Source organism: Canis lupus, chromosome 16, assembly GCF_011100685.1.
Source record: "Canis lupus familiaris isolate Mischka breed German Shepherd chromosome 16, alternate assembly UU_Cfam_GSD_1.0, whole genome shotgun sequence".
NCBI lineage: Eukaryota > Metazoa > Chordata > Mammalia > Carnivora > Canidae > Canis > Canis lupus.
In genome coordinates, this window is record NC_049237.1 from 44873509 (window position 1) to 44945597 (window position 72089).

General features: G+C 38.7%; 1 long non-coding RNA gene and 1 pseudogene across 1 annotated transcript; one reads left to right on the plus strand and one right to left on the minus strand.

Moving 5' to 3' along the window:
• Positions 1 to 26300: 26300 nt before the first annotated feature.
• On the minus strand, positions 26301 to 27093 carry LOC100682827 (annotated as a pseudogene).
• Positions 27094 to 31984: 4891 nt separating this feature from the next.
• LOC119869583 lies at positions 31985 to 38791 on the plus strand. The gene is made up of 2 exons (XR_005371117.1): positions 31985 to 32328; positions 37439 to 38791. It is a non-coding gene; the product is annotated as an uncharacterized LOC119869583 (long non-coding RNA).
• The last annotated feature ends 33298 nt before the right edge of the window (positions 38792 to 72089 follow it).

The following is a 72089-nucleotide window of genomic DNA, read 5'->3' on the forward strand; positions in this document are numbered from 1 at the left end:
TTATATCATTGCTGTGTTTCCTTTACTGAAAGACGGTCTCCTAGTCTCTCAAAACTCTGCCTGGAAGGGGAGTATGATGGTAAATAAAACCTCAGGGAGTTTATTTTTTGAGATGATCTCAAGAAGTAAGGACCAAAAGCAGCAGATAAAATGGACAATATTTGCAATGCATGGAACAAAGGGCTTCCACACTTCTCAAGGATTTTCCTACCAGCACTGGTGAAATAATGTTTTTCTCACAAAGGAAGTCCAGCTCCACTTACCAAACCCGCCAGCTTGGGCAGCAGGTGATAGCATACTCTTTGATAAGTTATTTCTGTTTCAGCGTGTTGGGTAGTATCTTAATCCACTCATGTAGGCTGCTATAACAAAATGTCATTGACTGGGCAGCTTGAAAAGAGCAGGGATCCATGACTGACCATTCTAGGGATGGAAAGTCTGAGATGGAAGAGGTTGGGGCTCTCCCTGGAACCTCTTATAAGGGCATTAATCCCATCTATGAGGGTTCCACTATCACACCGTGAGTGCTTCCTGAAGGCTCTACCTCCTAATACCATGTGAATACAATATGTGAATTTTAGGAAAACAATCATTAGATCATAGCCGGTAGTAAAAGACAAGCCTTTACATTTTCTCTATGGATTAGATTTGGCATACTCACTTGGATCTCCACTATGGTTGTAACTAAGTAAAAATCATCTGTTCATATGGGTGAAAACTAAAAAGGAGAATGGAAAAATAAATAAAATTGATTTATTAAGATAGTGGGATGCTGGGAGATTTTTCTAGCTATATTTATTACAACTTTATTTATAGAGTGTTGTTCGTTAAGAAGAATTCTAACGAAAAAAAAAAAAAAGAAGAATTCTAACGGGGCATTCGCTTATTTAAAGCCTTATCTTCACTATGCAGGATTGCTGAAACTTTTGAACTATTCCAGGAGATGACTCAACAAGTTCCAGCAGCTTCTTTCTTGTATCTGGGTCAAAGTACCCTCGATGCTCAGCCAACAGCCTGTGGTTCTCATCTGTCTCTATAAAACGAGCATCTAAAACCCAAACTGGAGATACTGAGGCTCAGCCCACAGCTGCAGAAAGTAAGGTAGGGCTTCCCAGGGAGCAATAGGTCACAGACCCGGAAACAACATAGACGGTTACCCTGTGGAAGCCACAAGCTGGACTCTCTGCAGAGTGGTAAGGAGGTCCTGGAACCAGCAGCACAACAGCCTTGCACTGATTTACGGTGGTCAAATTCTAATTAAATGTCCTCAATTCTGGGAACCAGGGTGATGGTAGAACCTGTCTTGAATGAAACCTCCAGGTCGAGCTGGGGAGACACTAAATCACTCCAGCCTGGGAGCTGGAAAGGAGTCAGATGGATAAGCCAGGCTTATGCACTAGTTAATCCTACCTCCTCCTCTACCCTTAGGGTAGACTCCTAAGAGTATGTTCCCTCCTCTGGCCCTTTGCTCAGTGTCCTTCTCACTAAAATACTCTATCCCTCTCTTCCAATGCTCTTATTTTTTTACTCTCCTTGAAAATCCCAAAGCTACTTCCATATGTTGCACAAAGCAATTAAAAGCCTTCTTTCCAACCATGTCAACTCTCCCCACCCCACATATTCCATTCACAGCGGTGCTCAGAAAATATTGCTTATTTATATTAACCACGGTAATAATAATAGCACAGATTATAATTAACCTTGAAAAATGAGAATAAGAATATAAGTGGTTTGGGACAAATTTAAATTTCATTCCCTTTATTTAAGAAAGTGGGGACCATGTTTGATGTGAAATGGGATCCCACACGGCTATCTCACTTCAGGGCGGGGAAACTATTTAGGGGCAAGATTAGCCTCCACACTCACAGATGGCTTTGTCTCGTCCATCTGTTTCTACAACATTTAGACCTTTGACACATTCATGACTTGAGTTCAGAACCACCCTCCTGACTCATTTTATTCTTCCTTTCTATCCTGTTTCAAATCATCCTATCCTCTGACCTTGTGAATCATATCTCTCTTTAGTTTTTCCATCAAGCCTTGGTGCTGCTTCAAACTTTTGCTTCCCTTCCCAGCCACGATTCTGTTTTGACTCACTAACTATACAACTATGTAAAAATATTATCTGTCCATACGAGCTCCCAGGACCCTCTACCCCAGCCCAGGCTCAGATTGTGGCAATTCCTGCAGAGAGAGCCACAAGTAAATGATATTGCTTAGAAGATGTCCTGTCCTGCCAGGTGTAATGTAACTCCTGCAAAATATGACCACAAATAATAAGAAGAACAGTAATAGTTTAGTAATCATAATAATTTAGGATACATCTGAAGAAAAGAATATAAAAAGTAAACTTAAATCTTGGAATAGGATTTTAAAAATCCCAATACTTTTGGGGCACCTGGCTGGCTCCGTCGCCAGAGCATGCAACTCTTGAACACAGGATTGTAAGTTCAAGTTTCATGTTGGGGGTCAAGATTCCTTAAAAATCAAAACTTTGTTTAAAAATCTCAATACTTTTTATTAAAATGCATACTAAAAGATAAGTTTCTTACTGTCTTCAGATTTTATTCCTACTTTTCAATTTTTATTTTAATGAAACTGAATTAAGAGTGTTTTAACTCAAGAATATTTTGGTCTCCTTCTGTTCTATTTTGTCAGTCTCGCTTAATTTCTGGTAACTTTCTCTAAACTCCACTTTGCTCATTCCTTCATCCGATAAACAGGTGAATTTCTTTTTGTAGAGAACTGAGAGGGAATTCAATTCTCAAGAGACTGAGAATCCAATCATCATCAGACTTCAGGAACTGAATCACTTGCCTTTAATGAACTAAAATACTATTAACTAAAACCTCTTCTTTGAGCTGCATAATGTGGAAAGAATTAAGCTGCAAAACTGGTTTTATTAGGCCAGACATGGTTTTCCCCTAAAATTAAAACCTTAGTGTGGTAACTCCTCAGAGCATTGAGAAAGAACAGAGACCAATTTTACGCCTTGAAATAAACATAATTCATAAGTGCATGAGTTGGTGTGTACTCTAACAGACTACTGAAGACAAACAGTTAAATCTATTCTTATTCAAAAAACACATGGGATTCTGCTGGCTGTAGTTCCTTTTCAGCCCTGAACACCAGATTTGAGTTATATCCAAAAATTCCATCTTCTACAGTTCATAGTATTTCCTTTCACAAAACAAGTATGGGGATTGTATTCCACCTCTATGGGTAGGAACTAAATCATTCATTTAGAATAGGGAGAGTGAATTTTCCAGTCCTGAAGGCTAGAAGCTACACACACACACACACACACACACACACACACACACACACACACAAACTTTTTTCAATAATGGATCAGCCAAGACCAATCTTTTTTTCTGTTCAAATGAGACATTGAAAAGAATATGTGTGATTCAGCTCAAAGTCTTGAGGAGAGTTAAGAATCACATTCTCAATCACCCCAATGAAAAATTCACACCCAAGTTTATTCTAACTACCTGTAATCTTTCTTTTAATAAAAGTCATACTCTTAAAAAAATCAATAATTTGAATAAAAATTGAAATTCTTTGTAATGCCATCATTGAATTTCTTTTGCCTTTATCAGCAGTTTCATCAAAATGAAACAAGCATTAATGAAAAAAGCCTTATGGAATGTTTGTAGACTGAAATAAAAGTTGTTCAGTGGAATCTACTGTCTAATCTATGTCCCAGTATAAGTATCTGCCAACCCACAAACTCAAAGGAAAGGTAATGTTAAATATAATTTTTTTTTTATTTATTTATGATAGTTACACAGAGAGAGAGAGAGAGAGAGAGAGGCGCAGAGACACAGGCAGAGGGAGAAGCAGGCTCCATGCACCGGGAGCCCGACGTGGGATTCGATCCCGGGTCTCCAGGATCGCGCCCTGGGCCAAAGGCAGGCGCCAAACCGCTGCGCCACCCAGGGATCCCGGTAATGTTAAATATAAAGACAGATCAGCAACTACCAAATCAGAGTGTTCTACTCTTGAAACCATTTTGCTTTTTGCAATTCATGTTAGATAAATCACACTAACAAGGTTTTTCTTGTATATAGAAAAATTAGCTTAATGCATTTCTCATTACATTTCATAAACCCAGTTTTACAAATATAAACTGCAAATGAACACTTATAATTGATAAATCTAATAAAACATTTTTGAGAGTGAAATAAAACATTTTTGAGAGTGATGATATAAGAAACAATGGCAAATTTCAGGGTTTTGGACTACATGCTTAGATTTTTATATATAATTAGAATTAAACCAGGCAAAAAACATAGATCAGAGTAAAAGGGTTTATTTGCCTCAGTGGGTTATAAGAAACCAACATTACCTTGAACTCGAATTTATTTAACTTATTAAACTGATTTACAATTTTAAGTGGATAACTGAAACAATGATCTAGGAAGTAGAAATTTGCCAGAAACATCCATATATTGCAGTAAAGGTATGTGAGGACTTGAATTATTTCCATTCTTCATCTTCATCTTTGTCTTCAGCATCACTGATAACTACAAAAAGTTGACACTTCCAACTCAATAGTGTAGTAAAATACTTATTGTGTGTAGTAACATACCAATATAAACTAGTCCTAATGGAACCAAAGAATAATCTTACTAAGAATATTCTTAGTATAGAATATTAGCTGACTATGCTTCATATACTTTCCACATATACTTTGATGTACTTAAGATGGAAAATAATTACATTGTCTGCACGTATTATATGCTAGCAATCCTAAAAAGATATAAAAACTGCACAGCCTATAGGATGTTTTTATACAGAACTTTAGAAGTCTATGTTCAGGGACACCTGGGAGGCTCAGAGGTTGAGCATCTGCCTTCAGCTCGGGTCGTGATCCTGGAGTCCGGGATAGAGTCCCATATCGGGCTCCTTGCAGGGAGCTGGCTTCTCCCTCTGCCTGTGTCTCTGCCTCTCTCATGAAAAAATAAATAATATCTTTTTAAAAAAAATCTATGTTCATAAAACCAACATCTTGTCTGCAAAGAAATTACTTCTTAGATCGTGCTTGAAAAGCAAAGTAAAATAAAGAATTGCTGGAGTTTATTATGTGGTACCATCACATAATATCTATTGTGCATCCACGAGCACAATATTGGGTAAAATATTAAGTAATTGATTTTTAAAACTGATTTTTCATTCTGAAGCCTATCACCTCACTAGCAGGAATTAAAGGACGTAATTTTCAAATATGTGACTTCCTTTATTACCCACTTGAGATTTCAGACTATAAATGGAATTATATGCTTGATTCTGGTGAATCATGTTCCTACATTTAACTGTCTGCCAAAATTTGAAATCAGAAGGAACACTTTAGAACAGACATGGAGTAGTTTGATTTTTTTTTTTTTTTCCTTTCTTCTTGGGATCAGTAGATGAGGACTAATACTAGTGAGGACTTAAATGTGAAAGGATGGGCGTCTTGATTTGTCCTTCGATCTGCAGCTTTGTACTTCACCCTAAGACCTGGTGGACATAATATCTTTTGATCTTGCAGCCCTCTGGGGGTAGAATGATGTCTGGCTGAGTTCCATCCTGCTCAGTAAAGCAAAGTTGATTGTCCCGCGCTCTGTAGAAACTTAGCAATTGGGCCGCCAGGACGTGTAATGCCTGCTGAGGCTGCGTGCAGAATATAAAATGTGACCAGGGGAAAGAGAGGAAATGGAACTGGAAATTTCATTATAGCTTGCCACCTCTCCTTGTCCAGACGGAACTGGGAAATATATATGAAAACTACATTTCTTGGGGGGGCGGGTGGGGAACTGACTTGGTAAGAATAAATTTAGGATTGTCTTCAAATTAAAGGATTGTCCCAAAGTCATTTTGTAAAAATAAAGAAAAACTAACTATGTGACCTGAAATCATGGTGATGCCAAAGCATGATCAAATAGTCAAGAAAAGTTCATATGGATCAGAAACTCCTCGGATGTTCTACTACTTTCTGTTCTTAGAAGTACTAACAGAAAAGTAACAAATTTCTTTGCAAGTGTACAAAAATCTGGCAAGAGAAACTTTCCATATTAATGGTCTTGTTAGCCTGTAAACGTACCTGGAAATCAAATTATACATATGGTTTTTACCAATTAAAGAAAAAATCCTTCCGAGATTCAAAATCCACAAAGCAAGTGCTATTTCTTTTGCAAGTACAGTTATTTATTCCATGTAACCCCAAAATGTGCTTCTTGCTGGCAACATTTGTGATACATGCCATTTTTCCTTGATTTGCTAACAAAAGAAAATAAACTAAGCATGAATCTTTCTTAATAGATCAATCCTTATATTTACATTGACTTGACAGTTTATGATTTCTTCTGGGTAGGGAAACCATGGCTCAGAAAGCTCGATGGCGTTCTTATCAAGTTCCTAACAGCAGTAAGACATTTAACCTGCTTTATCTGTGTACATGTGCACATAAGCGGATACTTTGAAACACTAAACCCGAGCAGATTAGCTTTTTAAAAATGGCTTAGAAGGAGTTTGTGTGATTTAAATTATGCAATTTCACCTGAATTCATCAGGGACAAATCAATGGCTTATATAACACACCTGATCTTGTTTCCTGTTGTTGCTCTGAAAATCTGCAGTCCCTGACGACCCATATAGCAGTGTGTAAAAAAAAAAAAAAAAAAAAAAAAAAAAAAATTCTAGATTGATTGATATTTCAGTGCACTGACTTGTATGTAGGCAAGTCATACTTAACCATAAAAATAGATATATTATTTTGTCTGTTTCTATTATTTTCTATTTCAAAATGTAAATAATCCCTATGACTACTTGAAGTACATCGACACAAATCTGAATTAATTTTACTATCAGATTTCTATTACATCTCAAAAGAAAAGCATTTGAATCTTTTAGGTTTTGAAACCTTCCAGTGAACATCCATATGAAAACCGTTTTCAAAGATCAATAAAATATTCCTTTTATTTTGCATTTCACTACAAAGAGCAATATTATAATAGCATTCATTACATTTTGGGCCACAAACCAGAGCTGCCTTTAAGGATCTCATGATAGCTCTTTCTGTGTAAATTATAAAAGGAAAAGCCCTTTGCCCGGGCATGCCCTCTGAGCACTCTTCCTCCACTAGCTCATTTAATTATTAAACAATAATGAATCCACACTTTCTCAGTGATACACAGCACTTTATTGTTGTTCTTTTTTTTTTTTTTCTTTTTTCCCTAATTCTCTGACTTGAATTTCTTCTATGGGTATAATTTTCTTCAGTTTAGCCATGGCTATATATTGAGCTACTTCCACTGTGGCACTTAATTGAACTTAGTTCCTTAAACTAATTCAAAGAATAGATTCTAAGAAAACAAACTCGCTGAACTGAGAAAGGAGAGAAATTAAGTACATTCCGTGTCAGAATGTGACAGGCCATGTGAAAAGAATTCTCCCCTGACAAATGTATATTTTCTTTCTGTTCTGCACTTGTTCAATCCACTAATACTAACAAAGAAAAACCACGTGGTTATAAATCTATTATCCACAGTATATTTTTATTGTGGATGAATCCTTTATGTAACCAAAATGTCAAAGTCTAGTAAAATCAGACTCGACTACATATACAGAAGACAGTTGTCAGGACACTTTTAAACATTTCTGAATATTTTTCAAGTTGATTTATTAGAACTCTTGGGAGTATACAATTGTTTTTAAACTCTGAGAAAAATAACTTGGCAGGATTTCTTTCTAAAACACCAGTAAATGAAGGGTATCAGTAAGGTCCTATGCTAATTAATTTTCCTCTGAGCCGTGCCTGTCTTCCCTGCTTTGTTTCCTTTGAACTGTGATGAGAAGTGGTTTTAACACTTGACATCTTCGTGTGTTTCCACCTTATAATTAGTAAGAATCATCTAAATAGTCTGTTTAACCTTTTTGTTTGGATCACCCGGAATCCCAGAAGAAGTTGCAGTTCGCCTTTTTAATGTCTAAGACCACCACAGCACACAGATCCATAACACCCTTGGTGTGGTGTGCACGGCTACACCCTTGCTGTACTCTTCATGGGATCCGAACTTTCTTTTTTGTATGTGCTAACCCCTCTCTTCCTAACTCCCCACCATCCCCATGATCCCCTGCCGCCTAGCCAAAGCACCATTCTGATTTCTATATATGGTATTTTTTTGGGGGGGAGAGAGTGTTTGTATGTCATTAAGGCCAACTTCTGTGTTGCTTCTCCCCCCATGTCACCCCAATCCTCTCTAACTCAGATGCAGTAATAATGGGATGGAGCCAGGCAGAGCATTTCTCACTGGTATAGCCTCTCAGGGACTGAGTCTTGAAAGGCACACACTATGTGCCCACGAAGGCCTCGTCCACACTCTGACCCTCTGGGTATATGTGACACCCTCAAACCTGTATCCTTTTTTTCTTTTAATTCTATTAAGTTTTCAATTTTAATTCCAGGGTTGTTCGCCTACAGTGTTATGTTGGTTTCAGGTGTACGATATAGTGATTCAACAATTCTATGCATTTCACAAGTGCTCATCATGATAAGTGTACTCCTAATCCCCTTAACCTATTTCATCCATCCCCCCACCTCCCTCCCCTCTGATCACCACCAGTTTGTTCTCTATACGTAAGAATCTGTTTCTTGGTTTGTCTCTTCCTCTTTTTTTCTCCTCTGCTCATTTGTTTTGTTTCTTAAATTCTATATATGAATGAAATCGTATGGTATTTGTCTTTCTCTGACTTACTCTGCTTCGCATCATACTCTCTAATTCCATCCACATCATTGCAAATGGCAAGATTTCATTCTTTTTATGGCTGAATAATATTCCATTGCATGTATATACCACATCTCCTTTATCCATTCATTATTTGGACACTTGGGCTGTTTCTCTAATTTGGCTTCCAGAATTTCTGTAGTGGCTGCTCCAGTTTCCATGCCCATCACCAGTGCACCAGGCTTCCTGTTTCTTCACATCCTCACCAACATTTGTTGTTTCTTGTGTTTTTTTATCTTAGTCATTCTGACTGGTATGAGGTGGCATCTCATTAGGGTTTTGATTTTCATGTCCTCAATGGTAAGGGATGATGAGCATCTTTTCATGTCTGTTGGCCATCTGGATGTCATCTTTGGGAAAGTATCTGTCCATGTCATCTGCCCACTTTAATTGGATTATTTGGTTTTGGGGTGTTGAGCCATATCCTAAAACCTATACATTAAATGATAATTTGGCTTTTTTTTTTTTTCTGACCAACATGAGAGGCAATAAACTTTCTATCTAAATTTACAGGAAAGGGATACCTGAGTGACTCAGTGGTTGAGCGTCTGCCTTCAGCTCAGGGCTTGATCCCAGGATCCAGGATCGAGTGCCCCATCGGGCTCCCCACAGGGAGCCTGCTTCTCCCTCTGCCTGTGTCTCTGCCTCTCTCTGTGTCTCTCATGAATAAGTAAATAAGACCCTTTAAAAAATAAATTTATAGGAAATACATTTTGAACTAAGGAAATATAGCATAAGTCTTATCAGAAGGGAGAGGGAGCCTCCCAGAATTTTGGGTTCTCTGGCCACCTCTCTGTTTTCCTCTCCAGCAAAGAACAAGCCACTCACCTCTCATTCCTTTCCTGTCCAACTCCATCATCCAGGAGTGGGAACATTCTTAATGTTCTGCATATGGCTCCCCACCATTCCATAAAGCTACAAATCTTAGATGTATGGCCAAAGGAGTATGTTCTTATTAATACACTGCTTACCCAGGAAAAATATACAAAAGAAAAGACAGCCTTGAGAGAGAATAACAAGGAGACCTGGACACGATTGAAAGAATTCATCATTTTTTAGGATATATTGCTAAAAGAAGGAGAAAACCTAGCAATGTCCAGAAGAGAGACAATGCATGGACTTGTATGCACATTTCTTTTTTTTTTCCTTCAAGAATCCTTATCACAGGTCATAATTCACATCACCCCCGATCTAGAACAGTATTCCATTGAAGATATGTTACTATAAAACTTGGAATATTCTTATTCCTCTCTGAAAAAACTTGTATTTTGACCTCATCATCTTACTTTAGACTATTGCAGCCAGGTCTCCTTTGAACCAACAGGTCCAAATTCTGCTATGAACAGTTTATTGTTGCTATTGTTTCCTCTGTTTTATTTTGATTTGTTCTGTGTACCACGATTTGCCTCCTTGTAGCATCCACATAGTCACAGAAACTCTGCGTCTGCCACTTATGGGGTCATCTTACTTTAGTGTGTGAGTGCAAGAGGCAGTTTATGTAGCGGTTAAGCCCTCAAAACTCTGAGACAGACTGATTCATAGCCTACATCTGCCTCTTCATACAGGATATAAACTTGGGCAAGTTACTTAATCTCCTTGATCCTCAATTGTCTTTCCAAAAAGAGGATATAATAACAATACCTATTAACTGAGTGGCACTTATTAAAAGACAGGGAGGTTTCAATGAGATAATAGAGTGCTTACCCAATATTTGCTACATGGTAAGTGTTCAATAAATATTAGTAGTGACTACCATGCAATAATAAAAGTCTTTTGTTTGTTTCTGCTGTACCCAAACATCAGTCACCTTTTTCTTTACTTTGGCACTTTCTATTTATATCATCTCCCTAAATGTGATTTTTTTTTTAACTTCTTCTGTAGGTCAGTACAAGCTAAAACTTACAGTTGACTGAAATGAGATATTTCACTTATTTTTTAACATTTCATCTCCTCCTTTTGGCCCTAAATTATTAAAAGATAAAGAAACCACACACATATTCTATACTTCCATGTTTATTCTTATCTTACTTCTTGGTTTCATCTGTCTTTCTCACATGGAAGAGGAAGGACAAAATAACTATTGCATTTTGAGTCCTTGGGCTCAAGCATTCTAGGCTTTCAAAAATCCATGATGTTGTTTATGTGTTGACCTCTACCTGGATGGAATTTCACTCCCTCCCCTTTTTTTGTTGTTGTTTGCTAAATTCCTATTTCTCCCAGAAAGCTAGGTCAAAGACAGTATCCACTGCTAGCTTTGCCTGTTTTCCCAAGGCACAGTGAGAAGTAGTATAAAAAATGTTGCCCCATAATAATGTCAGGGGGCTCTGAGTCGCCACTTGAAGTGTCCTAAGTACCGATCTGTTTATGTTCCTTCGCTCACCATACACTGTTTCCTGAAGTCAGAAACTATGAACTATGGATGCCTTACTTCATGTCTCTAGCTTCTAACATGCAGATGTCATGCAATAGGCACTTAATAAACATATTTTGAATGCATAGGAGTCTTCCAACTTCTATAGAAAGAGGCTGAATTATTTTAAAATGTAACTAAAATACAGCACCAAGGGACTGCAAAATCCATAGAAAGGTTGAAGGAAAAGAAAAGGGAAAAGGGAAAACGAAAAGCAAATGAAATGATTCAGGAAAATGTACTACACAGAGAGGCCCTTCAACTTTTCTGTGTTAGTTGATTTATTTTGACAAAAAGTGCTAGAGCCAGAATTCCATAAAAGCCTTTCTTTTGAGCTCTGCCATCCTTTATCAACAAACATAACTTGCTATGACATAAAGTTACTTTCTTCTTCCTAGGCAAGTCTTCACCACCATTTAGAATCTTAATCGTAAGCAAGATTAAGATTCTAAGATTATAATTTAGAGAACTATGATCCAACCAAATCATGGGTATCTATTATGATATGGTTCTCAAGTTTTTATATAAACAAAGCTTTTAAGCTTTTTACCATGACATAAAGTAAAAGATCACTTCTCTCATAAACATATGTATACATTCATAGATAATGTATAATACTTGATTTATTGTGATAGATATATAAGGCCTGAACATTGTTACAGATTGTTAAAATGACTGTAAATTGCTTTGCTATGAGTTCAAAAATCCCAATGCAATTAATTACATTAAAATTATGCTATTACACCAAAAAATTAAAATTAAGACAAATAAAATTATGCTACTATGCATAAACTACTTCTGGAGTAACTTACAACACAAAATAACAATAAAATTAACAATATTGTTACTGGGAGAAAATCTGATAACTATGAGTAAATTGCAGACAGGCCTAATTCAAGCTTTGCAATCAGCAGGTTATTATATTATGATATAAAGCCACAGGTGGGTGTCTCTGATCATTGGCTATTTCAAGAGGTGAGAATATCTCTGGCGAATTGCCTCCCGGTTCATCACAGTTGTTAGGAAATAGGTCTCAGTCTGAGGTCTAATATCTGATTTATCCCCAAATGTCTGAGTTTAATCCTCTAAATCCCTCCTCCAAAGCATATGAGCCGTCATCTCATTCTTTCCCCATTGTGGAAGTCTTTATTTTAAGAAAGCAAATTTATATCACAGAAATGATTCAGTGCAAAAAAAGAGATGACATATAGAGGAGAGCTTTCCAAAGGTCCAGCTATCTTAGGATCACAAAATTAGGTAAGGGACAGAAGGGTCCCCTCAAAGAGCTGACTTATTCCTATCAAGCAGAGGTTCACAACCTAAATAGTGTGCTAGAAACTAATAAAGAAAAAAAAAGAAGGTTCTCAGGATTAATTTAAACTTTCTTTTTTAAGAAGAAAACTGTGGGGATCCCTGGGTGGCGCAGCGGTTTAGCGCCTGCCTTTGGCCGAGGGCGCGATCCTGGAGACCCGGGATCGAATCCCACGTCGGGCTCCCGGTGCATGGAGCCTGCTTCTCCCTCTGCCTGTGTCTCTGCCTCTCTCTCTCTCTCACTGTGTGCCTATCATAAATAAATAGAAAATAAAAAAAAAGAAGAAGAAAACTGTGATGAGATTATTGAAATCAGCATGAAATGTGAACCCAATCCAATTATTGTTGGAATCAATCAGGAAAATAATATCTGAAATTTGTTCGGTTCTTGCTGATGGTGAAAAGAATTTCTTCTAGTTTCAGCATAAACTTTACCACCAAACTATACATGGAAATAAATAAATGCTACGTATCACCCATTCGTATCAATGCAAAGATCACTTGAGCATGGGTCAAGTTTTCTTACCATTGCTGAAACTTGGAAAATCTCATGTCCTCTAACATTTACTGGGCTTTCATTTTGTGTAACAGCAGCCTTCCCTCACAGAAGGAACCAGTCCTGCCAACACCTGGATTTTGGACCTCTAGCCTCCAGAACTGTGAGGCGATAAATTTCTGTCATTTAAGTCCCCAGGCTATGGTACTTTGTTATGACAGCAGCTCTCGCAAGCTAGTAAACAAAGCCAGAAGCAGGCATAGAAATGGATTTAATTATAAAGAGGCCATCAAGATAATGCAGAACATGCTTCAGTTGATTAATTTTTTAGCCTATCATTTGAAACAAAACAAAACAAATGAACAAACACTGCTTAAAAACGCTGTGGAGAACTCACAGATCCTAAAGAACACGTCTGAGAAAGATCCAGAAATCTCATTTTGAGAACCACTGAGTTAGAGAATTGGACACTTTCTTCAGTTCCTAGACACCTACTTAAGTTCCTAGGCACTCTTTAAATCAATAGGCAGATGTTCACAATGGGGTCATTGCCATAAGCACATGAACTAAATACAAATGCCAGATTTTCCCGAGTTAATGCAGTGAACAAGACAGATCAAAGTCACCTGCAACAACAGGTCATATAACAGTGAAGTTCAAGTGGCCTGATGATGACCACAAATATAAGCACAAAGCAGAATCAAACGGAGTCATTCCTGTCTGGTAAGGTCCAGAGAAAAGACTCTTCTAGTGGTCAACCAGCGAACTGAAGGCAGCAGGTGGATAATCTGGGGCAGGCAGGCCCAGCATTTGGAGAAGAAAATAAGTGGTAACATGTTCCACCTACCAAGAGGACTTCAGATCTGCCTCAGACAAATGGTGTAATTGCAATTGGCCACAAAATATTACCTTCTAAATCTTCTTTTGAGCAACTTTCCAAATACCTTTGATGTCAAGGAAATAAGCCTGAAGAGCCAACATAGTTAATTTAGGGAGCTTGGTAAAAATACTTATTTTTATTATTCCTGTCATTTAGCAAGTACAAACTAGGGGTGCCTGCGTGGCTCAGTCATTGAGTGCCTGACTCTTGATTTCAGCTCAGGTCATGATCTCAGGGTCTTGGGATCAAGCCCTGAGTCCAGCTCCATGCTCAGCTGGGAATCTGCTTGAGATTCTCTCTCTCCCTCTCCCTCCGCTCCTCCCCCTGCTTGTACACATGCACTTGCTCTCTCTTCTCTCAAATAAATAAATCTTTAGGAAGTACAAACCATTACTTGCCTTAACAGATGTTTACGTCTGATATTCTCATTAATTTCTCACAGTGATGCTACTAGGTTACTGTTGTTATTCCCAGTTTGTAGATGAATAAACTGAGAGATTCTTAGAAGGATTCCGTCAACACTTCAGTTTCCACTGCGACTAGTGGATACTACACTATTATGACACATTGTATGTGCTACACTATCCTTCATAGAGCAGACATCTTAATTTATAACCATAAATTCTAGCTTGTGCCCATTAAATTCAAACCCTTTAGGTCAACCCCAACCCCCGCTTCACAGCATTCTCTATATAATACAAGAAGTACCCTCTGCCTTTAACTTGCTACTTTTGTCCTATTTTACTGTTCCGACATGTTTTCCTCCACACACAGGAGAGAAGAAAAGCAATCCAGCGTCTCCACTTTATGAAAACACATGCACGCATATTTAGGGTATATATTAGGGAAAAGATAACAAAAATCTTCAAGGAAATAATTCATCAACGCTTTCACAAAAGATGAAAATGGACTTCTCAGGCAGCGCTTGTGATGACACCATGGTGTTGTTTGAAGAATAGTGCTTGAAGAAGGCCACAAACAAGAAAAAGCCCATGAAAGGTGGGCGGTGTGCCATGTGAGGGTTGTCCTGTTGCTCTACCATACAACTCATCTCACATCACGCTCCTAATCTGCCTCACATCACGCTCCTAATCTGCCTCCTTCCACACGGTGTCCTTTGATTTATATGTTTGTTTGTTTGAAGATTTTATTTATTCATGAGAGACACAGAGAGGCAGAGACATATTCAGAGGGAGAAGCAGGCTCCCTGCAGGGAAACCGATGTGGGACTCGATCACAGGACCCCGGGATTATGACCTGAGCCAAAGGCAGATGCTCAACCACTGAGCCACCCAGGCATCCCACACAATGTTCTTTGTAGAAGGTCTTACATGCAGCACATGAACTTGGGTAGCAGATGGAGTTTCCTGGGATAGTTCTGAAAGAAAGAAAACACCTTAGCTTATGATTATTTCTGGTAAGTAGTATTGGAGAAAAAAAAAAGTGGTTTTGAGGGCTGAATTACGTACAACAGGCACTTTAGTTTTCTCATCTTTCTTCCACAGGTAAGAACAATTTTGTCATTTATTTTCTATTGAATTTGGAAGAAAATATCAGATAAGTAATTTGGTGATATTTTGATTCAGAGATGTTGTTTGGTCCCACCTAGCTGATGGATCCATAGTACTCTAGGCACTCTAGTGCGCAACATCATTTTTTGAGATGAATTTGTACCTTGTCCTCGATTGCCTTAATCTCATAGATAAGGGCACTGCTATTTCTAACTCTCCCTCAGGTATCTCTTCCTGAAGTCATCCACCATTTAAGGTACGTGCGCTGAATAATTCATGTCAGAGGGTCTCATGCGCCTTTCATTGGGTCGAGCACTCTATAGAAAACCATTTATAAATTGCATTTAGTCACGCTAACTATGCTATCAACTGTGAGAGAAATCTGAGTAGTAAAATAGAGCTTCCAGGACCCACTTCTGGTTTTATTTACTAACTAAAGAGGAAAGTCTTTAACATTTTCATTCTTACTTTGAAGGTATTTATTGTCGACACACCTCTTACTAATATGAAAATGCTGGAGGCACCTGGGTGGCTCAATGGTTGAGCATCTGCCTTTGGCTCAGGGTGTGACCCTGAGGTCCTGGGATCTGGTCCCACATCAGGCTCCCCACAGGGAGCCGGCTTCTCCCTCTGCCTGTGTCTCTGCCTCTCTCTCTGTGTGTGTCTCACAAATAAATAAATGAAATCTTAAAAAAAAAAAATGCTAGACTTCACCAGCTATAGTAGTTCAGTAGTCACAAAGCTGAATAAAGGCAGTAAAGAAAAACCACTGACTTTTTTTAGCACAGTGTTTTTACAACTTTGTACATTTCCCTTTAAACTCACTAATCATCGGGATCTTGGCAGTAAAAGCTTCCATACTCACACATTAAGAAGAAAATACCTACAGCATTGTTTTCCTTTCTGCCTACCTCCCACATTTCTTAGCCCAAATTCCCACCCATGTAAATATGAGTCACTTCTTGTTAGACATTTAATTTATAACCACTCACTTCAGGATATACTCAGCTTAGATAAGGCCATAAGCTCTTTAACAATACCAGCCACCACCTGTTCTCAGTGGTCAAACAAAAATATTATGTCATAGAACAAAGGAAATAGAGTTCTTTTTTAAAAAAGCTTAAAAGAATAATTTAAAATATCCTGTGCATTTTATAGTAAGGGCCTGGGGGGCAAGTGGATTAAGTGAAAGAGGGGGAAAAAAGCAAAAATCTCATTGTTTTTTATACAAAAAAGCAAAATTCTTTTTAACAGAATTTTACCCAATTCTTGATGTAAATATTTAGATAGGAATCACACACTTAATAAACATTGAATGAGTAAATAGATGAACAAATGCTTTACTTCGCATTCTTAAGTTTAAAAAAAATCATGTTTGGTTGCTTATTTACTATTTGTTTGATGTTTATTTGAAAAATAATGTTCAACTCCCACTAGTCATAAATATCTCGTGCTGGACCATAAGAGGTGAACCAGGTGGACACAGGCATCACAGTGGGGTTGGGGGGTCAGGGGTCAGATAAGGTAAAAGATTGTTTCAGCCTGATGTAATAGGCCTCCTTTGAGGAGAACATGTAGGACGGGAAGAACCCAGTAAACCAGACAGGAGCTACCAGGGAACTCTTGCCAGAGGCACAGACTTTTAAATGTAATCTGAATGAGGAAGAGCAGTTAGCCTAAGGAGCCAATGGGTGGGCTGAAGGAGGAGAACATTGCAGAAGAAGAAGAGGGAAGGAAAGAGGGAGAGAGAAGAGAGGAAGAAAGAAAAGGAAAGAGGATGAACAAGGTAGGAGGGGGAGCACCACTCCGGGACCACTTAGCTCTAAAGCAGTAAACTGGAGAGTCTGTTTTCCCTGTGTTGCTGTCCTACAACCACAGGCTCACGGTCCCATGAGGTCCTCATTATCTGCAAAGCATACACCTAGAATGCTTTGACCAACTCATTTTGTCTCCCTTAACTGGTCAAGGTTTACTTATATTTATTACTTTCTAAAGGTGAACTTTAATCCTAAACAAAATCCAAAGTTTTTTTAAGAGTTAAAATATGTAATACAGAAAGCTTTTCAATCTTAGTTCTTCAATAATTTTGCTAAAACATCTGTAAAATGAGCTATCAAAATAAACTTGAAGGAAGAGTGTGCCTTATGGTAGAATAATTTTATACTTAAATAATACTCTTAGTTGGAAAATTATGCCCTTTTTTTACCTAGCATTGCATAATGTATGGGGAATTAGAAATAACCTAAATCTAGATAACTGAATCCATCCTCCCAATAAAATTAATTGTATTATAGGTATCATTTGGATTTGGATTAATTTTTAAATATTTGTACTGTCAAAACAATTTCTAGCAATCAATGGCAATATTATCTGGTATTGGTGTTAGTATTTAATCTCTAAAAATACTAATATATTTCAATATGCATGAAATTATATCTTATTTAATGTATCTTGTATATTAGGTATCTTATGCTATTAGCACCTGCATGCATCTTAACAGAAAAAAATTCAAAAATACTGGTTACAAAAACAATGAGACATTACATAACATTTGAAAAATATAGGAGTTAAGCCACTCCAAAACCTACCACCATAGTAGAGCAGCCATTGGCATTTCACCCATTCTAAGACATTCACAATCAGGGCAGAAATGAGGTGTGTGGTACAACCAGGCAAATATATTGCCCAATATTCTTTTCCTGCCTCTAGCACTGACACCTTAATCTCTTTCTGTAACCCTCTCTCTGGCTTCCATCCAGGGCTTGATGCCAGGACAGGCAAATTTCTACATGGAGTAATTTACAAAATAAGCCCCAGAGTCCCTCACAATCTTTCTGTTTGTAGGAAATGCCATCCTAACAGCATGGACATCTGGATTAAGGTTCCTTGGAGATAGCACACATTTTAACAACTCCAAGCACCGCCCCCGCCCCCGCGCCCGCCACTCCAGAACCAATGGAAGGAAGGAAGGGAGGAAGGAAGAAAGGAAGGAAGGAAAGAAAAGAAAAGAAAAATAAAAAGAACAAAAAATAAAAGAAAGACCATACATCCGAAGGAAAGAAATAGAATCACGAACTACAATAACGCAAGAACTACCGATACAGAACTAAAGAAGAAAGAAGAAGAAAGAAAGAAAAAAAGAAAGAAAGAAAGAAAGAAAGAAAGAAAGAAAGAAAGAAAGAAAGAAAGAAAGAAAATCTGTCATTGCTGAATACAATTTTGAATGGGTCTTAATTCAGATATTTCTATCAAATAATTTCACAATGTTGAATGGTCATTGGCTCATCAAAAAATAAGATAATTTTTATATATTTATTTATATAATAAGATAAATTTTACCTTGTTAAATCTAGCATTTCCCTATGTTGAACACTATTTTCACTTAGGCATACTGGAAAAAACATTTTACCTTTGCATTGAGGGAAGTGGTCATTTCTTCCTTTGGTGTATTTATCATTATTATTTTAATGTCTATTAATCCTTTTTTAAAGATAACCAAAACCTCCACAATTGGGGGGGGGGCGGGGAATCAAAAGATTCTTATGTGAATGTTTTTCAGAGAAGTTCTCCCTCAATAAATATTGTAACTATTCTGCTTCTCCCTTGAATGACTCCAAAATGGAGGTCTACGGAGAGACAGAGTTAAATTGGTTATTTTTCTTACCTAACATACCTCTATTCCCAACACTATCATTCTTATACAACCTGAGAGAAAGCTGTAACTTTCAACCCACCTTCTTCTCAGCTCTGTTCTTAGTCTTTAAATCTTCTCTCTTTTTTTTTTTTTTTAAGATTTCATTTATTTATTTGAGAGAGATACAGCACAAGTGGGGCGAAGGACAGAGAAAGAGGCAGAGGGAGAGTGAAATGGGGAGGAGCAGAGAGAGAGGGAGAGGCAGGCTCCCCACTGAGCAGGGAGCACTGATAGGGGTTGGATCCCAGGACCCCAGAATCATGACCCCACTCAAAGGCAGATGCTCAACCAACAGAGCCACCCAGGCATCCTTGTCTTTATATCTTCATCTTTGTATCTCTCTGTCCCCTAAAAATGCCCAGGGCACTGGAGAGATAAGTGAGTTCCTGCTCACTGCTCTACCAAACACAAACTAAAATTTTGGGAAGACAGTATGAAAAAACTGCCACAATTTAAAATTGTACCACACACCCTTACCTCTAGAAATGTATTCTATAAAAATATAGCACACAACGATATATGAAAGAAAAACTTTGAAAATTCTTGGTAATAGTAAAACAAATTAGGAATTAGGGAAAAAAAAATGGTAAGTGCTTTCAATAAGAAATCGGGTAAATGATGCCATAGCCATACAATGACATATTAAGTTTAAAGTATATGATGTACCTGTCTGTACTGACTTGAAAAATACCCACAATAAATTGCTAAGTGGGAAAAGTTATACATCAGGATATAATATGATTCCATTTACATTATGCATATTATGTGGAAGAAAATTCCAGAATAGGCAGCTGTAAGCAGTGTAGATCTTTAGGAAGTAGGATTATATGGAAGACTTTCACTTTCTGCTTTATTCACTTTCATATCATTCTTTTCATAAATCAGCAAGTATTTCTTGATATTAAAATTACTGCTAAATTATAAAATTTGTTCCTAGCTCAACAATAGAAAAATAAAGTCCAAAGTTGTACTGATCATATATGGAATTTAGCATATGGTAATGGTGACATGGCAAAATAATAGGAAGGTAAAAGGATTATTCAGCAAATAGTATACTTGATTATCTACTGGAAAAGAAATTTAACTTATTAACTCTTCTTTCCTCATTCTAAAATAAACAAGTGATTTCTTTCCCAATTCATCAGAATTTTAAATTAAAACCATAAAAGTTGTGGATTTAAAAACTAGGTAAATATTCTTTAACATTAAAAGCATGTCACAAAATCTGGAGACACCAGAATGGTGGTATTTATTTTCTCAGATGGATGAGGTATCAGAGGACTTTACATTTATTTGTTATATGTTTCAGTTTTGTTTGACTTTTAACAAATTTCATGCAAATAATACATTTAAAAATAATAAATGGGGGACAACTGGGTGGCTCAGCGGTTGGGCATCTGCCTTCGGCTCAGGTTGTGATCCCAGGTCCCAGGATTGAGTCCCACATCAGGCTCTCTACAGGGAGCCTGTGTCTCTGCCTCTCTCTGTCTCTCATGAAAAATAAATAATAAAATCTAAAAAAAAGAATATCTTCTTTTAAAATAATAATAATAATAATAATAATAATAATAATAAATGGGTTCAGAATGGACATCAAAAGCTATGCAACTTAGTCTTAAATTTCTATACTCCCTGGAAGAGCCGATTATGGGAAAGAATACACTTTATGTGTATATATACATCCATTTAATCTTAATAGTAAATTGTTTATCAGTGATCCATGGTACATCATACTGTGTTCATGTCTCTCCCTTGTCACTAAATCAAATTCCATTCACTTGAAGACAGAACACCCTTAACATCATCATCAGGAGGCTTTTGAGATTTGTAAACACATTATCACATCCTGCTTTTCTTTCTCACAAGCAAAAAGAAAAAGAAAAAAAAAAAACTTTCATTTTCTGACCAAAACCAGTACTTTTTAAGACATCTTTATTTTTTCCTCCATTACTATCATCAACAACAGCATTGTCTTCTTTTCTGAGAAATTCTACTGAAAAACTTAAATACCTGTATGCTACATGGTGTGTAATTGTAAAGGTGCAGAAAGTCCCAAGCCCCCCTGGAATGTGAATGCTAGGCTGGGTCTTCTCATTGGTTAAGTGACTCATCCCTGCCCGCCAAACTTAGAGCCTTTAAAAATTCAAATTCTTAGTTCCTACAAACTTTTCAATACACAATTTGGCAATACCCATAAAAAATATTTTGAATGCACATAGTTTTTTTGTATTTATTTAAAGTGACTTGATGGGATGAGCACTGGATGTTTTACTATATATTGGCAAATTGAATTTAAATTAAAAAATAATAAATTAAAAAAAATATAAAGTGACACAATGCTTGCATTTGAAAAGATTATACATGAAACTCTTAATTTTGGTAAAATTAAAATCCACTAGGATTGAAAGATGGAATGATTCAAGGAACTTTTTTTTCAAGAACTTATGTAACATTTATAATTATAAAAGTCCTGTTTCAGGAAATTACAAATGTTTGTAAGTCACGGACTATCAGGTTGCTCATAAATAGAAAAAACTAAATGTCTATTGTACCTATTAACCACCTCTGAACCATCATACCAAAGAACTAAGAACTTATGCCCACCCTCTAGGAGTCTACAATTTTGTTGGGGAGATAAGACTTGCAGATAAATCTATTTAGGAAAAAAAAACTGACAGCCTACTCTAAAGTTCCCGGTTGACTAATCAAATGCATGTGGCCCAATACAAAAAGTGATAGTTCCTTGGGAAGCAGTGGGTGACATAGTAATACAGGATTTATAGGTCTAAAGAAGAGGGATCCCTGGGTGGCGCAGCGGTTTGGCGCCTGCCTTTGGCCCGGGGCGTGATCCTGGAGACCCGGGATCGAATCCCACGTCAGGCTCCCTGCATGGAGCCTGCTTCTCCCTCTACCTGTGTCTCTGCCTCTCTGTCTCTCTCTGTGTGACTATCATGAATAAATAAATAAAATCTTTAAAAAAAAAAAAAAAAAAAAAAAAGAAGAGAAAAGAGGGGCTCGTGGGTGGTTCAGTTGGTTAAGCATCCAACTCTTGATCTCAGCTCAGGTCTTGATCTTGGGCTCATGTTGGGCTCCACGTGGGGCATGGAGCCTACTTAAAAGAAGGAGAAGGAGAAGGAGGAGAAGACGAAGGAAAAGTATTCTTGAGGAAGTGTCTCAAAAGAGTAGAGACGTAGAAGTGGGAGTAAGTAGGGTGTGAGTGAAGAATGGGATCAGGGATGAAGACAGAAAAAGGATCTTGGCAGACACAGAACACAGACACCTGACTGGCTCTGCTGATGCAAGGGCTCTTGCCCTAGAGTCCAGCATCTAGGAAAAGAACTTTCCCCATTTTAGCTCAATAGTAGGAGACAGAGCCGTACCTCTCATGGACCTTGGAATCATTTCCAAATGGGAAAGATGTGTAGATACTGTTAAAAACAACAGAAGTCACCTCTAATAAGATCTGTCCAAAAATAGAGTGCTTTTGGAGGTTGTATAGTAGGCTGAATGACCATCCCCCAAGAGACAGGGCCACGTCCTAATCACCAGAACATGTGAATTTGTTACTTTATTTAGAAAAAGGGTCTTTGAAGATGTCATTAATTTAGAAATCTTGAGATAAGGAGTCCATTTTGAATTATTTGGTTGATTCCTGACTATAATTACAAGTGTCCTTTTAAGAGACACAGAGAGGAAGTAATGATGTGAAAGCAGAGGCAGAGATTGGGGTGATATGGCCACAAGCCAAGGATGCCAGCAACCACCAGAAACTAGCAGAGGCAAGAAATGGCTTCTCCTCTAGAGTTTCTGTAGAGAGTGTAGTCCTGCTGAACACCTTCATGTCTCTGGCCTCCAAAACTATGAGATAATAAATTAGTAATTTTTAAATCACTAAGTGTGTGGCCATTTGTTACAGCAGCCTGAGGAAATTAGAACACAGGTGGTGAGCTTCCCATTGCTAGGAGCATTTAACTGGCAGGATGCTACTTCTGAGATCAGTGTTTTGGAGACAATCCTCACTCAGGGCAGGGGGCCGAACTCAGTGATATCTCATGCTGTTTGCAATCCTAGGGTTCTGCATTTGTGACTTTCACCTAGCTAGCTCACGGAAATCACAGCCTCATCCTGTTGCTTACTATATTGTTTCTATGCCATTAGGCTTAATGTCTAGAATATTAACATTTGGCTACTGATAGATGATTGGAGATTTTATTTTCCAAGTTGTTAATAGACACACTCAATCTATTACTTACACCCTCTCTTTCTTTTCCTTTTCTCTCTTTCTTTTCTTGACACAAAAGGTTGAATCAACTCACAGGAAAAAATTAGCTGCTCTGATTATGCAGCTGTCATTTTTCATGCTCCTTGGGACTATTTTCTGGAAAAATAAATGGAGTTGGGCTGCTACATTTGTTACCAAATCATTGGAAATTCCCTTATTGCACTTTGAATCATCCTGAGACACACTTATTTTTAGCCATTTTCCTGATGTTGTCATAAATCAGAGTTCATCTCTACATCCTTGTGACTCATGTCTCATCTGCATAAATAAATATTGAGAAGTGGAAGTAAAATTTTCTCTTTCTTTTTAAATAAGGGACGTAAGCAGATGACAAGACATTCTGAATCTCTGGAAGTTAAAGTCCATTGTACTAAATTTGATCTGATTTTATTCCTTCACTCTTTCTCCAAATATTAAAAGTCAGTGATTTTAGAATCCCTTGCAGGGTTTTCTGGGTATTTTTAACAGACTTAATTTTTTGGATCCCTGTTTCAGATAATATCTGACGATTTTTCATGGACGTACCCTACTTATAGCTGAGCATTTTACATATTTATATGTGTTATGGAACATTTGGTTGCAGATATAACCTTAGTGTTAGCAAACATGTGTAAGCCTTATAAATATTGGATTTTGTATATCAAATGAATTGTAATCACCAGTAGATACCAAAGCGGTGACATATGAAGATCTCCCGGCTTTATTGTAATCTTGTCTCCTCCTAGTCTTAATCCTATTTTTCTCCGTCGTCCTTTCATATTATCCTTCCCTCTCTGCCCTATTCAAGAAGCTCATAATGTAGGAGGAGAGGCTGAGGCTGAGTCAGATTTGGATTTATTTTATTTTATTTTATTTTATTTCATCATGATAAATAGAATCTTTAATCCCTATCCCCCATTTCCCCCAACCCCCTCCCACATCTACCCCCTGGTTACCATCAGTTAGTTCTCTATAGTTAAGAGTCTGTTTCTTGGTTTCTCTCTCTCTCTCTCTTTTTTTCCTTTGCTCATTTGTTTTGTTTCTTATATTCCACATATGAAAGTATATGGTATTTGTCTTTCTCTGACTGACTTATTTTCCTTAGCATAATATCCATGTGGCAAATGGTAAGATTTCATTTTTTAAATATGGCTGTATAGTATTCATATATGTATAAGTATATATGTGTGTATATATACATATATATGTGTGTAAAAATCTGTGTGTGTATAGTATATGTGTATATATATATATATATTCCACATCGTCTTTATCCACTCATTAATCAATGGGCACTTGGGCTGCTTCCATAGTTTGGCTATTATAAATAATGCTGCAATAAACATCGGAGCACATGCATCCTTCTGAATACTCATTCAGAAGTTTTCGTATTCTTTGGGTAAATACTCAGTAGTGCCATTACTGGATCATAAAGTAGTTCTATTTTTAACTTAAGGAATCTCCATACTGTCTTCCAGAGTGGCTGCACCAGCTTACAGTTCCTTTTTCTCCACATCCTCACCAACACTTTTTGTGTCTTGTGCTGTTGATTTTAGCCATTCTGACCGGTGTGAGGTAGCTTTATCACACAAATAGAAGGGAGTCATTGAAGGGTTTTGAGAACAGTCAAGATTTGCTCTCTGGAAAGCTCAGAATGATCTGAATGGATGGTTCAATTGAAGGGAAAAGAGTTGATCACAAGTCCTTCTTCTTCTCAGGCAGCACGTTTGGAAAATGGTATTCTGGAAGATTGATAGTGAAGGAGAAAATCAACAGGGTCACCAGGAAAAACAAAAACAAAAACAAAAAAAACAAAACAATGAGACTTGATTAAACCGGAGCAGTGGAGGAGGACTGCAGAAAAGGCCATCATGTGTCGCCTCAGAGTCTGCTCTGCTGCATAATCTCAGATGTGATCATTCCAAAGAATTCAGGAGCTGCCTATCCTGATGCTAAAATAATGAGGAAAAAGTCCAGTAATATACTTGCAAATCCACACAACTTGAAACTCCATTTGAATTGAATCCAAGTTGTTCAAAACAAACTCCCAAAAATCAAATGACAGCTTTGCCACCCTACTTCATGCGGTTTGTAAGCAGGATAAGCAAACTTTCAGCCATCTGTTGTTTTCCAAGATTATGAGAGCCAACTCTAGAACTTACCCCTCTATGCAGTCACTTACTGCTTTATTAATTTTTTAGCCCAAAGTAAAGACATTTTCTATGGTGTGTGTATACGGATTAGTGAATCTGGGGTGGGGTGGGGAGGAAGCGTCTAGTGTGAGGTTTCAATTCTGGAGCCCAAGTAATGGCATCAAACGCAGCTGCTGTCTTCCACTCTTCCTACTGACTCTACAGTTGTCCTTTATTTGCAGCACTTGACTAAGCTATTTCTAAATGCCTTTTATCCCAGACCCAATGTAGTCTGACCACTTAGTTTCCAAGTGTCTACATCCCTTCTGCCCTCTCCTTTTACAAGGGCATGCCCTCCCCAGCACCTTTCTCTGCACATATGTGTCGCTTGCTTCCTATGGAGAAAGAAAGGTGACACAGCCTGCAATCCTGGATGACACTTACCACTCCCACCACGGGGTAGGAGATGCAGGACAGTTCGCCTGGTAGAAGGATGTCATGATTGTCCTTAGACCTGCTTGGCCACAAGAGTTGCAGTAACGGTTCCTCTAGACTCTTCAGATCTGAAGAGATTGTTTTGTTTTGTTTTATGTGAGTTGCTCAGTTTATGGTTTCATTTGACCCAAATTACACCTTTGGGGGTCCCAAACGATCTTTTCAAAAATTACCAAACTTGGACATTTGTATGTTCCCCAGCCCCAAGTTCCTTTCACGACTGCTCCAGTCCCTCCCAGGAGGTCCAACGTGAAAAATGAGAGTGACCCCATGAGGATCTCTCCACGGTCACTCTGCTTCCCCAGGAGAGGCAGTTCTGATATGAATGATCATGACATTTCAGTTCAGGGGCCTCCGCCACCTGCCTTCACATGATTGCACTGCACCAGTTCTGTTTGGGGCCTTAGACTGTGTTCCCAGCACTTTGGATTTGGATACCAGGCCATCTAGCTTCTCCCCCAACTCCAACAGAGGCTCCATGGTGTTGTGCAGAATGATTTTGATCGCATCCAACTCAGTCTGCACTTTAGGCCTGGTGTCAGCTTCTCTGAGGTTCTGGTATCTCCTGAGGTGGCCATCTAGGGAGACACAGTGGATGGTACAGGGGATCTGATTGGCCACTCTATCTTGTCAACCTGCTTGGAGAATTCATCCAGTACCTTCTCCGGCAAGGCAAAGGCCACCCAGAATGGATATTCACTGTCCATTATGACCATTCCTGCAAGACTGTCATGTTGTACAAAGATGTGGCACAGATGTGCTTTGACAGAAGCTCTGGGCCTTTCTCTGAGTGCTCCACAATCGGTTGACTTGTGAAGGTCATGGACTCCTAAACACTGGACCTCTGGAAGAAGCTGAAGGAGGACATGTCATCCACTGTCTTAAGCAGCACTGCTTTGGACTTGTCTTTGTACAGGACCCAAAGCCTACCAGCTTCATGGAGCCACACCTTTGGGCCACCAGCCCAGGCCAGGTGACAGCTCACAGGAAAACCACCGTCCTGGAAAGCACTGCAGACTACTGACAGGTGGGACACCAGATTCCTCCTGATGAGGTCATTTTGGGAACAGATTAAGAAACTGGCACATGTAATAGAAGCATTTTGCCAATAGCAGGAGACAGAGGTTCTCATGTTGCTTTTGTCATTAACTAGCTCTGTGATTCAAGAAAGGCACTGAAACTTGAACCATCTGAGCCTACGTTTTTTGGAAAATAAAAGCCACATTAAATTCACAGTAGTCACTTCAGAGGGATGGAAGGTATTATGACCACTTGGAAGTGTGTGTATTTAACACTCATGCCTGACACCAAGTTTATAAGAATATTAGAATTTAGGAGGGAGAAAATCCAGAAACCAGGGGTACACGTTTTTAAAATGTTCTGGAGACAGACACCTGGGTGGCTCCGTGGTTGAATGTCTGCCTTCGGCTCAGGCCATGATCCCGGGGTCCTGGGATCGAGTCCCGCATCAGGCTCTCCACAGGGAGCCTGCTTCTCCCTCTGCCTATGTCTCTGCCTCTCTCTATATCTTTCGTGAATATATAAATAAGATCTTTCAAAAAAAAAAAAAAGGAAAACCATTTCTTTAAAATTGCCAGCCCATCTTTTGCCAAGCACTAGATAAGGTCTAGGAATACAAAGTCAAGTAATATATTGTCTCAACTCTGAGACAATATATTGTCTCAACTCTGAAGATGCATATATGTTAGTGGAAGCAGCAGCAAAGCAAATCATCATTTCAGTGTAGGATAGCTGTCTTCAAGTGGTAGAATTTGGAAGCACCAAGAAGACATTTCTTAATTAGATTAAAAGGTAAAAGAGGGCTTCTTTAAAGAAGCGGTGCTCATAATTTTGAACCATGTTGTACAAGTTAGTTAGACACGAAAGGGGAAAAGAGAAGAGAAGGAAGAAAGTTTTAAAGGAAAGAGAAAGGATGATTCACTGTTTCCAGACCAGAGAAATTTGGAGAAAAGGAACAAATGAAACTAGGGATGGGAAGGGATGCTTCTGAAAGACACACAAAAGCCATGAGTCCTAGGCTAAGGAATCTGAACTTTATTCATCTGGGTCTGAAGAAGTGTCAAAGGATTTTTATATATGTGAATGACATGATTGGGCAAGTATTTTCTAAGTATTTTATAGCAATCATTCTGACAGCATTCTGAATAATAGTTTAAAAGACAGGCAAGGATATTAATTAGGTGGTTCATGCAATAATTCAGGCATACAGGGTGAAATCCTAACCTAAAGCGATGATGCTAAGATGGGAGAGGTAAGTGGCTAAAGTGTTAGAGTAGAATTCTAAAGACTCCATGACTCACTAACTGCAGGAGGTGAGGGAGAGGGAAAAGGTGAACATGTCACATGGGCTTTTGGCTTTATCATTTGGTTAGGTAATGATACTATTCATTGATTGAGATAGGAAATTTTTAAATAACCAATTTTCTGGAAAATTGTTTGAAAATGTTAAGTTTGAGGCATATATACATATATGTGTGTATGTGTATACATATGTGTGCACATGTATGTTTGAGAGCACATACATGTATATGTGTGTGCATACTCATGTGTATATATACCTATATGGGTACATATGTGTGTATACATATATACAGTTATGCAAATACATATATACATGCACGTGTATCAAAATAACATATATATATATATACACTGTTATGCAAATAACATATTCTGAGCAAAAAGTTGAGAGAATATATCCTAAGTTTAATAAGAGCTCAATTTGGTAGATTTAGGGATTGCATTTCCCTTTTCCTTCCTATGCCTTTTCTATTTTCTTTTTTTTTTTTTTTAAAGATTTTATTTATTCATTCATGAGAGACACAGAGAGGCAGAGACAGAGGGAGAAGCAGGCTCCTCTCAGGGAGCCTGATGTGGTACTCGATCCTGGGACTCCAGAATCACGCCCTGAGCCAAAGGCAGATGCTCAACCATTGAGCCACCCAGGCGTCCCCTTTTCTATTTTCTAAGTTGTATGTAATGACTATGTATTACTTTTAATAATAAAATAAAAACTAATAAGAGAAAGGTCAATGTGACCAAGAGTACTGTAGAGCAGTAAACTCAAGGGAAGGAAGTGTCTATTGGTTTGGCTATATTGGAAGTTATATGGTGATTTTACTAGAAATCTCTTTCCATGGGCGGAGTTGTAAATGGGTTCAGAGGAAATAGAAATAGAAAGCACAGAGGAAGGGTGCTTGGGTGACTCAGTTGGTAAAGTGGTGAGCTCTTGATTGGCTCAGGTCAAGATCTAGGATCCTGGGATCTAGCCCCACATCAGGCTCCACACTCAGTGTGGAGTCTGCTTGAGGATTCTCTCTCCTTCTCCCCCTGGCCCTTCTTCCATTTGTATATGTGTGCTCTCTCTCTCTAAAAACAAATAAATCTTTAAAAAAAATAAAGAAAGCAAAAAGCATAGAGCATGCTTTCCAAAAGTTTGACTGTAAAAGGAAGCAGAAATAAGGATGGAAACATGAGGGAGATAATAGTTCAAAGGAATATCTGAAGATGCAATTATCTCGGGGTGTTCACAGCTGACAGGAAAGAGCCAATGCAGATTCAAAAGTACAAGACAAGGAAGGGATGACTATAGGAGCAATAACTCTGAAGAGACAGTAAGATGCTGAATTCAAATATCAGGTGACGTAATAGCCTTAGACTCAAAAAAGACTTTAGCTAAAATAAGAAGACATAAGGAAAGGATGGGTAGAAATAGAAATAAAGGGACAAAAATTAAACACAAGAATTAGCCTCAAACTCCCTTCCAAATCCTATTTAGAAAGTAGTAAAGCTAATTAATACATGGAAAGTATAAAAATCCAAAAGGAATGTAAACAGCAGTACAGCTCTAGAAATCAAAAAGGAGATATGTGAATGCTAACTGACTTAGCAGAACTGGTAAGGTAGAGAAAGTTAGAAAGTAACTCAGCGTACAAGTCCCCACCTGCGGAAGACTCAAGAATTGGTGGGATCCTCTTGCAGAATGCTGGCAGCTTAGGGCATTTCTCCAGGCAAGAGTCTGGAAGAGCTTTCCCTAGGAAATCTGGCCCACTTTACAAGAAAAAACTCAAAATACTGACACTGGGAATTGTACAAGAAAATATCCAGCTAAATCACCAGACAGTGAAGCCCACTCTCAATAAACCCAACGAGAAGCACAGAGATGCTTAAAGAACACTGAAAAACAAACTCAAAATGTAAAATATACCAAGAAGAATGGAAAACTCATTGGAATGATTGGAAGATAAAGGGAAGAAATCTAGAAAAACAGAGAAAATAAGAAAGAAAAGAAAAAAAAAATAAGAAAGAACTATTTAAGAGAGCCAATACCTATATAATAAGAGTTCCAGAAAGAGCAAATAAATAAAGCAAATGGAATGGAGAAAATCATCAAATGAATAAGACAAGAAAATTTGCCCAGAGCGGAAGGATATGAGTTTCCAGATTAGAAAGACCCAGCAAGTGCCAAGTTCAATGAATGAAAGAGAACCACACCAGTACGTTTCGTTGGTAAATTCAAAGAAGGAGGGGGAGATGAGGGAGGGAGAAGAGGGATATTTTTTTTTTTTTTCCACAGAGCAAAGGAAAAACAGGTCACATAAGAAGGATTAGGGATTTGAGCGGTTTGGGACTTCTCCACAGCAATGTTGGAAACTGAAAGACACGGAAAGTGGCTTCAAAATTCTGAGGAAAAATGATTTCCAGCCAAGAATTCAAAACCTGGCTAACCTATCAAGTAAATGTGAGAATAACAACATTTTCAGACATGCAGAATCTCAAAAAGAGGGGACTGCAGAGCAGGCATAGTAATCAACCAGGCCAGACTGGAACAGGACAGGGGCGCCATGAAGAGACTTTTGGAAGGAGAGGAAATTAACACCAAGGGTGGAAGGGATGGAGAGGAAATTTATGGTACCTGGAGGAAACCAAGTAGCTTATTATCAATCCTCAAAACACAAAGAGTTGTGTGTTTTAATTGCCTCCGCATCATCGCTTTGGTGAGGGACAAGTCCCCATCCTAGGGCTATGGGATGGCTGCACACCCCACACCCCACACTGGGCCTGTGAGATCCACAGCAGTTTTCTAATAACAAGTACACTCTGGGGGAGGAGGACCCCACCTCCAGGCAGGCCCACACAGAGGCTGCACTCAGGGATGGGGGGAGGCAGTCTTTGTAGTATCAAGAGAGCAAGGGGACCCCTGCTTCTCCACAAGACAGTGTGGTTGGCTTTTTTAATAATTCCAAGCCCTAGCAGGGCACCAAAATTCATTACTCAGGGATAAGCAGAAGCTGCACCTGGTCCCCTTGATAAGGAGGGTTGTTTGGTTAGGGGACCTCACCCACCAGAGCCCAGTGGAGAACAGGACCTTGTAGTGACACCATCTGAGGCCCTCGTGGTTTCACCAGATGTCAAGGCAGCGCCTAATATTGGGCTTTAATTGCAGGCCTTACCCCGCAGCATTCAGGAAGGAAAAGTCATTGTAAGATACCTGTGGCTTAGTCGTGATTAGTATTTACATTTTATAATACATAAATGAATACAACCTGGAGCAGAATGGGGACGGACAAGGTGGCGTAGGTGCTCAGGGGATCCAGGTGTTGTTCTCGGAACTAGCTAATTCCTCAGGCCTCGCTGTGGGAACTCTACAGAATGTGCCTAAAATGGAAAGATCAGTAAGTAGCAACATATGCGTGATATTTAGAAATATGGATCTCAGTGCCCAAAGAGTCTGCTAAAAGTGGTTGCTTCTGGAGAGAAGAGGAAATTAAGGATACGAAGGTCTGGGACTGCTGGGGGTTTGGGAGTTTGGTTTTGGGTTGTTTGGTTGGGTTTTTTCTTTTTTTCTTTTTTTTTTCTTTCATACCTATTTGTCTCTTTAAATTATGTGCATGAAGAGCTGTGAGAAACACATTTTTAAACCCAGTGTTTAAAAATTAATGAAGGTAAGCTTGTGGCGTATGGGGGAGAAAGCTGAAGGATTTGATGCTTCAAAGGTCAGCTCTGGAGGTGCTGGGTGGAGGTGCTCGGCAAGGGTTCAGTCTCACCCTGGGTGGCTCCCCCAGGCTCCCTAATCTGGGGAGTGGGGGGGACCATATCCACAGCAGGAAGCTCCACCCAAGGTCCAGGTCCGATGGGGTGACGAGCTCGGGGACCCCGAACAGGGCCTGCCAGGCGGGCAGCGCTCAGCCCCCCGGTTGCTCAGTGCTCTGGGGGGCCGAGTGGGAGCTGCTGCACAGAATGGAAGGCAGGTGCTTGGAGAGAGTGATGGGAATGATGGCCTGGAGAGCTCAGCTGGAAGTGGGACCTGGCAACTCAGACGTGAGCCGGTGGATGGAGCCTGGAGGTTTGCCTGTGGCCCAGGAGGATTACGGGGAGGAAGCGGTGGGGTGAGGCAGAGGGGAGGCCCCAGAGTGGGGACCCCGCGCTGGAGAGGGTGGATGGTGTGGGACATAATCCATGATGTGGAAATCAAGGTCTGGGGTTTCTTTAAGATTTTATTTATTTATTCACGAGGGACACAGAAAGGCAGAGACACAGGCAGAGGGAGAAGCAGGCTCCCTGCAGGGAGCCCAATGTAGGCCTGGATCCCAGGACCCCGGGGTCACAACCTGGGTCAAGGGCAGATGCTCAACCTCTGAGCCACCCAGATGCCCCATAAAGAAACTTTCTCTATTAAATCCTCACAACCTCCCACAGAAAGGAGGAAGCAAGATAACTGCCATCTGTTAAATACTTACCAGCTACCTGGATTGCATTAGGGCTGTTCCATATGAATTTCATTTATTTTTCGCAGCAGTCTTCATAATATCCCTGTTTTATGATTGTATAAAGGAGTAAACTGTAGCTCAGAGAAGTGGAATCACTGGCTCCAAAATCAATATCTCTTCCACAGCAGGGGGCTGACAATGAATTCAAAAACAGGCCAGTGGTACAGGAGCTAGCTGGGGGGGAACCAGGGAAAGACAGTTACTTCTCTGAGGCTCAGTCTCCTCCTCAGGCCTGGGCTGGGCAAGATACTCTTGGCCACACTTCCAGAACACATACCCTGTACATCTAAATAATGATGCCTACGAGCATCATTTTTCTCATTTGTGGAGTGGAAGTCACAAAATCTTCCTTGCCCACCTCAAGAGGGTTGTTAGGAAGATCAAGTAAGATAATGATTTATAAATCAAATGATTTATAAAATAAGACACACTGTACGATTGAGGGTTTAACATATTTGGAAATACAGGGGGCGAGGGGGAGAGGATCCAAGTCATGAGGAGGAAAAATTAGGAAACTGAGATTCAAACAATTTCTAGTGAACATCTACTTTGCCACTTACAGGCCAGAGACCTTAGGCAGAGTCACAAACATCTCTGTGTTTCTGGAAAATGGAGACTGAAAATTGCAGTGCCTTGCAGAACTGTTGTGAGAAGTCTCTGGTGCGATTCAAGTGCTAAAGATATATTTATTTTTTAAAGATTTATTTATTTATTTATTCATGAGAGACACAGGGAGAGAAAGAGAGAGAGGCAGAGACACAGGCAGAGGGAGAAGCAGGCCCCATGCAGGGAGCCCGACGTGGGACTCGATCCCAGGTCTCCAGGATCACGCCCTGGGCCAAAGGTGGCACTAAACCACTGAGCCACCTGGGCTGCCCGGTGCCAAAGATACTAACTGTTATCATCATTATCACTACTATTCGCCAAGTATGTTATTTTGCATAAAAATATATAATCATACTAAGGAATACGAATATATATGTATCCTATAATTCATAGCTATTCTTATATAAAAATGCCACTCCTGGAAAATATATAATATACATTCTTATCGAATATAATATATATGACTATATAAAAAATATATACATAAAGATAAATAGAAAGATAGGCTCCTAGAGGATTAGAAAAAGATTCAAAGGGGACGTATCAGGAGCCCGAAATGGGAATAAAGATTAGGCTTGGAGAAAAAGATATGAGAACCGGGGACACTTGATCTGCTGCAGACACCAGACTAATAAGTAGAAAGAACAGACCTGAATGTGTGATCTGTGGAGTTCCGTGGCGTCTGCTGTGCTGCCTGCAGGGTAGCAGTCCTACAGAAATATCAGTGCTCATCCATTCTGGAGCCTACCGTGTGCTAGTGATTGTGTTAGGTGCTGGAGAAGAGATCAGTAAGAGAGGTTCCTGCCCTTGGGCAGCCAATTATGAAAGAATCAGTAATCTAAACAAATGGCTCTGATATGACATACAAATTACAATTTTTTAAAGCAAGATCAAAAATAATTGTTACCATGCATCGAATGCTTACCCTGAGCCAGGCACTGTGCAAGTGCTTTACAGATACGATCTTATTAAATCTGCCCAGAAAAGCCAGGCTTCCAGCTCCAAGGTTGGCACTGTGGATACACTACGCTGCACTCACCGAAAGGACCCAGGAGGTGGTCCCAGAAATCAGTCCAGGAAGGCCAGGGGCGTGAACGAGGGGAGCGGTGGCAAGAATGAAGACGAGGATGTGGCTTCAGGTTATATTCAGGGAGTATAACCCACCTCCTTGTGGGCGAGGAGATCCTGGAAACAAAACTTCCAGAGAACTCTGGAGGGGCTTTGGCCAGTGACATGAGTCTGGAAGGCACAACAAGCATTTCTACGTTTTTAAAAGCTCAAACTGTTTTTAGAATCCCCAGTACCAGCTACTTCTAGTTTCCTAATTTCCATTGAGTCATCGTCTTAACTGAATGGAACTTACACATGATTAGGTGCAGAAAAGAAACTCAGCCACGTTTCCTTCTCGAGGTAGCCAATGAGAAGCTAGTAGAATGCATTGGATATAGCTGCTTGCTGGAAGGTTCCTTTGGTCCTTTCCCTTCTTTTCTAAACAGAACACGGGTCTGATGGCTGGAGCTTCAGCAGCCTTTTCTGTGGATCTGCGGTGACCCTAAGGATGAGCACTAATTGCTAAGGATGGGGGAGTTAAAAATAGAACAGGCTGGGACATTGAAGCCATCATGTCACCATCCCAGCAGCCCTGGGCTGCCGATATGTGTCTTTCCTGGAGAGAAAGTGAACCTCTTTCTTATTGAAGTGATTGTCAACTCAGGTTTCTATTACCAGCAACTCCCTCCCATTAACTGGTAGGCCTCCCCTCCCCGCAGAAACCAACTCCCATTCTCTCTACCACTCCAGGTCTCTAGTCATTCATTTTAGGGAGCTAGCTGGATTAGGGGCCATCATCCATGACAGAACGTGGAACCAGGAACCCAGATTCAAAAATAAAGAGCTTTCCCTGCTCCCTCTTGGCACCCCACCCCCACTCCCACCCAGGTCTCACTAAGTCCAGGAGCCCTCTCTCATTTGAAAATTGGGCTTAAGTTCCGCTCTCCATCACTTTTCACTCTTGTGTGACCATGTGGATGCCACCAGCTGACACCAGAAGGAGAGCGAGGGTGTGCAGAAGACAAAGCATTCTGTTTAGAGAAAGTTGCATTTAAGATGATGTAAGGACAGCGAGGTGAAGCATCTTAGTCTGTCCCGGCTGCTCTAATAAAGTAGCATAAACTGGGTGGATTAGAAACAGAAATTTATTTCTCACAGTTCCGGAGGCCAGGAAATCCACACACGAGATGTTGACAGATTCACTGTCTGGTGAGAGCCCGCTTCCTGGCCTGTAGATGGTGTCTCTTCACCGTGACCTCCCACAACAGAGAAGGGATCTCTCTAGGGCCTGTCGTCTAAAGGCACTTGTTCCATTCATGACGGTTTAGCCCCCCCAAGGCCCCACCTTCTCACATCATCACCCTGGGATTTAAGATCTCAACGTCTGAATTTTAAACAGACATAAACATTTAATTCATTGCATGAAGATCTCCAGAACAGAGCCGGATAGGAATCCGAAGCACAGGGAAAAAGCTCTTGGCTGGAGGTTAGGTGGGTGTTTGGAACCATGAACATGGATGCGGTCACGGGAGAAAGTGTTGACAGGTGAAGAGCAGTAGAAAGTGAAAGAACCGTAGGGAGGACACCTGAGTGGCTCAGTGGTTGAGCATCTGCCTTCCACTCAGGATGTGATCCTGGGGTCCTGGGATCGAGTCCCCCATTGGGCTCCCTGCATGGAGCCTGCTTCTCCCTCTGCCTATGTCTCTGCCTCTCTCTGTGTGTGTCTCTCAGAATAAATAAATAAATAAAATCTTTTTTAAAAGAATTTTTTAAAAAAGAAAGAACTGTAGGGGAGCCAAACTATAACATGTGGGCACAGGAGCCCCAAAAGGCGACAGGGGAAGCCCAATTCAGCAAATAAATGAGAACAAGGGAAGAAATGTGTTGTGAAGAGCCAGGGAGTCAAAAGAAGGCTCTCGTGAAGCTTTCTGTGGTTTTCCTGCATAAACTCTTATTGAGATGCAAGCTGTCCTCCACGAGGGCTAATGTCTGAAATCACACTAAGGTGGTTCTGACTAATAGGCTCTCCTCACGTCAAGGGAAGGGCAGTGAGGCTCAATGGAAGTGTAAAGACAGGGCAACCGGGTAGGGGAGACAGGAGGTGAGCATGTAGCGGTGAGATAAGAGACATTCTCCACTTCCAGCTTCCCACTGGAATCCTGCAAGCCAACAGAAACTTCATCCTCTCCCTCATTATCCATTGCACTAATGTTCTGAGGTCAGTGGGCCTTGTCCGCCCCCTTCCAGAAGCCTGTTACGCCAACCAGGAAGCCCTTAAGGGTTCGTTGGCCAGAGTCGTTAGCACGAGAAAGGTGGGAAAAGCAGGTGAGTGTCTGAGGCCATAGATGGCCATTGAAAAAGTCAGATCTATCTGGTCCTTAAATTGCTAACAGAGTGAATATTTAACTTGCATGGATATTCGTAAAAGATTATCCATCACTGTGGTACAGTTCTAAGGGACCCGTCCCATCACTTGGTTTAAGAACTCAGTTTCAGGGGCACCTGGGTGGTTCAGTTGGTTAAGCATCAGACTCTCGATTTCAGCTCGGGTCATGATCTCAGGGTCCTGGGATCGAGCCCCGTGTCAAGCTCCCTGCTAGACAGAGAGCCTGCTTCTCCCCCTCCCTCTGCTGCTCCCCCTGCTTGCTCTTTCTTTCTCTGTTTGTCAAATAAATAAAGTCTTAAAAAAATAAAAATAAAAAAACTGTTTCAATAAATAATTTGGGTTCTTTGAAAACACATCCTTTAGATTGGCTAAGAATATTTCCATGTCCTTTACTAAAACCACTTTAATTGTTTCAAAGGGAGCACACCAATGTGTAAAACAAGTGATTTTGCCTGTTTTTCTTATATAATATGCATTGTAAATGCTAAATCTGTCAGGTGCTTGCTATTTAATGCAGTACCAAGCTATTCTGTTGACGATTCTTTTGGTTGCCAAAATCCTTTCTTTTGAATCAGATGAAATATTTGTTTATTGCTCTCGAGTTTTATTTGTTTTGTCTATTTTTTTCATTTTCTATTTTTAAGGGAACTAAAGCTATTTCGGGGAGAAGCTCAACAGTGAATGACTTTAAGATAAGAAATCAGATAAACCATCTATCTGATAACTGCCACATTGGGCTTTATTAATCTATAGCACTAGGTGCAAGGAGGTCTCTGTAAATTCTGCTACCTTCAAGATGCATGGAATGTTTATTGAAGGCCTTGCAATCGTGTTCTAACAACCGTGTCTAGTTTTAAAGATTCATTTTCAAACACTAAGATCCTTGATCATCATAATTGCATTCCATATCTCTGAAGAACGCCAGATTCATAATAGAACAGAGGAAGTGTGTCTAGAGGCGCGCTCTGAGAAAACAATGGAAGAAAGCCCAGAAACAATGTCCTTTTCATGTTGCTTTCTAAGCCTAACTGCTCTGCGATCGGGAGCACAGCACACTTGCAAGAGGAATTGAAAAATGGACCCGGTACCTCGAAACTGAAAAGTCCATGAAGGAAGGTTGGCTTGTCAAATGGGATTTTCCTTTCCCATCTAGAGAACATTGATAATTTTTCCTTGTCCAGATGACACAAAGGCCCTCTGCTTTTTCTTCATCCGTATATTGTGCATTTAGAAGAAAATTACTTCACCCTTTAGAATTGCTCCCTTTATGTTGTAAATCACAGTGACTGAAGAGGAGTCCTGATCCCCTTTGCATGCCTGAGACTAGATTTTATCAGGAAATGTTTCATCACATTCTTTTCCTGTCATTAGAGTCAATTATCATGTATATTTATGCATTCCTTTGTATGAAAGTGCGGTTTGGGTCTGAAAAGAGCCTGTACAGAAGGGCATTTCTAATTAGACAGCCTATGTGTCTCCTGACTCATAAATGGCTAAATAAAATTATATAGACCTATACTGGACAAGCCCGTAAAAGCAAGTCTCTGCTGCTTAGCGATGCTTAGCTCATAGACCTGATGAGCCGGCAGCTGCATTCCTTTCCACCTCACACATCACCAGCCAAACCTCCAGCCAAGCTCAGATCCCGCAGATTATTATTGGTAATGATGTTTAAAGCAAAAATGGTTGGAGCAGAGCACCCTTGGCTTCTAATTTGGCAGTTAGAGCAATCTTGTTATGACTTGTAAACTTTGCAGTTAATGTGCAGGAGCTTTAACATGGGAATGATGTGGAGGGCTGAAGGCCGAGGTGCACATTTAATGCCTTGAATCCGGTCTGTGATCGGAAACGAGCATTCCTAAATGTCCAGCCCAAAGACAAAAATTGTCCCTCCTTTGAATCTGGGGGGTAAAGACGTCTGGCAGATTTCAAAGCCTGTTGCCCTATCTCTGGAAGGTGGTTTTATTCTTTTAGGTTAAATAAATAAATAAATAAATTATCTTCCCTTAAGAAGTATCCAGAACTGAAAGAGAGAGAGAGAGAGAGAGAGCGCCCAGTTACTAATATTGAAAGTAAAAATGCCCAACCTTTGCCCTGGCAGCTGGGATGTGGGCACACACTGGTCATCCACACAGTGGGGTCTCCACCAATCAAACAGACCCTCTCCCTTTCAAGCAGCAGCTGACCACATGCAAGAGCAGGACCCGTGCCGAAGGGGGTGAGGTGTGAGGGGCAGACAGTTGCTGCAGCCCTGCCTTGTTTCAAAGACAGCAGCTCTGCACGATGTCCCAGGATGTAGACCTCAGCAGCGCAAGACACAGTGTGTGTGCCTAGCAGCAGCAGTTGTGAAGTGTGCAGTGTTGGGAGGAAAAACTTGACCAATTTAGGTCTGAGTGGTGGGGAGGTGGGGGGCTGGGGGGTGCCTGTGAAGTAACTGATGATAGGTTAGCAGGAGAAAAATGTATTCCCCATGCATGTGGGGGAGTGCCCTGTGGAGAGTAGCCCAGGAACAGCTAGGTGGAAACGTGTTTATACAGGCGGGATGAAGGGGGAGGGGGCCTCAGGGCATCAATGATAAATTCCATAGATATTTTGGACTATCTAGAATAAAAAGTAGGGGTACCTGGGTGGCTCAGTGGTTGAGCATCTGCCTTTGGCTCAGGGCATGATCCTGGAGTCGCAGGATCCAGTCCCTCATTGGGCTCCCTGCGTGGAGCTTGCTTCTCCCTCTGCCTGTGTCTCTGCTTCTTTCTCTGTGTGTCTGTCATGAATAAATAAATAAAATCTTTAGATAAATAAATAAATATAAATAAATAAATAGTACAGTTTCTCTATTGACAAATGCCACATTCTCTGTAATTTTGTCAGCAAAATACAGCCTGTTTTCTCTATCACGGATTAGTTAAAAAATACCTTCTCAGTATTATGATCATGCAGCTTGGTGGTGCTTCTGCTACTGTTTCTTTGCATTTCAGAAACTATACTCCGGGACACTGCATGGAAATGTATTTAATTTCCTGCCTGAGTGTCAGCCCACTGCTCCAGAGCCCCTTAGAAAATGTTCTTTCATCTATATTCTTACGGTCCAGGACCAAGAGAGTTGAACCACAGGAATCTGATTTCAATATTGATGACTCACCTCAATCCAGGAGCTCATTAATGGTTAGCTGGTCTTTCTATTTAATCTTGAGAGTGGCTTGTTGGTAATAGTAATAAAGCATTTTTGAATTTTTAGATCTTCATTTGTAGTAGGTCTGACGGCTTATTGTCAGTTTTAGGTCAAATATCTGTAGATAGTTTTATAGACTTTGTGGCGTTGACTATACTGCTATTCAGTGTCCAGGAGGCTCTTTAGAGTTGTGCCGAGTTATTATTAATATTGTTATTGCAATTTTTCTGGTGGACGCTCTAAGCATTTGTTATCAGGCAGCAGAACTGAGACAGGTGTATTAGCAACAAAAATCTGAAAAGTGGTGAAGATTTTATCTGCTATTCACATCTCAGTATTGTGTTAACTTTGCAAAATGGCACAGTTCCTCTCACATGGATTTCTAAATGTGTTTCCATTGTGTCTAAATATGGCCCATCCTGCCATGTGAATGACTGTCAAGAATGTTGGAGAATGCTGCTCCGTGTGAGAAGAGCTTCTCCTAGGAGTGGTAAAAGTAGAGCCTGCAATCGGCTACCAGGTTTCTAATTGCATCCTTGCATAATGTAAGCTGAATAGACTAAAAAAGCCTTTAGTGTGTCTTTAAAATTTCTAAACCATCTCTGAAGTTCAGACCTGCAGGATCTGTGCTCAGTCCTGCAGCGAATCTGTCCTGTGTCGTTGTGCAATGTACCCAGGAGCATCCCTTCGGGCCTTCAGAGTAGCCTGCCTTCCTGCATACAGGGAGGATAGAAATCCATTTGATTAAATCTGATCTGTCGTGCCATCAGCTTGTTGACCAAACCAGCAAACTGCCTGGAATTCCAGCAGAAACTGGAAATGTTCATCTCACATGAATTAGCCTGAGCAAAGAGACTCCTTGGTAAAATGCCTGGAATTGTTGGTTGGTACCATGATGTTTGCCCTTTTTTGTTGAAAGCAGATGTTCACCACAGCACCCTCACAGTGAGCTGCCAAGCCAGTTTGCCTGACACTACTTTAGAGCATAATCTTTGTGGTTTCCCTTCCTTGGCATATTAGTCTTGATTCAATAACAAATAACTTTCCCAATCCACTCATTATTATTCCCTTCTCTCTTCCTAGGAAATATGTTTTTCTTTCTTTCTTTTTTTTTTTTATTCCACATGGGATGTGTTCTTTCCCCACATGCCTTTCCTTAGTTGCATAAACTGTGTCATTGATTGTGATAATTACTGTGAGCCTCATTTATACTCCTCATTTATACTCCGAAAGCAATTCATATTTTCCTAGCCTTTCTACTATGATTTTAAAGTTACTTCCCATAGGAAAATGGAACATTCTTTAATGTTTCCTTTGATGTATAGTTCAATATGCTGTATACATGAATAGCTAAACCTGCCTAACTATATACTTGAGAAGTTCACACTATTTTCTAAGCAAAATATTTTAGGCAATTCTAGATTTATTTTAACGTTGTAGAAGTTCCTGACTCTTCCTTAACCAACCAAGAAGAATTCATAAAATAATACACAGAGTTGGATTTTAGAAATTATCTAATGATTTTCAAATTACAGTCCTGAAAGTACAAGGAATTCTGCAGAGTTTTCACTGGGGAATAGCGTTTAGACCCTCTATAGCTCCTCAACACACACACTGTGCACACACGCGCACACATACCACACACATCACACACATTCCCACATCAAGTGAGCAAGTCTACTGGTATTGGATCTGTACCTATATAAATGGTTTTCTAGCTGTAAACTCAGCATAAAAGTTCCAATTATTAGGGTACAATCTCCTCATTACTTTGAAAATATAAAAAAGCGCCACATGGCTTAATTGGTTTCCCCGAAACATTGGTTTTCTGTCTCCTGGTCAAGTACCTTCTCTCACCTTACTTTCTTCTTACATTTTTCTTATTTACAAAATACATGATCATTAAGGGTTTTTTTTTAATTCATAATTATTTTAATTTTTTAATATTTATGTAATATACTTAGATATTTAAGTATTTCATTTGTAACTGTAATTTTAAATAGAGGCAATTTTAGCTATATGATATACCCAGAAAGCTCTGTTACTTCCCTTCAGCACCTAAAACTATCAATACGAACCATACTAAGAAGGTATTTTTATGTATCCTAGTGTTGACCTCACCAAAATTAAAAGTGCACTTCTCTCATTTAATGTAGGATCAGAAAACTAAAATATAAGACAAAGATGATATGCAAAAATAGCAAGGTTTCATTCTACTTTTCAGAAACAATTTACTATGCTGCTTTGGCCATTATGCAGAGTTTATCCATATGCTCCTAGTAATCACTTAATAAAGTATATTTGACAGTCCCAAAAAAGGGCAAGTACTTCAAAAGTATTTATGGTATGTATTTAAGAAGGTTTTTGGAGCTGGTTAGGATAGCACCAAAAAAGGATTAGAAATCCCACTCTTCTATCTAAAAGGATAGGTTTACCTAACATAAATAATTTCACAACTGTGTTCGCCTTGCCAATTTAATGTAAAATATTTGCAGCAAGACGAAAAAATAGCCTTGAAGTTTCCCAAGGATGTTAATGTGATTAAGACCTTGGGGCTGTCACCTCAGCCAGGTCTCTATTGTGACTTCACACAAATGATTTTATTCCGCTTGCTTTATTTAGAGAGCAATATTAACTAATCTCGTAAGATTTATACGAACAAAAACTATTAGGAGAGCAGAAGTCTTTATAAAATAAGATGCAAAGGAATCCTATCCAACTGTGAAATTTGAATCATCACCACTAGGACAACTATATTCATGGGTGATGGTGATCAAATAAAAAAAGATACCAGGGACGCCTTGGAGGCTCACGGGTTGAGCATCCGCATTTGGCCCAGGCAGGTCATGATCCCAGGGTGATGGGATCGAGTCCCGCTTCCGGGTCCCTGCATGAAGCCTGCTTCTCCCTCTGCCTATGTCTGCTTCTCTGTGTGTGTGTGCGTCTCTCATGAATAAATAAATACAATCTTTTTTTTAAAAAAAGACACTATATTTAAGAAAAAAATGAGAAACATACATCCTCTGTATTTTGAGAGTGGATTTTCCAGGCTAGGAAGTATCTATATGTACACACCCACACACACATGTACACATAAATATCTATGCATATATATGTATACACACACGCAGAGCTTTGGAACCAGACAGACATGAGTTTCAAACTTAGTTCTACCGCTTACAATCTCCAAGACCTGAACCAAGTTGTTGAACTTCTTTCAGCCCCATTTTTAAAAAATGAAGTATATAAAAATCACTTGATTGTCTTAAGGGTTAAATACAACTGGATGAGAAACTTAGTTACTACATCTGGTACATAGTGAACATGTTGTTTTCCTAAACACACCAAAAAAAAAAAAAAAAAAAAGTAACCTTACCTTGGTAAGTTTCAGGTCTTGCAAAAGAGCTTCTGTAATTGCAGCAAGTTCTCGCTTCTTAGAGCAAGCTTAGCTCTCAGAGACATGGTGATATTTTGATATAAATCTTGACTTTAACTGTTTTTCTGGTATATGTTTTGACTCAGCAGGGACTCTTAAAAATGGACTGAATGAAAATCAGGCAAACAGTTTACCTGTAGGCAGAATCCCCACGAAGACTATGTTTGAACAAACTGCAAATCTGTGTGTGTGTGTGTGTGTGTGTGTGTGAAATTGTGAGTAAATGAATCTGATGCCATGAATAGTTCCCTATGAATCAAAATTAAACAGAAACACCACAGTTTATGACATGTTTAAAGATATTGTTACTTTTATATCTTAAAATATAGCAGTCTTTCACCTAAAACCTCTACTCCCTCTAATCAATTCTCTGTCCATTCCTCCCTTGAAGTATGATCTTCTTTTTTGAGGCAGTGACTTCTTTCTTCCCTTCCTAGATTTTTCTTCTCTTGCTTCTGTGTGTTTACACTATTTTGACATTAAAAACCTGTGCTTCTAAAAGGACATTAAATCATCACAAAAATCTTTGAGAGCTGAGTAGAATGGATAAACTTAACTGGGAAAAATGGAATCATTCATTTGATTTGGACAAATATTAAAGATCTGGAACCGGTTCTCTGTCATTAAAGTCTCATCTGCAGACCACATTGAAAAATGCTATATAAAGCCAGGCCAAGGGCCTGGAGTCTTCTGTCTCTGTTTCCACCTCATTCATATTTGTCTTCTTCACTATCAACACTACTACTGTCACCACCAAGATGGCCCAGAGGGTACCACAGAGCACTATTCGAAACTGTGGGGCACTGTGAAAATAGCCTCTTTACAGTCTTTCTGGGAAAAGGATGATTTCTGTTTTCTGACAGTAAGAAGAATTCTGCATGAAGAGTAATTAATTGCTGAGCTCGCAGGAAAGAAGTAAGAGAAACCTCCAAAAGGTTCCACAAACCCTCAAGGTGAAAGGAAACTGGTGCAGCCAGTGGTGGATAAAGAACAGTGGTCATCTACCAGCAGGTGCCAGGTTCATCTCTGTGGCCAGAAGACTGAGCCTTCAGCTGGCTGGCATGGAGCAAGATAGGAAAGCTGAACCGTAGACTGAGGAAATGATGGAAGCTGCCAGGGTTTAGGTAATATTTAACTGAGGAAAAGAGAGAGAGAGACATGTATCTTACACATTTGAGAAGGCATTTTCTAGAGGAGTCAGGATGCATGGTGCCCAGTCAGTCTTAGCAAGAGCAAATGCAAATCCTCCCTAGAGAAACTTCAGATAATGCATCTGACACTTGATAAACATGCTGTTTTCCTGAATACACCCCCAAAAGTTACATGATATGGTAGTAAGTTTCAGATCTTGCAAAAGAGCTTACTCGATAATTGTAGCACGCTTCTCCATATTTCTTACAGCAAGTTTAGCTCTCCATTAAACTCTCTTAACTCCCAGGTAACCCTGGATTAAAATCAACAATGTGAATTTACAATGAAAGATCAACATGCACTCCTGGGGGGAAAAATCATCCTAAAGTCAGCAAAAACAGCCAGTTTAGAGCTTTAAAGTCTTCAGGTTTGGGGCTAGTAGAGATTAGAATTTTTTCAAATTGTTTTGAATTATAAATTGAGCCAGACCAAAATTACTAGGCTTACAGGTAAAGAGCTCCAAAAGGAATCTTAGGGAAAAAGAATAAATAAAATGTCAAATTAAAAGTTCAATCGATAGATTAAAAAGCAAATAGATGTAGATGAATTGAGATCAGTGGAGTAGGGGTGAACAAAGCTTATGAATTAAGAAGAATGCAAAAAGTGAGTCCCAAAGATGGAAGATACAAAAAGAGGTTAAAATACGGGAAGGATAGAATGAGATGTATATCTAACCGGATGGGTTGAATGAAGAAATAAAGAAAATGGAAGAGAATAATATGTAAGATGAGTATCAGGGAAATCTGCAATTCATAAAACACGGCATTCACCTACCAAAGTAAATAAAAAAGAAGACAGCGTCTAGAGACTATGGACCATCAAGGATAAAAATATGAGAAATTTCAAGTTGAAAATTATGTCCCCGACAAAATTACTTTTTTAAGAACAAAGGCGAGGGGCACCTGAATGGCTCAGTCAGTTAAGCATCCAGTTCTTGGATTTGGCTCAGGTATTAATCTCAGGGTCATGAGATCAAGCCTCTGGTGGGCTCCATGCTCTGCAGGGAGTCTGCTTAGCATTCTCTTTTTCACTCTCCTTCTGCTCTCACACCTGCGTGCACGAGCTCTCTCTCTCTCTCATTCTCTCTCTCTCTCTTTCTCTGAAATAAATCTCTAAAAAAGGGGGGGAAATGTGATATACAAGGGACGCTTGGGTGGCTCAGCGGTTAAGCGTCTGCCTTCCACCCAGGGTGTGATCCCAGCATCCAGGGATCTAGTCCCACATTGGACTTCCTGCATGGAGCTTGCTTCGCCCTCTGCCTGTCTCTTTCTCTCTCTCTCTCTCTCTCTCTCTCTCTCTTTCTCTGTGTCTCTCATGAATAAATAAATAAAATATTTTTTTAAAAAAAGGTGATACACAAAGAACTTATAAATTAATAATAAAAAAATAAAAGTGAGCATAAGATGTGAGTAGACAGTTCACAAAAGAGAATTTCCAATGACCATTAAGAATATAAAAGATGTTCATCAATCTTTAGTCATTAGGAGAATGCAAATTGAACACTACACAGGGGGGCACCCAGGTGGCTCAGTGGTTGAGCTCTGCCTTCGGCTCAGGGCATGACCCCGGGGTCCTGGAATGGAGTCCCGCATCAGACTCCCCGCAGGGAGCCTGTCTCCCTCTGCCTGTGTCTCTGTCTCTCTCTCTCTGTGTCTCATGTGAATAAATAAATAAAATCTTTAAAGAAACAAAACTACCCAGCGATTTCACCAGATCCATATCAGAATGGCATATTAAAAAGATAAACAGTGCCAAGTGTTGACAAGAATAGGAAGGCCACTCAAACTTCTATTATTGTTTCTATGATATGAATTAGTATAACCATTTTAGGGCACTCTGTGGCAAGATCTCCCAGAAGTAAACACACATATATTTAAGTATATTAATCAGCAATTCCATTCCTATTATGTTATTATTAACCAACAATTCTCCTATTAACCAGCAATTCCATTCCTAAGTATTTATGTAAAAGAAATGAGAGCTTAAGTCCTCTGAAAGATATATAGAAAAGGTTCTCAGCAGCTCTATTCATAATAGCCAAAAAAAAAAAAAAAAACTTCCAACAACTTGAGTAGCAATAACAATAGAATGAATAAAGTCTTGACATATGCATATAATGCAATACAGCACAACAATGAGAAGTGAGTTATAGCTCCGTGGAACAATAGGAATGTATCTCATAGACAAAATGTTGAATAAAACAAGCCATACTAAAGAAAGTAGTATATATTCTAAGAGTCTCTTAATGAGAAATTTTAAAAATAATTTATAATGATAGATGTCAAAACAGTACTTTTGGAGTATACTAAATGGAAACAGGAAGAAAGAACCTGCTAGGCTACTGGAAATATTCTATATCTTGTTTTGGAGGGTGGATGAATATATGTATGTGTGAGTGTGTGTACATACACTTTAACATATATATTTATATATGCAAAATTACTCAGTTGCATAAGATTTAGACACCTTACTACACATGAATTATACATCAATAATTTTTTAAGTAACATGGGTGAAATGAAAAGATTTTCAGATTTTAAAAAACTGAAATCTTTTTTTAAACCAAAAACAGATCTATACAGAAAAAGAGAGACATAATTGAAGAGAAAGAAAATTTATTCCAAAAGGATGATCTTAGATCAAAGAAGTAATGGGAAGCAAAAAATAAGTAAATATGTGAATAAATATAAATAGATATCGTCTCTATAGCATAATATTACAAGTTTATAAGGTTTTAAAAGAGACATAGAATTAAAATTTTGACAAAATAGGAGTGTCCAGGTGGCTCAGTAGTTAAGCATCTGCCTTCAGCTCAGATCATAACCTCAGGGTCCTGGGATTGAGCTTCACATTGGGCTCCCTGCTCCGCAAGGAGCCTACTTCTCCCTCTCCCTCTGCTGTTCCACCTTTTTGTGCTGTGTGGCTCTGTTAAATAAATAAATAAAATCTTAAAAAAATTTTTTTTGAGAAAATAGAACAAAAGCTACAATGCGGTAATCTGAGTTAAATTGTTCTAAGATTCTTGTTCTATCTAAGAAGGGGATTATTTTAATATGCATGGCAATATTTCAGAGGTAATTATGAAAATAATAGAAATAAAGTGTTTAATTTTCAAAAGTAACTCAATTAACTTATAACAATCAAGAAACATATAAGTAAGAAATTTAAAATCCTAAAAAAAGTAAAGCAACTTTAAAACATCCGTCGTGGAAATGAATGTAGTACCCACCTTGTCAGCACATGTGCTGAAAATGAATGTAAATAAATTTAATGTAGCAGTTAAAGAGATTGCCAAATTGTTTGAAAAATATATATACCTAAAACCTAATGACAAGTAAAGTTTATAAATACTAGAAGGGAAAGTTGCACTACATGGGGTGCCTGGGTGTCTCAGATGGTTAAGCATCCGACTCCTGGTTTCCTATCAGGTCATGATCTCAGCGTCCTGAGATCAAGCCCCATGTGGGGCTGTGAGCTCAGTGCAGAGTCTGCTTGGGATTCTTTCTCCCTCTCACTCATGTACTCTCTCTCTCTCTCTCTCTCTCCCTCAAATAAATAAATAAATCTTTAAAAAAAGGAAAAAGTCACACCATATAAATTTTAAACTACATAGAAGCCTTAAGTTATTATCAGAAAAAAATAGATTAAAATAAAAAGTAATTAGAAAAGATCAATAGAAAAGGTCATTAGATGATCATAAAAGTTTCAGTTCACCCAGAATCATAATCATAATTTGTATGCATCTAATAATATAGCCTCAAAATCTATAAAGTGAAAATAATAGAACTATAGGATGAAATGGTAATGCCATCATCAAATGGAAGATTTCAATATACTTCCTTCAATTATTGATGGGTCAAGAAAAAAAGAAATTAAGGTATAAGAAATTGTACAACACAATTAAACAATTCCATATTCCCAAATTAGGAAATAAATATTTTTCTCATGTACAATGAAAAATTAACTGTATAAATGACCATAAAAAACATCTCCAAAAATTTTCAAAATACTGGTTTATATTATGAGTTTGTTCTCTGTAGACAATGCAAATTAATTAGATGTCACCAACAAAATATACACACACACACACACAAAAAAAAGCCTGGCTGTAAATGTAAAACACACTACTAAGTCAGTTGTCAAAGGTGAAATTAGAATAGATATTTTTTTAAATGCTCAGAATAGAAATGTATTGTGGAATACAACAGAAGTGGTTCTTTGAAAAATAACAATAGTTTATATTACATTTAAAAAAGAATAAAAGCTAAAAATTCGTGAGCTACTTGCCCACATTAACAAGATATTGGAAAAAGTTCAGAATTAGAAAAGAACAAACTAATGAAGTTACTAAAGGATAAAATATGGGACACCTGAATGGCTCAGTCAGAGAGCGTGAGACTCCTGATCTTCGAGTTGTGAGTTCAAGCCTCACATTGGGTGTAGAGATTACTTAAAAATAAAATCTTAAAAAAATAAAATAAAGAACATCAACAAAGCCAAAAGTTGGTCCTTGCCAAATTAATAAACTTCCAATACAACTATAAAGAAAAGGTGAGAAGGCACAAAAATATTGGGAATAAAAATGGGGACATAGCAAAAGTTCCAGGAGATTATGAAAAAAATTATGCCAAAATATTTGAGAACTTTGATGAAATGGACACATTTCTGGAGAATTTTTCTTAACAAGACTCAAAGAGACCTACAATACCCAAAGATTTCTCTAAAAATTAAAGAAATGAAATCAGTGGTGAAAAAAAATTATTTAACAACACTTAACCCAAATGATTTAACAGTCAAAATCAACCAAGTCTTCAAGGTCTTTTAAGACTTATACCATATATTTCAAATTAGAGCAAGAAACAAATTACTAACCTACTCATTCTGTGAAGTCTATAAAGCTCTAACAACAAAACACAATAACTGTAAGAGAAAAAGAAAGGAAATTATAAGTCAATTTCTTTCATGAGTGTAGATGCAATTAGCCTATATGAAGTCATAGCAAACAAACCCAGTTGTATGTAAAAATAATAATACACCATGATCAAACAGAAATGCAAAGGTCATTTAAAAGTACTCAATATGTAAACATCATTAACTTGTTAAATTAAGATCATGTCAATAGAAACCGAAAAAGTGTTAGATATAAGTTAATATTAAATCATGATTTTTAAATTTCAAGATACAATCAGAAGTGCACATTATCAACCTAAAACAGTATCTGTTGAAATCCTTCAGAAAACATTATTTTTAATAGGAAAAAAGTTAGAAGCCTACTTTTAAAAATTAGGAATAAGATACAGATGCTTAATTTCACCACTTCTCTTCAGTACTGAAGCTAGAGAAGTAAGACAAAGAAATAAAAGATGTACTAGAGGCAGATAAAATGCAAAGGCATAAAGAAAAGTCATTATTTACAGAAAATATATTTGTCTACATGAAAATCCCCAAGAGATATACAGATAGATTTAGTTAAATGAAAGTTTAGCAAAGAGACTGATTATAAGATCAATATGCATAATTAAATTCATCTCTATGCATTAGCAATTGACAGAAAACATCTTGAAAAAAAAAAGATACTGTCCGCAATAGGAATAAAAATATGCCAAACGTAAGAAAAAAGTCCAACAAAAGATATACAAGCGATGTATGTAGAATGGTATTAATCTCTATTAAAAGTTAATAAAGAAAATATAATTTTTAGAGTCTGATTTAGTCTGAGTCTCTCCACCCTTTAAAGGTAGAAACCTGAGAAAACACGTTTTGTAAAAGTCACTTACTAAGAGTCTGATCTTACAGAATGAAACAAAGGGTAAAGGAAGTTAAACAGAGGAGAGAGAGTCAATTCGAGAACGCATTACTGAGTTGGCTGTTGCTACAGGCAACTGGATATTTGCTGGCCATGGAATCATCTGAAAAATATGAAAAATGTCTCAGGATCTTCCTCCCTTGCATTTATCTATTGATTCCCATTCTCTAGTGATCAAGGATCGCCAAACAGGGTATAAAGTACCCTGTCTTCCAGGAAGTGACATGTATGTCCTGAGTAGTTTCCCACAGACATCTTAGAATAAAATAGACGCTGCCTAGGAAGCAAAAGACTGGACATTAGTTTAGGGTGAGGTGAGGATCTCTCAGATTGCACATATGTAAAGCTAGTTGAAGTCTGCATGGACTTGGTCACTGCAGCTGTGTCTAGAATGAAAGGACTTGTAGAGGTGTATGAGTAGTATCCAAGACAGAGACGTATACCATACTCATGGACAGGAAGAGTCAATATTGTAAATATGTCAATTCTGGGGCACTTGAGTGGCTCAGTCAGTTGGGCATTAGATTCTTCATCTCAGCTCATGTTATGATCTCGACTCAGGTCATGATCTTATGGTCATGGGATGGAGGCACTCCCAGCCCCCAGCCCTCTTTCTAGGCTCTGCATTCAGTGGGAAGTCTGCTTCTCCCCCTGTCCCTTCCCCAACATGTGTGCACACTCTCGTTCTCTCAAAATAAATAAATAAAATCTTTAAAATAAAATGAAATATGCCTGGGTAATTGGTTATCAATTCTCATTTTATTAAAGACTTAGCTACAAAAGGCCAATTTCTAAATCCTTTAGCAATAAATAGAGGGCAATATTATTAGCACCTTTGGAGAGAGAAGAGTTTCTTAAAATGATTAAGGAAAAGTAATCAATAAAATCAACTAAATTGATGTTAAGAATAGCTATTAACCAAACTATACCATAAGTAAAGTGAAAAAATAACACAAATATTGCAGATATTGTTATATATTCACATCCATTATAAAACCTTGAGTGGAATTTGAGCCAGATATCAACCCCAAGGCCGAAAGAATCAATTCATAAAACAGCTGAGTTGGGACGCCTGGCTGGCTCAGTGGTTGAGCATTTGCCTTAGGCACCAGTGGTGATCCCAGGGTCCTGGGATGGAGTCCCACATCAGGCTCCTTGTAGGGACCCTGCTTCTCCCTCTGCCTATGTCTCTGCCTCTGTGTGTGTGTGTGTGTCTCATGAATAAATAAATAAAAACTTTAAAAAAAAGTTGTGTCCTCAATGCTTCTCAACAAGGGCACCATTGGCATTTGTGGCTGGACCATTCTTTGGTGTGTAGGATTATGCACTGCATTGCTGGAGATTTCATCCTGGCTTTCAATTCCTAAATAGGATTAGCAACTGTTAGTTACTGTGACAATGAAATTGCTTTGATACATTTTAAATATTTTCAGGAATTGGGTAATACCTCTCCTGATTGAGAATCAATTTGATTCTACCCAGAGAACACATTTAAAAAAAAAAAAAAAAAAAAAAAAAAAAACAGAATAAAAATTATTCAGCCATAAAAAAAAAAAAAATGAAATCTTGCCATTGATGGACCTTGAGGGCATTGTGCTAAGTGAGATAAGTCAGGGGAAAAAAAGATAAATATTGCATGATCTCATTTCTAGGTGGAATATAGAAAACAAACAAAAACTGATCTTATGGATATAGAGACCAGATTGGTGGTTGCTTGAGGTGGAGAGTGAGGGGCAGGCAAAATGGGTGAAGGGGAATCAGAAGGTACAGATTTCCAGTTACAAAATGAATAAGTCCTGGGGATGTAATGTGCAGCATGGTGACAATAGTTAAGAATCCCGTATTGCATATTCAGAGTAGCTAGGAGAATGGATCTTGTGAATTCTCCTCACATGCATACACACACAATTTCATAATTATATATGGTGATCAATGTTAACTGGACATATTGTAGTGATGATTTTGTAATACATACAAGTATCAAATCAATATGTTGTATACCTGAAGCTAAAACAACGGTATGTCAATTATCCCTCAATAAAAAAAAAAAATTTGAAAAATTAAAAAGAAAACAAACAAGAATAAGAGAGAAATGAACCATATTTGAGGGGTAAGCTTCCAAGCTTGGAGTGACAGAGATGTTTTCTAGGAGGGAAGGAGGTGACTTCCACAGACTTCGACAGCATGTAGGCCTCTGTGAAGCCTCAGGGAAAAATTTGGAGAGAATCCCAATGAGGAAGTTTTATTTTTACTCCTGGGGCCTCAGAGGCCACCCTGGAGATCACTATCCAGAGAAAAGGATAAGAAACAGATTTCAAGGGCACTGAACCTTTCATTGAACGATTCCCTGGACAAAAACCAAGAAAACTTCCAAAAACACCTAAGAAAGACTATCAAATTTCAAGAGCTAGGTTTCCCAACTTACTGGGCCATCAAAAGAGGGATCATTAAAAAAAAAAAAAAAAAAAAAAAAAAAGAGGGATCATTGAAAAAAAAATATCCTAGTTAATGGCCAACCATGGTAGAAAGAAGTCTAGGAGGAAGTAATAAATGTCAAGCCCCAGAAATGAAACCATGCCACATCATTGGGGCTTGCAAAGGGCATATAAATTATAGGGCAGCCAAATTGCTGTCCCAAACAATGGACATAAGGATATCTCTTAATATGCCCAGACACTCTCCATCTTAGCTAAGATTTATAGATTAACTTGTGTAATTATTATTTTTTGCACAATAGTATTTAGCTCATGTGAATTTGTGTAGGATGAATATATATTCACTGAATAATGCCAGAGGAAACATTGCTAAAACCTAAAAAAGTATCTATAAAGAGTAAATTCACAGGAACATGGGAGAGAGTTTTTGTTTACAAAAAGTCCCATATAGTAAACATAAAATAATATATATTTATTATGCACAATAATATTGTGTATTGTAATCCCTGGGTGGCGCAGCGGTTTAGCGCCTGCCTTTGGCTCAGGGCGCGATCCTGGAGACCCGGGATCGAATCCCACGTCGGGCTCCCACTGCATGGAGCCTGCTTCTCCTTCTGCCTATGTCTCTGCCTCTCTCTCTCTCTCTCTCTCTCTGTGACTATCATAAATAAAAAAAAATAATTGTGTATTGTAATATGGTAAATATACAATAATATGTAATAGATAATAATACACATAAATAAGATTTTAAAAGTTTGTATAGCTAACAGTATTTATTTGTATTCAATTATACCGCCTTTTAATCTACTGCCCATTTCCCATGGTTATGAAGAGTAATGTTCATAAGTTCTGATTTTACACAACTGGATTTTCCAGAGAACCATTCACCTACATTAAGCCATGTTTATTCACTCATACATCAATTTATTCAATAAATGCTAACCCTGTACCTACCATTTGCCAGGCACTGAAGGAATACTCAGGAATCTCTGCCCTCAAGATTAAAGTTCATTAGGGAAGGAATCAAAGCAAAACAGCTATAGTTAAAGATCAGATTTTTCATGGAGAACTCTAGGCAGCTATGTAATGTGTGTATAATGGACGGGGTGGGGGGCAAATAGAGAAGCAGGCAAGGAACTAGGGTGCCACTGATTTGAATTTTGAAAGACATATGGTGATTATCTAGGGGGAAGCAATTGAGAAAATGGAACAGCATGTGCAAAGGGCCAAATGTGTAAAAAACTATATTTCAGAAGCAGGATAGAGCTGAAGCATTGGACCGAGTGGCAGTGGGGCAAGTTTAGGGGCTGAGGGATTGGCCCCAACAGGAATTTTGTATGATAAGCTCAGACTTCCAACCTAGAACTATTCGCGGAAGGCATGATGCATTAAAGGAGTTTCAATAAGAAGCTGAAATGCCGTGATCTACATTTTGGAAGAGCAATAGGGGGGGCTGACTCAGGACAGGTGTAACATGTAAAGGGTTTTGCAGTGATCCAGGCAAGCCTCGATGAAGCCTGCAAAGCTGGCAGAGGCAGAGGATAGGATCTGGAGGGAAGAAGTCCGATAGGAAGAGTATTGAAGAGGCAGCCTCCACAAAACTGGCAGCTGATAGGGTCGATGGAGGTGAAGGAAAGGTAGGGGTTCTGGATAATTTACCAGGTTCTGGTTTGAATGTCATTTGCCATACAGTTGGAGAACTTTGAAAATGGGAGTAGGGAAGGAAGAAGAGAGTGAGTCTAGCTGGAGATAGGTTGGCTTTGAGGAGTCCATGACACACCCAAGTGAGAAGAAACATTTCATAGGCGATTAAATATGTGGCATTGGCACTCAAAAAGAGTCCAGATTCAAGATGCAGATGAGCTTGGCTTCACAAGTGGCAGCTGATATCATAAGTTGGAGACCAGGAAAAGTGAGAAGAGCCAAGAGGCAAGTATGACACCAGGACAGTAATGGTTCAAGAACCAAGAGGGGAAGAGTGGCTACCAGAGGATCAAGGAAGCGCTAGAGAGAAAGAACTAAAGCAACAATCGGCCATGTCACAGAGCCCAAGAACAAAAGAAGAATGGTCACAGCGGGAGGATAAAGACGATTAGAAAAATGTTCATAAATTCTTCCCTGGGCTTATGAATCAGCAGTACGTTGGCAGTGCTGGGGAGCAGCTCCCATGGAATCACAGGACAGATTTAAGGTTGTGAAGTTGAGAAGTTAGGGGAGGAGGAGGTGAGAGGGGGGACAATGGAGATTTTGACTGAACCAAACTTTTTCCAGATGTGTGGTTATGGTCAAGAAGAAGCAGTGGCTAGAGGCACTCAAGGGATGAGAGAGGGCTCTTGGCAGAAATCACAAATTCACGAGAACCGCACTCAGGCATGCAAAGAAAACGTAACTTCTTTATTTTCCTGTAACTAATTTAATCTTCCACTGGGCAGAGTGGAATAAACATAGTAATTACAGATGTTCTCTTAGAGCCTCAATTGTCTCTTTTGGTGAGTCAGCCTCTTTCAAGTTAATGCCCTGCTCCTCCCCCAAGAAAACCTACATCAGTGAGACAAGCGAGGGGTTAATGCGTGTCAGGCACCTTTACAAGCATTTTAGAAAAATGTTCTTGTTTCAACTGTCCTAACGGCCCTATTATTACTTGAGAAATGAGGAAAAGGAGTACCTTGACCAGGATCAGGCATCTGATAAACGTCGGAACCAGGCTTCAAGCTTGGGCGGCCTGACCTGAGAGCCTGCGCTCTGAGCCACAACATTTGGCCAACAGCACAAAGTTGGGTGTGTAGACCACTGAGAGAGAGAAAGGAGTCCCTCGGCCTTACAGTCTCCGGCCTTCTGGTGGTGACACCCGAGCCCTAAGCTGGTGAATGCTGAGGTGTGGGGGTCCCTTCTGAGCCTCAAGCTGACAAGCACTGCTAGGCCCCATGGCCCTAATCATGGCACTGGGACGCTCTAGTCTGCACAGACCAGGGCCCTTTTGCCCTCTGTGCAGGCTCTCTCGGCTTGTCTCCATGCCTCTCCAAGGCATCAAAGAACACCTGCAAGTCCCACATGGCTCTTCCAGGCAAGAGAACAGAACAGGCAGTTCTGTCTTGGGCACGTCTTCCTTCATTCCCTAGGCACTATTTCCTTCACACCTTGCTCAACCCAGCCATGAGCTGCGACCTCCCCCAGCCGGTAGCCCCTTCATCTCTGCTTTTGCTTTCTGCAATTTCAGTTGCTTGCAATCAACCCAGGTCTCGAAGCAGGTGCTCTTCCTTTTGCTGGAGCGTCAGAAGGTCAACAGTCACCTAATGTTACATCACATGCCTGCGTCATTCCTCTCTCTTCCTGTCCTCATGTGGCTTTTATCATCTGCTGGCATCACAGGAAGAAGGGTGAGTACATTATGATAAGATATTTGAGGAAGATATCACATTCACCTACCAGTTCTTACAGCATATTGTTGTAATTGTTCTATTTTGTTATTGGTTGTTGCTAATCCCTTACTGTGCCTAATTTATAAGTTAAACCTCACCGGGGAGATGTAGGTATAGGAAAAAAACATGGTACGTAGAGTGGTTGGTACTATCCCTGGTCTGGGGCAACCACTAGGGGTCTGGGAACATATTTCCCAGGGAGAAGGAGGAGCAACTGTAATACCTGTCATCACCATCCCCTGTCTTCCTCTCACTCTGTTACTTCATCTCTCAGGTCAAAAGGGAAGTATTTCTCCTTTCTCTTGGTCTCCAATTCTGATTTCCAGCTCAGTGTATGATCATCAACCACATTGTTATGTTCATGGCAGCTAGAGAGACTTAGAAAAGGAATACCCTTCTCATCAAAGCCTGGATTTCAAAATTATTGCCTCAGCTACATACTCAAGAAATTCAGCTTTGTGACTCACGCTCATCAGTCCCGTCTTTGTTCGAAGCAGAGTTGTCCTCTTATTTTGTGGGCCGGTGGGCCTCAAGACCCATCAGTCGGTACACGTGGGAAGCTGGAAGGCAACATGATATTCAAAGGGAAATTAAAGTGTGTTGATTTCATACCCTCAAGATATTGCCAACAGATATGTGCCTAAAAACCTTCCTTAGGGTTATAAACAACTGTAAGTAAATTATTCCTCTCTCCTTGAGGCTGTTCTTCCTCTGAGCCTGGGGGACTGGTCCTGTATTTGGTCACAGATTTGCCTCCCATAATTTTATTATAGCCCTCTTTAATTTTTGCAGCCAGAGTGGGAGAGACTCAAGCTTGTCAACATTTTGCATCTTGAGAAAAAAGATTATTGTAACAGGTTCTTTTATTTAGGACCAGAGCTGAGTTGGGTGTCTGCTTTAATGAGTCATACACAAATGAGAAATTTAATACTACATAAGCAAATATTTTCATTACATAAAGAAGACATATTTTCCTTACAGGAGTTCAGCTTACAGATTTAGAGAGTAATAAAAGAACTACTGGTATTATTTATATCAGTGACACAGATATTCTAGCTTTAAAAGGTGGCATTCATAATTATTATGAGCTGACTTCTCTATCTGCTTTAATGAATGCTTGCATGAATTATATGTATCTATGTGCAGTCGGTTATCAACCAACATATCTTATTGCTGGTTCTTTTAATGTAAGTCAGAAAATCATCCACAGGCTCATACAAATTAACAAGTAAAGCAATAAGACTCTAATAGATTAGCATAGAAGAAACATGATCAGACAATTCATAAGAGAAAAAAAACTAATAAATATACAGGGAAATAGCTTTTTTTCATACGGGAGAAGAACAAACATCTTTTTGAGTTCATATGATATTCATACATTTGGGCCAAGTAATCCCAATCCCAGGGAATTCACCTTTATGAAATTATCCAAAATAAAGAAGAAATGTGGGTACTTCCATAATTATTTGGAATGAGTAATCTTTTTCTGTAAAGGGCCAGATAATAAATATTTTAGGATTTGTGGGCCATTTGGTTTCTGTTGCAACTTCTCACCTCTGCCATTATAGTAAGAAAGCAGCAATAGATGGTATGTAAATGAGTATATGTGGCTGTGTTCCAATGAATCTTTATTTATAGAAATAAGTAGTGGATAGGATTTGGCCTGTGGTCTAAACCCAGCTTCACAATGTTGTTTATTAATAGTAAATGAGTAGAAATATCTAAACAAAAGTCTCAACGACTGGAACATAGTTTCATAAAATAAGATCATCAGCTCAATGGTTTATTATGCAGCCGTTGAGATAACAACTATAAAAACTGTGAGAGCATGGGAAATGTTAAGTAAAAACCAGGACCTAAAATCATGTACACAGCAAGATTATAAACGTATAAAATTCTGTCCGTAGAAGGACAAAAGCTGAAAGGGAATACATAAAAAGTGCAGATCATTGTTTGCCACAGTGGGTGATATGTCAAGCTTATTTTCATCACTGGTATTAAAATTTTACTTGAGAGGTAACACAAACTTTAAACACTCATAGCTATATAGCAGTGCTGTCATCACACAGTGTCTGCCCTCTGGTTAGAGAAAGTGCTGGGAAAACAAGGCAGAGGTTTAGGGACCAAGGAAGTTCTAGGGTGATCATGCATAGTTTCATCACCCGAAAGGCATTCCTAATGCTGGTCCATCACCTCTCAGTGCACACTGGCTACATTGGTCACACAGAATCAGATGAAAAAATCTTCATGCTTTAAACAAATCATATGCATTACTGTGAAACCAGCTCAAAGGGGCTATCAAGCTAATGGCAGATTAACAACATTGTCATCATAGAGGCCGGTAGTCCATATATTTTAGAACTAGCTCTTGTCGCACCACCAGAGGCCTTTCTTAAACCAAATCTCATATTTATCGGCAGTTGAGCGTAGCTTGAGATCATAGTCCTAAGATCTTTATACTGCTGTGTACTACTTAATACTACTTGCTATGTCTTTGCTATCTCCTTAGCTCTACTGAACTCATTGATAAAAGATATTGGGAAATTTTACTATAGTTCCTGATTTAATATGACACATTAAAATCACAGGTAACCATCCTAGAGTTTCATGGTTAAGATCATGGACCTGGGTCCACAGTTCCTGGACTTAAATTCCAATTCCTTAACTTACTTTATGTTCGAACTTAGGCAAATTTAGTAACTTCCCCATGCTCAGTTTCCTCATCTGTAAAATGGGTATAATAGCAAAAACTACCTCATAGGGTTGTTCTAAAGATTAAATAAATTACTGCAATGTACATGGCTTAGAATACAGTTTGGTATACTCAGTAATACTGAGGACTCAGTATTTGTGAATACTCGGTAATTATCTATTATTCTTTTGACAGACTATATTCTGCTGATATTTTATTTCTAATTTTTTAAGATTTTATTTTTAAGTACTCTCTCCACCCAACATGGGGCTCAAATTTACAACCCCGAGATCAAGAGTCGCACGCTCTACCAACTGAGCCAGCCAGGTGCCCCTGATATTTTATTTCAAATCACTGTTGTTTATAGAATTTTATTCCCCCACTCTATTTACATTATTCTCTCCTCAGGCAGCACATAAAAATTATGCCGACTTCCTAAATAGACAGTAGTTCAATATCACATCTCAGAATCTATAGCATTGTAAGAAGTGTAATGAAAAAAAAACACCAGATTTACTGTGGCAATTTTCTTAATTTCACCATTTCTCTATAAGCACTATTTACTAAAAGCAATGCTGATAATCAGCTGCCTGTAGGAGTCCAAAAAACGCTGCTTATAAGGTGGCAAAAGTCATCTTGGACTTTCAGGGGAAGCTATGAGGGAGATGAGATGGCAGGTTCTGTCTAGGTCATTTCTAGGAAGCTGGTGGAAAATCTGTTTTGGGATCTGTGCTGTCAGGCAAAAAAAAAAGGGATCCAACAAGGCAGCACGGTGAATGTTGTACTTTTTATTGTAAGTCACAATCAGCATTCATATGACTTTCAATAGTTGCTGACAACACCCTACTTTTACTATCCGGGTGTCACAAATTAAGCACGTTGTTAAGGTATCAATCATATTCTGAAGACAATTTAGAAGAGTCCTGAAAAGTAAATAATATATATAAATGGGTAATAGCATGCTTTATTTGATGCCATTTGTCATAGCAAATATATTTATATTTTTCCTGCTAGTCCTAACGTCACCATTTTGCACGCGCTGACACTCCTTCAGAGCATAGCACAGAGATGGTTTTCAGCTGTGCCAATCAGTCTTCTGCAGATTTTCCTCTTTACCTGAGAAGTTTGGCAGGCCCAGGTCCTTACAATCCTCTTAACGGAGTTGATGACTGGATTATTGTTTAGGAATAATTATAATCTTAACCAGAAGATCAATATAAAGAAATGTCATACAAAATATTTCCAAATACAGTCCAAGATGCAGACATAGTAAAGAAGTTTTGGAATGTTTGTTAACCATACAGCTTATGGGTTGCACAACAATGTATGCAATGTTTGTTTTAGTGTGCAAGACATTTGCTAAGGAGACATATTTAATATGCAAGTTTCTGAGTCCTACCCCTACAACTCTGATTCAGCAAATCCTGGATGGGAACCCGGGATCTGCAATTTCCTTCCTGGCACCCCATGTCTTTTATATAGTGCATTTCAGAGCACACTGGTAAAGATGGCACTAGATAACCACAGTGTTTCCACAAATCTGTCATCACAGAGTGCTTAGCCTATGAAGTTATACAATAGTTCATATACGTTTATTGACAGACAAATGATGCTGAGCTAGGTTCCAGATGCAGCTTTGCTGCTTAGAACGTGACCAGGTCAAGACACTTGGATTCTCTCTCTCATATCCTAGCATCCATTACCCAAGATGGCAACCTGAATTTCCCTGCAATGTGCTTAGTATGGGATTGATCCTGGCTTCAGTTCCAGGACTAGAAGTTGGTTCCCTTAAACCACTCACCAAATCCAATCCCATTAATCACAGAGGTTAATTCAAAAGAAAGACTGGCATGTGATTCAAGTCAAGTCAATTGGGGCCAGGAAAACTCACTGGGGTGGAGGGGAGGGATTTTGTTTGAATTATCAAGAAGGCAGATTCCTTTTCCTACTGGAAGTGTGAAGAAACATGTGACTAGGAGCTGTTAGCCCCATTTTGTGGTCTATACCTAAGAAACAGGATGGAAAATTAGAGAGAGACACCTGGACCTACTCCAGAGCCTGAGCTCTGGAGAAAGTCCTCTGTCCCCTAGAATATTCAGTGCTGTGAGCCCCAGAATTCCCATTTTTACTAAGACAGTTTGAATCAGTTTTGTGTTACATGCAACCCAATGCATCCTAACTGAGGCACCTGTGAATAGAGAATATTTTCCTAGTTGAACTCTGAGATGCTTTCCTTTCAAAAAAAAAAAAAAATCAGCCTTCTTTAAAAATTTTTAAGTCAAAGATTTAGATTAAGACAATAACATCTGCACAATGCTCTGCATATAAATTGAAGTCTTCTGTTAACTCTTAAACTAACTGGGAAATTTTCTTTGGCAAATATTCTGGAAATAACTCTCAGTTAGCCCAAGAACCAAAAGAAGTGAAATGGCATGGGATTTACCCTGCTAAGAGGGCAAGCCAATTACTGAATTGCTGTATCAGGGAGAGTTTGATCTAGGTGTAGGATGACATCATGACTTGGACAAAATAAGAAGGAGCTTTAGCAGAGATTAGTCAACAGAACTGGTGTGACAATAGATCTAAAGGTATTAAGGATGGTTTTTTACTGGAAGGAAGTGAATTGTCAGACAATATATCAGAGACTTCTTCCAGGAAACATAAAATTATTTTTTTCCCAATTCCAAAATATATTTGTCATTTCAATTTAATTCAACCAAATTCATCATCTTCTAAGCTTTGTGACATTTCAAAATTATTTATTTATTTTTTTTTAATTTTTATTTATTTATGATAGTCACACAGAGAGAAAGAGAGGCAGAGACACAGGCAGAGGGAGAAGCAGGCTCCATGCACCAGGAGCCCGATGTGGGATTCGATCCCGGGTCTCCAGGATCGCGCCCTGGGCCAAAGGCAGGCGCCAAACCGCTGCGCCACCCAGGGATCCCCCATTTCAAAATTATTTAACTATATTCTAAGACTTCATATTATGTTCCGTAATATAGGTTTAATATAATATATTGAGAAATAATTAAATATATTAAAATCAACATGGGTGTTACCATATTGCTTTCCTAATTAACATGTTATTACGAGTTCTGTGATATATTCTGGCCATCTCTTTTGAATTAATTGGGATTACAAGCACTCAGCTTTAGAACCATTACAAAAGAATCTGTCCAATAATACAAAGAGACAGAGCCAGGCATGCTGGATCTTATAAAGCTTACAGTTTTCACCTCTGTAAATCATAATTTCAGTGTTTGCAATATTTTGAGTACAGACACCACAGGCAGTAATAGCTGGCTTACATGCCTTCACAGTACAGCTGTTTGCAACAATACCTCCATTCATAACTCTCAAAAAATAAAATGACAGCTACAAGTGCCTTGAAAGAATATATGCTCCTCTTTGCATTGTCCCACAGGTTAACTCCCAGGGTGCCTGCAGCTCTACCCAACAGTAACAGTAATAAATGCATTACACCCAAAGTCATTGCACAAGGCCATGGGCAACTACAAACATCTCTGTATTTTCTCAATGGGGAATTTATATTTGAATTGCACTGTGAAATAATTCTTTGTGTCCTGGAAAATTGCTTAGATTAGCATAAAAACTCCAAAATATCTGATGCGGTTGTTGGTCAGAGTGTAGGACAAAAAGAGATAAAGAGAGTGATAGAAAGATCTTAGTAGAAATGCAGACAGAAGGTCTGTAATAGGGACTCCATTGGTTAAGACCCTTTTTGGTTAGACATGTTAGAAACCCTACTCAAACTGGCTTACAAAAAGGGGGAATGTACTGTCTGTGTGTTTGGGAAGTCAAAAATAGATATATCTGTAATTATGGGTGGATCCACAGCTAACCAATGTGCTTAGAGTTCTGCCTTTCTCATTCTCCACCTTTCCATATGCTTATCTGCACTTGTTATTTCATAGACAGGCTTTTCCTGTGTGTGTCAGACACAATGGTGTTCATCAGCCCCAGATGTACATTTGCCCTGCTTAGCAATCACAGTGGAATTATATGTTCCCCACCCATTAAAACCCTGTATCAATCTCAGAAAAGACACTAATTTATCTTTCTTGAGTCACATGCACATTCCTGAATTAATCCTTGGCACTCCAATAGCCAGCCTTGATCACATGCTTACCCACTAAGTGGGGACAGACCATTCTGATTGACATCACCGCCTGGGCCACTAAGAATGGGGATGGCATAGAAGGAGGAGGATGGGGAACGATGCTGAGCAGACAAAAGCTATGGCTTCCACCAACCACTGCGCCCTTTCTACCCTCCTGATCAAACTACAGATCCTAGAGAAAGGATTTCCACATGTAGGAAAGATTATCCCAGTAAAGAGCATTTGATCCTATAGGTTCTTTACACATTTTCATTTGTGAAGATATTTATTTATTTATTTATTTATTTATTTATTTATTTATGATTTTATGATTTTATTTATTTATTTGAGAGAGAGAGAGAAAGAGAGAGAAAGAGAGAAAGAGAATAAGCAGAGGGAGGAGCAGAGGGAGAAAGACAAGCAGACTGCACACTGAGCACCAAGCCTGAGGCAGCTTGATCCCATGACCGTGACATCATGACCTGAGCTAAACCAACTGAGCCACCCAGGCACCTCCATTTGTGAAGACTTTTAAACCAATCAGCACTGAAAGAGCACTTACACCTGAACCAATGCATGAGTGGTCATTTGTATATTGTATTTCCTATGTGCATAAGGGCCTTTTGACATTTTCTGAAAACTCTAAGATCATGTGAATAATATGACATCATAAATTTAGAGACTATAATACTTAAATAGAAAAATGAGTCAGGTAAATCTTGATGCTTTATACCCAAATCTTGCCAGGGGTTGGGGGAAGGGAGTACAAGGGGGCAAGGAATGCTCACTTAGATTATAATGGGGAAAAATAAACTGCCACCCAGTGAAATTTCATCACTTGCATGAATAAGTGAATGAGGAACTCCACATCGTTTTACTTCATAAATTTAAAATAGTATTTCCATTTAATTTTGAAATTTACAGAACATGCTTTTGAGGATAAGGGGGATAAGCTTTCCCCTTTTAAAATAACATAAGCATTGAGGTTCAAAACTAAAAGCCATTCATACCTTTAAAGTGGGTGATTATTCTCCAATCATAGTTTAAAATGTCTTGGGGTCAACAATTATTTATGTACTTTCCAAGTTCATGTGAAAATGGTCAGTGAGAAACCAATGTGGTAATATTATAGGGACTGATTCAGTTCCAGCTGAGTGGAGATGAGAAAGGAAATAGTTATTCTTCAAGCTCTTTCTCTAAATTTTGACAAAATTGTAGATGTAGAATTTGCTCAAGAGCTTGAACATTCACATTGACCTCTAGTGCTTAGGAACAGAGCTCTTCAAGCTGGCAAAACAGGATTTCTTATTTTTGAGGGAAAGTGGAGGAAAAGAAATCCTTGGACCCGAGAAGAGTAATTTCCTGCTTACGAAGTAAAGGTGGGAATCTATACACTCTACCTGCTGTGTCACCTTGGTGCCTGCCATTGGGGAGAACTTGCCTAAGAAGGGACAAAATGGTTAGAAACCAGTAAAACAACCATAGAAACGAATGAAAAACAAAGGACTTATCTATAAATTTAAAGTTACTATTCTCATCCATGCTATAAGAGAGAGAAAACAATAGCTGGGTGAAAAATGAAGACAAAGAGTATAATTGAGTAAGTTTACTGAACCCAACAGTTTCAGGAATCAATAAGAACTTTTGCTAAACTCACAATGTGGCCAGAATCACCATCTGTTATGAAAGGCTTTTTTTCAGCAGGGGTCCCATCCAATAAGGAATGGCTTATTTCACAGATTTTCAAATTCACTTCATGGAATCCTCATAGTATTTTTATTATTTCTGAGATATGACAAGAACGTTAGTTCTGCTTTCACTGTGCAAGATAAGGGGACTCATACGATTGCTTTCAACCCTTTGTTTCTTTCCTAAAATCCAGCTAAAATTGCAAGGCAGTCATTTCTCCTTTGACTGAAGCTTATTCCCACCCCATAAATCCCTTCTTCATAATTGCTATTACCAATTCACTGAATCTTTCTTACTTTATATAAAGTTTTTCCCTCCCAACTCTCCCAGGTATAAAAGCTTTAAATAACTGTTTTTAGTGTTGTTCTCAAAAGGAGATTCACCTGGCATTGCCTTACAAATAATTTTTTATTAATATTTCCACATATTTTCATTTAAATTGAAATAGAAATCTAGGATTCCATTTGCCATATAATCTGTTCACTAACCTAGAAAACAAGTCTAGCCAAATATCATTCACCACTGTCAAAATTTTGATGTGACTAATAGTTAACTTCTTTAATCTTAACAGACTGCCTCTAACCAAGTAAGTATTCTTTCACTTTATACACTTTAATTACCGGCAAACTACACTCAAATATAGCTAGAACAGGGTATAAAACCTACAATAGCTAACAATTACAAAAGATATTCTTTAATTGCAAAACATTTTGATCTTTGATTTCTGCTTATCTAGAGACATGTCTTTAGATGGTTGGACCACGCCATAAAAAAAGGCTGTAAAAGATGCTATGACTCAGTTTTACTAGAGTGTTAGACCCATTCCACCCATGTCATTTAGAGGCCAACTCTGTGCTACTTGAGTAAAAAAATTATCTTCTGTGCCTGACTGCAAGAGATTCCAATCTGTCTGAGCACGTCTAAGAAACTGTAAGCATAGGCATGATGATTCAGCAGCCTCTTGGGAAAGCTACATCAGTTTGGGACCCATTTTAATGAGTATAACACTAAGTGGAAAGAGTAATTTATCTTCCTGGATCATCTTCACTGCCACACACCCACCCAGTGCTGGCACTCTGAAGGACCTCAGTTCCAAAGACGGATAGAGCAGCATCCTGGACCGTCGAAGCAACAGGAAAGACCATGGTGCCTGTTAGAATGGCTGCTGAGAAAAATCCCAGTCTGGCATTGGCGCCAAAAATTGTTGTATCGCTCCAAAGCAACTGAGAACCATTTTTTCTCCTGGCCCTTGTGACCATGTAATTGATTAGATTTCCCTCTTCTCATTGCCTGCTAGACAGCTTAGAGCCAACTTCGGTTTCTGGCACTATTATAGACCAGATATTTTGAAGGACCCTGCCAATGAAAATGACTAAAATGTTAAATTAAGAAAAAAAAATGCATCTTTAATTGCATTGCTAAACTGGCACAATGAACAGAATCCACCAAGGCCAAAATTAAAGTGAAAGAAGAAACCAAGGAATTAAACAAGAGCCAAAGCCAGATTTCCCTCTGAGGGGTTGAACTAAGCACTGAAACCTTGAGTTTCCACCATGACAGCCACATAGGGTGTAGAGGACAGAAGAAAAATACATGCACAAGGTGGGAAAGTGTCAGAAGTTATGTCCACATAGTGCTGAGATGTTAAAGAGCTACACACTCTTAGCCTTAAGATAAATGAAAAATAAACACATTGTGGAAATGGACAGCACAAAAATTTGCCTATCCCTACTGTAGAACAAAGCAAAAAGAAGAAGGAGGAGGAGAAGAATGAGGAAGTAGAGGAGGAGGAGAAAGAGGAAGAAGAAGAGGATGAGGAGGAAGAAGAGGAGGAAGAGGAGGAGGAGGAGGAACAGGGAGAAGGGGAAGAAGAAGAAGGGGAAGGAGAAATTAAAGAAGATAACATATTGAGAATCTACACCATTGAAGTTCAAATTCACCTACCCATGTCATTCAGAACTTTTAGCCTAGAAATTTTATGTAAAGTGGTCTAGTTAAAAGTATGTGGAAATGACTGAAAAAAGTAAATGCAAACTTTCATCAGAGGAACATTACTTCAATCTGGACATTAATGAAATTCCACAGTTAAAAAGAACATAAGCTTCTAATAAAAGAGTCACAAAAATCCAAGGAAACGATAAAATATAAAATAGACTCAACCAAAACAAAAATACAGCAGAAAATAACCACAAAGACTTCAAATATTGGAATTTTTAGATGCAGAATATGGCATAATTATGTTTGCAATCATAAAGTAATGAAAGAAGAACTTGAAAATAGCCAGGGACATGAGACTGTAGGGGAGGAAGAGTATATTTTCAAAAACTCAAATAGAAGGCTTAGAAATCAAAAACCCAGTGAAGATAGTAAAGGGAATAGATAAAACTGAAAAGAAAAATGGTAAACTAGAGGATCTATCCAAGGAAACTATCCTAAAATCAGCTATTGGAGTAAAAAAGAAAAATATCAAAAAGAGTTTAAGAGACAATATGAATAAGGCAAGGTCTATCATATTTTCTACCAGAGTTCAAAAAAAGTTGAAAAGGCAATATTAAAGAGATGATGGCAGGGCCCTTCCTACGTGGTGGGTCCGCCCGGGGAAAGTACACTGTGACATCTTAACACACGGATGCTTCAGCTAGCCCCGGGATAACGAAGGCCACACTCATTAGAAGTTACCTATAATTAGAAAGGGATAGTTCCTTAATCAGACTAGACTGATGCCCCAAAATGTCCCAGGAACCCCAGCAGGGCAGCAGGTGTGGATGCCATGAGACAAAAAGTTAGACCAAGTAGCAGACCCAGAAAAACCCTGGGGTAAGCCTGTCAAGACCTCAGAAATTACACAAAGATGGGCTTAGAACTCAAATGGCAGATATAGTAATATAATAATCCCAGATCCTTGATTATACCTATCAAGGGTTCAGCAAAGTGGAAAGTGGAGAAATACCTACCGTTCTCTATTTCTTGGATTTCTCCTTCCTCGGCCCCAGACCTAAAACTCTCTGTTTTTCCCTGGTCACGCTCCTTTCCAAATGCCCCTTCTGTTGGTTCCCAGAGCACCATGTGCTCTTCACAACCAACACTTGATCTAATACACAGAATTTTAATCTTCTCCTAACCTGTGTAATTGTTTGTCCTCTCCACTCTGAACTTCACCCTGTTTGTTCCTGCAAAATACAGATTTTATATTATTAGTCTTTGTACCTTTGGAGTCTGTTAGGATCTAGTTCAGTGGCTTGTGTACAGTAGGTTGAACAAATGTATGTGAAGGATATAATATATACTATATTACACCCTAATGTGTCAAAAAGGCCAGACTTTGTTCTTTAACCATAAATGAAACATAAAGAGAATTGCATTGAACAGAATTGCATTGAAAGTAAAGGACAGAAAAAGCTAAAGAATAACATAAAAGACCATGGCTAAAAGAAATGAATTGTAATATTTCTTATGCTTCTCTTCTCTACTCTGATTTCCATGCTATTGCTAAGACTTAATTTTGCTTCCAAAATTGTTGAAAAATAATTAGTATTCCTTATTTTCCAGACTGCAAGCATTTTATAAAACTTCTCATTTTCAAATTTTTCTCCTCTGGGCCTCCCTGGCCCCCACAGCTGGATGTCTTCTGCCTGCATGGAATCAAACAGTATTAATGCCTCCCATCAGCTGGTGCTGTCATTCAACCCACATCTTTTTTATTCAAAATTAACACTGCACCAGTTTCCTCATTAATTATAGCAGGAGGTTTTGGGAAAGTTGGTGCTCTTGTGGTTTGTGATGTGGACCCCAAGAATGGATCTAGAAAAGAAAAATCTGAACAGAAGGATTATTATTGCCCACAGCAGTAAGCCCCAAGTTATGCCCTAAGAATGATGGATAATATAATAAAATAATGGGCACATTTATTACTCATTTCACTAAGTTTTTATTTTCATACTTCATATTTTTATTCCAAACTTAGAAAAGTTACAAAGATATAAAGTTCAGTGTACCACTTTATACAGGCTTAATATTTGTTACATTTACCCACTTTGTAAAGTCTCTCTCTCATTGTATAAAATATATATATATACATAGATATATAATTTTTACAAATCATTTGAGAGCACATCATAGGCATCATGATCCTTTGCACTTAAACACTTGAGCGTATAATTTCTAGGAACGGAGATGTTCTCTTATGTAACCACAGTGTAATTATTGAAATCAGAAAATTTAATATGGATACAAATGCCTAATCTATAGCCCACCTTCAGATGTGCCAGTAGTCTCAATAATATCCTTTATAACATTTTTTGTCCCTCAAATCCAAGATCTGATCCTGGATTGCCCACTTCATGTAATACTCATGTCTCTTAGTATCCTTTAGTCTGGAATAGTTACTTGGCCTTCGTTTTGTGTTTTACTGTTATTTTAAAAATGTATAGTGTTCCTCAGATTAGGTTTATCTGATATTTCTTCATAATTAGAGTCAAGATATGTACTTTTGGCAGAAATGCCACAAAAAAAAGATCATTTATCAGGAGGCATCTGCTAGTTTGGCCCATTACTGACAACATTAACTTTGAAAAGTGTATATTAAACCACATCAGTAAATCAAGAAGTGAGTAATACCTGCACAGAATTTTATGAAAGCTTACAAAAAATGAACCAAATATAAAAAATGTATGACATTCAGAGAGAGAGAGAATGTACTCACATTAGCTCCTTTGAAAGTAGGAAAATAAGTGAGCTGTTAGAACAAAAGAAAAATGGTTATGGAAAAATCTGAAAGACAGAGACATTTGCATATTAAGGAAAAGCAAGTTGCTAATAGTTTCAGGGAGTATGTAATAAATTGGGGGTCATTTTTCAAAAACTAATTTGAATTCCCGTAAATTGCTTTTCCAGGACATCACTAGTAATTGTGTTTATAAATAACTGGTTCAAGGGGCACCTGGGTGGCTCAGTCAATTGAATGGCTAAGTCTTGATTTCAGCTCATGTTATATATAATATTGGGGTCCTGGGATCGAGCCCCAAGTTGGGCTCTGTGCTCTGCTTGAGATTCTCTCTCCCTCTTCCTTTGCCCCTCCCCCAACTCATGCATGGGCTCACTCTCTCTCTCTAAAATAAATGAATAAATCTTTAAAAACAAATAGGTAACCGGTTCATGATAATGGAAAATTTGGTCTGACTGGGGGAAAAAGTGATTTCTTTTTAAGCTCCCTTTGATTCAGAAGTTTTTTATTCTAAAATGTTGTAGGAGGGTCACCTGGGTGGCTGAGCGGTTGAGCATATCTGCCTTTGGCTCAGGGAGTGATCCCAGTCTGGGGATCAAGTCCCACATCAGGCTCCCTGTGAGGAGCCTGTTTCTCTCCCTCTGCCTCTCTCTATGGGTCTCTCATGAATAAATAAAATATTTTAAAAATAAATTAAATAGATAAATAAAATTTTGTAGGAGTATGTCATTATGATACAGCTTTTATATGATAGTAAATTTATAAAAATACAATATATAGATTTATATGTATAATACATATACACATATTTTTAATGCATACCAAAAAAAAAAAAATAGGAAAATTTGTCCCTTTCCATTAAGAAAGGTCATAATCGATAAAGCATTGACTCAGCTACCACCCTGCTTTCCTACTTTTCCCCATTCATGGAGTTTCCATGTGTAACAGGCAGCATTTTGGTTTAAGAATGATATCAGAAATGATATCTCCTGTGGTAATTTTATTCCATTCTCACAATTGGATATAGTACAATGCTTTTTAGAGTCAAGTAGGAGGGAATTTCAGTGCACTACAATGTGCAAACTATAATTTCAGTCCCAATTTTCAGTAATTGTTCTGTTAGAAAAAAAATAACTTCCCTGGAAGATTCAGCCCTGTACTATTTTTATGCAGCTCTCTAGGCATGTAAACTTAAAAACCTGTATTGCACAAGTAAGTTATTTTCTGTTTTGTTTTGTTTTGTTTTGTTTTGTTTTGTTTTATTAAGAACTCAGTTCACTTAGCACTCAAGTGAAGAATGAAGAGATTCTTTTTCTTCTTTCATTCTTTTTTTAATGATGCTGTGATGGCAAGAAGAAGGACAAGGGTTAAACTTTTTGTTCTTCATTCTTACAATTCTCCAAAACTTAAAGACATTAATTTTAATGAGGCTAAGTCGTGTACAAGGCACCATTTTAAACTACGGTATAGAACTTTGGGTAGAGAATGTCCTATCACTCAAGCTATTTAATATCACCTAAGGATTGTGAAATACCACAAATACAAATACTTTTTAGATAATATTCCTATACAGTATTGTCATAATCCACCAATTACTCTGTGAGAAAAGTCAGCTGCAAAAGATGAGAGAAAACAGCATGGTAGTGGAGCAGGAGCAAGGAATGATTGAGTGTTGTTGTGTGTCCCCAATCGAGAATCTTCCTGAAATTTTAGTCTCCAAAAAAAAGGGATTCAAAAAGAGAAGAAGAAGAATTCTTTATTAGCCATCATTAAACAGTATTCTTACCTTGTGAAACTTCTGCTGTGGCATCTAAAACATGAAGTTGTTCAGAGGTAAGGAAAGTTCATAGACCAAATGAAGACAACATCTACCAGATTCCTATTCTCTTCCAACAGGTCTTCTTGGGTTAACTCCCTTTTTGCCCATTCACTCTGCTACCTACACAATGATGCACTTCCCCTTCTGATTATCTTTCAACAGCTAAGCCCTTTCAAGTGCGCCCTCACGAAAGATTGATGGAGACACCATCGCATGTAGACTTGGCTCTGGCCCTGTTGTGATAGTGTCTGGCTCCTGAGAAGATAAAAAAACTTTGTCACTTGTCCTTCATGTCAAATAACTTTATCGGATACAAGAAATGAGTGAATGACTCAGTCACCTAGTCAATCATTAGCAGAGGCACATAACTGACTTTTGGACTCTGCTTACACTTCACATGTGGCCTTTCATTTTATTCATGGGAAAGCCTGTAGGGAATGCAAGGCAAAATCATAAACCAGGGAAGCAGGGATTCTAGTACCAGCCCTTTACAACCTACGGCCACTTCCAGGTGTTTCTATGAGAGCCCTTAAAAATAATCCTGTTTATATTTGAGGCCTTACAAGACAGTTGGTCATTTTTACTCTTTTATTTTTATCTCTATGGAAAAAGCAGGAAGCTGTTTATATGGGGATGACTGCCTGTTGCCACGGGTGAAGTGCAGCAAGGCTAAAGAAAGGATATATAATAGGTTAAGGCGTAAAACCTGATATAAATATACTTAAAGGAAGGGACAATGGAAAGCAGCATTCATAAGCATTTTGTGGTTGTGCTTTAACAAAGAAATGTTATA